The sequence below is a fragment of the Cyrtonyx montezumae genome, unplaced genomic scaffold (genome assembly GCF_038088225.1).
Source record: "Cyrtonyx montezumae isolate F1298 unplaced genomic scaffold, pur_monq_1.0 scaffold_61, whole genome shotgun sequence".
NCBI lineage: Eukaryota > Metazoa > Chordata > Aves > Galliformes > Odontophoridae > Cyrtonyx > Cyrtonyx montezumae.
In genome coordinates this window covers 1-68,102 of record NW_027072069.1, presented here as the reverse complement: position 1 = coordinate 68,102, position 68,102 = coordinate 1, and the positions used below count along the sequence as shown (strand labels likewise).

Below are 68,102 nucleotides of genomic sequence, written 5' to 3'. Positions count from 1 at the left end.
CCAGTGTAAGCTTCCAGGCAGCCCTCCCTCAGCTCATTCAGGTAATCCACCATATCATAGTCCGACTGCAAGGCAGCAGGAGAGCACGCGTCAGCAGAGCCCGCAGCCCCCACTCCTTTGTGACACTAAGGAAGCATGGGGCTGTGTTACCTTGTCAACCTGTGCCTGGGAAGCCTGCTGGAGGGTGTTGAGTACAACATCCAGGTACTTCTTGAACTCTCCTCCGATGGCGAGGGCGATGTCTCCAAACACAGAGAGGATCTGTGGCTTCACAGACCTATGAACGTTTTCATTCTGGAACAGATTTCAGCACCGTTACATTTTGGCTGTGCTTCCCCAGGAGAGGAGGAGCTAATAAACAGCGGCCTTCCCTCGACATGCAAATCCTCACCCTCTACAGAGTTGGATCCCTTTCAAGCACTAAGCAACACAGTTGTCAAACACGAGATCTTCAGAGCACGCCTAGCACTTCTGCTTCTCCCACCTCCCACTTTTTCCTCCGCGTGCAAGCCAACTGTTACTAATGAGAAGGGAAACACTCACCCCCAAGTTCTCCAAGAGCAGCTGCATAACCTCGTCACAGAAAGGCAGGATGTTGGATTGCAGGGCTCTGCATAAGTCACCAACCAGGCCCACTGCAGCCAGACAGACCTGCAAATAGATCAGTCAGACACCCACCTGCTGAGTCAGGCTTCCACTCCCCGTCCTCACGGCGTCAGCTTATTGAATTGAAGCACTAAGTAGCAGTGACACTCTGCTGTCACCAGTAGTAGCAGCCCTCCTAACAGCTGATCAACTTCTTTATTTGATTAACTATTTCCACAGAGCTGTGAGGAGCTGAGCACACATCCCCACAGGGAGGGCAGGAAGCCCCACAGTGGCAGCAATAGGATGCTGGGAGGGCCCAACATCCACCCCCAGAGCAGCTCCTGTGCCACTGCTGTGAAAATCCAGGGGTCAACTCAATGAAGGCTGTCTGCTGAATTAAGAAAGTCTAAGGCTGCGTGTGCAGCCCGTAATTAGAGAGAAACCCACAGGGCTCTGATTCCTACTTCACCATCACAGAAGCTGTGGAGTTTCACAGGTGCCTGCCTGCAGAACTCAGCACCTGAGAGCAAGGGCAGGTTGGAGAACACGAGCACAGCTCTGCCTGCTTCGACCCCTACCTGGTATTCAGCATAGTTCTTCAGTCCAATGCCAAGGAACGGTTTGAAGGCATCCATGTACTTCAGAAACTCTCCACCTAAGACTGTGCACAGAAAATATTCTTGTTAGAGAAAAAACTCCCAACCCACCGTGCATTGCATGGAATTCACCATAGCAGAGACCCACTGTTCTCCACCTAAAAGCAGAGCTGCATTTTGTACACAACAAACCCATGCTGCACTGGACGTGACACAAAAGCTGAGCACTGCAGACACCTGGACTCAAAATCACTCCGAGAACTCCATCCTTTGAGGCTTGTGAAGGTGAAACAACCCCTTCCTCACGCTCAGGAGGATGCTGAGCACTCCCTGCCCAACAGACACTGCGTTGGGAGCTGCACTGCAGAGCTCTGAGCCCTCCTGCACCCCTTCCCTGCAGCTCTAACACCTTTCTTTTGGAGTCAGGAGCTCCACCTCTTCGTTCAGAGCTGCACAGTTCAAGCAGGGCCATCCTTAGGACGTTTCCATTTTGGCAAGACTCAAGAGCTCAAGTGAAACGTTTCCTTTACGCTGCAAAGCCCACTCTCCTCCTCCTCCAATTCCTACCTTCCCCACACCACTTGTGTTACTACCATTACACAGACCTATCTATCCAAAGCAAAAAGCTCTCTGTCTCAAGACAGGTTTCCTTTCTGCACTGCTCCCTCTGAGCCTCCCCAGCAGCAGCTCTGCAGAGGGCTGAGGGCACACAGCAGCTCCTACACAACAAACCAGTGCTGCTGTGCCTGCAGGTTCTCCTGTGTTCCCACTTCAGTGGGCAGTGGCTTTCCCTGGAGAAGCCACGGGCAGTGAGGGTGCACCCAGACCTCCAGCAGCACCTCGCTGTGCCCCCCCCCCGGGCTCCAACTGAACAAGAGCCACAAAACTCACACTGCCAGCTCTGCACGACCCCATTTCATCAGCTCTGACTCACTCAAACACCGACTGCCGCCACTGTGATCTCTTTTAAATAAGAACAATGACTTCAAATTGACCACTGACAAAACAACCCAAAGCAGCAAAGGGGGGGGGGGGGCTCAGGCAGCAGTAAGTGTGAATCACTGATCGTGCCTCACACGAGGCAGCAGGTCCCCACTGTGCTCAGCACCAGGTGCTCACTGTGCTCAGCACCACTCCTTCCTTCCCCTGGCACAGCCCGCACTGTAACCACGTTATTAAGGGAAAACGAGCTATTCATTGAAGAAACACAGCCCAGAATAACCCAGCAGACTCAGAGCTTGGAGTGACAGACAGAAGGAGCTGAGCTGTCAAAACCACGCCTCGAGGAGAAGCAGGAACTAAGCGTGGGGCTCAGCTTTCCACTGAACCACACAGAAAGAGCAGGAAGCACCCTGGCTGCAGCCCAGCCCTGCGCACCGACCTTCCACCAGCGTGCTGACAGCCATCAGGGCATCCTCCTGCACCCCCCCAGAGCCCGCCGTGCTCTGGAACATCCTCAGCAGAGATGCCATCACCACGTCTGAGATCTGCAGGGCATCCTGGTGCTGCACCTTCCGCAGGACGTTCTGCAGAAGGAAAGGGAAGAGAGGGAGAGAGCTTCCAGCTGAACGAGGCCCTCCACCTCTGTGAGTGCTTCCAGAGAGCAAAGCTGCTGTTGGAATTGTGCTGCTGCAGAAATGTGCTTTGTCAGTGCGAGCTCAAAGCTGCGTTGGTTTTAAGCTGCACTCCGTTTCCCAGCTACGCAGCAAGCTGAATGCACTGTTCCTGCTGCATAGGCTGTTCTGCAGGATCCCTTTTGTATGCTGCCATTAAATGTTGGCCAGCCCACATTTGGCCCTGTGGGAAACAAAAAGCCTTCCTCATCCCACAGCAATGCCACAGCCGTGTCCTGCTGCCAGTCACAGGTGGCATGGACACAGATATTGGTGGGTGAGCTGAGATACGTGTGCTTCCTTACAGCCAGCTGCAGCCAAAGCCCTCCAGGACAAGAGGAGAGCAGCTCACATACAAACACTGCACAGCACAAATATTCATCTCAAGACCACAGCAGCACTGTTTGGGAAATTAAAAGGACTGAGTCAGGCTGCTCCAATAACAGGTCTCAGATTCCCTTTTCAGCGTTGCCCGTTTTCTTCCCCTCCCATTGGGTGTTCATAACAATTCCTCTCTTCTGTTGGAAACACCACGGCGTGTTTCACTCCTCTGAACCTCTGCTCAGTGGCATTAAGCGTCTGCTGCAGCCACTGCTGTCAGCACTGAGGGCTCAGGTGCTGTGAGAATGAAGAAAACCCTTTGCAAACTCAAGCTAGCAGCTCAACTCCACACGTGCAACCTCCACAGAAGGGAACAGAGGAGTCCTGAAGGGTATCAGAGCTCACACTGTGCAAAGGGGAACACTCTGTATGCAGAGGGCTCCCACCCCACCCCTCAATCCCAGTGCTTCAGCACGATGGCCTGCTGAAAACCTGGGCAGAGAAGGGGCTGCTTCCAGTGCTCCCTGAATGAACAGGAGAGAAGCTGAAGTGTGCTGGCACCCCGAGCCAAGCAGAGCAATCCTTCACCCCGTGGCCAACAGAAGAACCCATCCTTAGCACCCCAAAACCTCCTCCCCATAACCACGAACTGGAGCTCACCTGGAGAGTGGCACAGAGGAGGGACTGGAGGTCGTTGAACTGGATTCTGTCTGAAGTGCTCTGGATGTGAGACTGAAAAAGAAAACCCAAGAGAACCCCCGCTATTGAACCCCTCCTCCACAGTCCACGCAAGTCGCAGAAAATCCATTTTAAAGCGATTTGTTTCTTCAAATCTCAGGTGAGAGGCACTGCTCTGCGCACCCACCATCGGAAACTGAGATGCTGAGAGACAACACAGCCAGCAGCAACCTCGTGCAACCTTCGACCACCACCCACCTCCATCTGCAGCACTTGCTGGAGCCTCTCCATGATGACCAGGGTTGTCTTCTGCACAGCAGGGTAACAGTCCTTGGCACTGTTCTTCACTATTTCCATCAGAGCTTCGTAGGCAGAGCTCCTCAGGTTATTCTGGTGCCCATCAGGCCTGGAACAGAAGGAGTTATCTGCAGCTCCCAGCACTCAGGAGTGCTTAGGAACACTTTTTTCTTCAGTGGATTGGTAGCAGCTGAAGTCTTTCTCCACCCCGAGATCGGAGAGTAAATGAAATCTGCAAAGCCACTTCTGGCACTTTCGTTAATTGGATATTAATAATGACTTCCATTATCTTCATGCAGCCAGTAAATCCAGGAGCAGCAAAAACACCTCAAACCCACAGTGTGCACACCACAAACCCACGTGCTGCAACCCTGCCTGGGAAGGAACAGCATCAGGAGGCGAGCAGCACCCGTGGGTGCCCCTCAACACCCCCTGAGCCATCAGAGAGGGAGTTCAGCTGCAAATAAAGACAGCTGAGCTCTGCTCTGAGATGTCTGATGGACCTCAGAGCCCCGAGCCACACACCACACTTGGGGTGGGAACCCTTACATGACCCTGAAGGCAGAACGTGACTCCGACCTGAACCTTAATTTTGCATCTGCAGAACTGAGAAAACATTTTGCCTCCTCTATTTATATTCCAGCTTAGTTTGGAAGAGGACAGCATCCAGCCCAGGTGGGCCCTGCTCTCTTCTGGAGGTGTCCGGTGCTGCTGAGGATGGGCATAACACACCAGCAGCACAGCACAGTTCTGTTAAAATGAAGTGCCTGATGCGTGCAGCTTCCTAACCACGTCTCCCTCATCACCCCTTGGCTCCACAGCCAACCTGGAGGAGTGCTATGAACACACACACATCTGCAGCCTCACGTTGTGCTCCAAAACTTCCAAGTCAAACCCAGGTTAACGTTACCTATCTGTGGTCTCCAGAAGTTTCTGGACTATTAGCTCAAACGAAGAGGATAAGCAGTAGGTTGCTGGCTCTTCCTGATCGTCAGCTACATCTGCAGCTTCATAGGCAGCTTCAGCAAGACTAGTGAAGGCCTGAAACAGAAAAACCACCCCTGTTACAAGTGACTTCGCTCCCACAGCTCCAAACACATACCCCATAAAAACAAGGGCAGGGCCAAGAGCTCCCTTACAAGCCTGTAACCATCCAGGGTGGTCTACTCCAGTGCAGGAGGGATTTTGAAGAGGTGAAATATAACATTAAGAGCAAATCGTGCTGCCTGCATGCTGCTGCAGGTCCCAGCAGCCCAACAGAGCCTGGACTGCACAGGATATTGGTGCTGGGCAGACAGATAGGATCTGTTATCATCACAAGTTAAAAATCCCAGCTTAGAAAAGGCTGCAGACTGATTGTAACAGCTCTGAGACAGGTGGATTAAAACAAAGAGCTGAAACATCCCTCACTGTCACTCCCATCTAAAGACACGAGCTAGTCATCATCTGCCAAACAAAAGCCACAGCCACGTGGGCTTAAAAGCAAACTGGGGAGAAGCTCCCATGCTGACCTGAACCCTCAAACCTCTGCAGTGCCCAGAGAACAGACCCTGTCACTTCTAAGGGCTGCTCTGATGTGCGGACACTCATCTCAGAGCTGAATCCCTACTGAGCAGCCCTGTGAGAAGGCAGTGAGGGAGGGACACATCCTCTTTCCAGGAGCAGGACTGTGATGCTTCCTGGTAGCACACACACATCAAGATGATGCAGCTGAAGTCAGCAAGTCAACCCAAGGGACTGCAGCTCTGTCAGGGAAGAAAAGATTCTATGCTCCTCAAATGAGCTCTGAAGCAAGCTTAGGTGGATGGGAAATGAGGCAGCATGTGCTTCCCTAAGGAAGGATGGGCAACCCAGCTGTCCCCAAAGGAAAGCTCAACCCCAGCACGCCTCCTCTAAGCACCCATCCTCACAGACAACTCTCACAGCTCCGTTAAAATCAGCATTTTTCTCCTTCAAACCCATTTCTCCCCTTGTTTTCCCCACATCAGAGCCACGAAACACACCCGAGATAACTCCGAGCCAACAGGAGCTGTGTGTGCTGGGTGTCCGAGTCACGAGCCATCTCTGACAGCCCTGGAAGCGTGCAAGCATCTCTGTGTGTGCACTCACACCAGCACGAGCTGCCTCTCCTCACTTATAGAAGCCTCTCAGCAGCAGAGAGGGCCCTGCCTTACCCAGCACACGTTGGAGGCCACTCGGGGCTCGGCGCTCAGGCCCTCGATCAGACACTGCAGCAGTGGGGCGAGGTAAATGTCATTGATGGCTGCCTCGGGGAGCATCTCACAGATCCTGCCCACGGTCCACGCTGCTGTGTCTCGAACCACAACGCTGGGATCCTTCATCAGCTCTATCAGAGTCGGCATCGCCTGAGAGAGACGGCAGTCAGGATATTCCCACGTGAGTTTGTCACTTTCTATGCTCACGTTGGCTGTGAGGTGGCTGACTGGAGCCTGGGGCAGCAGGGGGGGTCACCCACATCCAGCAAGGCCATCATTCTGATCTCTCGCAGCTATTCCCCAGTGGGTGAGAGCTGAGAACTCAAGCACGAGGAGCTTTTCAAGTCCTGCACATTCCTGCAACCCTGAGCCGTGCAGCCCAACCACCTGCCCCGGTGTTACCCAGGTCTAAACACACTGATGGAGAGCAGGCAGCCCTCAGCACCCTCCCACACTAAAAACAACGCACAAAACACGAGTCCCCCTTCAAACACATCACCTTTTGCTTACAAGCCTCACGTGAATCCTACCTGTATAACTAGTGGTTTGAGCTGGTTAGGCTCTGGGCCTTCCAAAATGCACCCAAAAGCCATCACAGCTGCATCTCTGTATCGCCAGTCTGGATTTTTGATGTGTTCTTTGATGAAGGGCAGCACGTGAGGGACGATGTCGTCTTCGCAGCAGGTCGCCAGGAGCATGAGGCACACCCCTGCTGCTTTACAGGGGTTCCAGTCATCATCGTCATCATTTTCATCCTAGGAAGAGAGCAGCACCCCATCAGCACGGGGGAAAACATCTACTCACAGGCAGCAGCATCTCACTGCAAGTAGCACTGCCTCGTTTCCAGGTGTGATATTCAGGGGTCAATTCAGCTCCAGAAAAGCTGAGTTCCACCTCTGGCAAGAGAGGCAGCCCAAGTTATGTGCATCCCCCACACTCTCCCAGCTCCACAGAAGGCCAACTCCATCCCTCACAGCTTCATTAACAGCTTTATTTGATAATTAGACCTGCTGCAGCAAGTGACTCTGTTCATTTGTATCAGGCTGTGGAACAGAGCACAAGCAAGTCCCCACAAAGTGCTCAGCAGCAACCAACCAACCCGTGACCTCAGGGCTGAGGCTGCAGAGCTCCAACGAGGCAGACAGCAACCTCAGGAGGGACACAGAATGATAAAAGCTCTTCAGGAACCATAAATACAAACACATCCTCGTGGAACTGAGCAGCAAAGCAACGCAGCGTGGCCTCAGCCCTGCAGGACGTGGCACGGTGCGTGTGCCCCCCAAAGCAGGGCTGTGAGGTTGGTCGTGCAGCAGAGTAGCAGTGCTTTTGGTTTATGTTATTCTCTGTTGTTTTCCCCCTTTGGATGCCCAGCAGGGATCCTCTAACTCACCTGCTTCGTTAAGGTCTGCGTGAGAATGGGGACCAAATACTGCAGTGCTCCCTTAGCGTAGAATTTGCTCGTGTGCTCTGGAGGCCTCCCCTGCTCTGCTGCCTGCAAAGGAGCACACAGCACCATCCTCAGCAGCCTCACACGGAACAAACACGAATCTGATCTGTTAGGTATGGTTAACAAGCAACCCCGAGGAGGAAAAGCGAGAGGTCCTCCTGCACACAGGCTGAACCTACGTGCTGACTGTCCTTTTATCCTTGCTATTTTGGGCAGGCAACACAAATATATATTTAGCTGCTTTTAAAGATGGATATGATTCATCCGGAGGCCCTCAAAGTTTAAGCTCTTATTGATCCGTGCAATGTTTATGCTAAGGGCCTCTGCATGGGGAACAAAACCCCAAATCCACCTCCAGATCATCCGCTGTGAAGGGGGAGGATTGCTTTCAGCCCACGATTCTGTGCTTAACTCAGATGTATTGCATAGAATGCCAACAGTCTTTTCCACACTGGAATAGGACGGTGCTGCTGTGCCTCTAACAGACCCTACACACAGGGCCCATAAACACAGAGCCCACCAGGCACAGGCAACTCCAGGAACACAGAATGCTCTGCAGCAGCTCACAATGCCATCTTCAGCTCTGACAAATTCAGGACAAGGAGCGTTTCCTGGCGTTGCAGTGCGCCTTAATGTGCATTTAGGTTAACCTTACAGGAGCTTAACTCCACTCAGGGATGCTGAAGAGGAATCAGGTAGCTGTCATGTACCATCTCCAGGAAAGCAGCACCTCTTTGTCACAGCGCATTCTCAAAGCTGTCAGGAATCCTTTACCTCAAGCTGTTCTGACTCCCAGCCAGGTTGGCACGAAACCCTTTTTGCTTGGTTAAAAAGGCAGCTCCTCCTCACCTGATCTGGGAGGCAGGCCGGGGTGTGTTTGAGCTACACTGAAAGCAACCCACTGTGCTACAAAAGGGGGTTAAGGGCAGTGCCCCCTGTGCAATTTTTAACTCCAAGCTTCGCATTTACCCTGGACAGCAGAATCAATAATCGCAGCTGAGTGCTGGCTAAGTACAGCTGCCAGAACCAAGCAGCAGCTCAAAGCTGCTCAGCACAGAGCCAACCCCAGGTCTCAGCTTCTGTTCCAGTCATGCATCACGGAGCATCAGAGTGGTGCATGATGTCTCATCACAGACCAGGACTGCCCCACGAGGAGCTGGGCTGAGCTCTCATTCCTACAGAGAACAGCAGCACTTCCAGACGTGGTTCAGCCACGGCTGCAGTGCTCCTGAGGACGAGGCCACGTGTTTGCAGGCTCACCTCGGATGCCTCTATAGCCAGGTCCATCTCCTCATCACAGACATTGGACCAGAACTCGATTCCCTGTAGAGCCACCTCATCGATGTCGCTTTTCATCGCTTCAATAGTTATCTTCAGAAACAAAGAGAGGAAGGGGAGAGAAGAATGTTTTTAGAGCATCGTTTCACCTCCAACACGCAGCCCGGCTTCCAGCCGAGCACCCAAGGCTCCAGATCATCTGAAATCGGATGCCACAGCAGTTACTGCTCCTGAACACAACCCCCTCGTGGCCCATCAGCCACCAGCACCCAGTCAGGGCTGCTGAGCAAGCCAACCCTCGGGGTCTCAGCATCGGTTTTAGGGACTCTGCCAGGGGAGAGGCGTTGGCAGCACACACACAGAGCCAAAGAGCACATCAAAGATGTAAGAAAACACTTCCTCGCAGATGAAGACCAAGGAGCACAGGGAGAACTGGGAAACTGTACCCAAGGAGTGCAGGTACTCACAGCAAAAAGTGCAGGACCCATATACGTCTCCATATACTGATAATAAAGGGACATGATCTTCACCAGGTTCTGTAAGGCAGCCACTCGTACCTGGAGGAGCACAGAACAGCCCCAAGGGGCGACCTCTATCACAGCCCTCAGGGAAACAAGGGCAGCTGTGGCTTCCCACAGCCCCTACAAACCCAAACCCCTCCACCAATTCCATTTACTCCATACCCAGCACGGTCTCAGCCACTCAAACCCCCCCCGAGGAGCTCCCCACTCGTAACACGGAGCATGAAACTCGCTGTGTTTGAGAACTTGCACCCCCAGCTGTTATTTCACAGCCCACTGTTCATCTCATGCAGCACTGCTGCTCGTTACGATGCCATGAGCTTCAGTCAACCACCCAAGAACAGAACAGTGCCAAAAATGAGAGCTCTTCTCCTCACCCACTGCTGTATTCTTCAGCCCTCACTCACCCTCGTGTCCGGACACTGCGTTGCTTCACAGACTACTTGCATAATAAAGTGCCTTTCAGACTGGAGGAGAAATAAAAGAATAATTAGATCACAGGAGCTCTGAAAGAATGCATTTCTGAGCCCACACTGCTACGACCCCTCACACAACACTCCTGCAGAGGTGCAGGTCAGTGTTCACTGCAGTGTTTGTGAGTGTCCCTCACTTTCCCATAGTGGGGACCCCCAGTCGCTCTGAGAGGTGCTTAGCTGGCTGCCCAAAAACAGGGAAGCCCAACAGAACTGAACACACCACATATTCCGGGGGGGAGCAACAAGAAGAGCCCATTGGATCCTGAACGGCTGCAGAAAACCCAAAACTCGGCCAGGAGTTCTGGACAGGCAGCAGCTGGGTGCTCCTGCGTGGAGGAGGAAGGCACAGACCTGCACACCCAGGCTGTTCCCAGCCCCGGAGCCCATGAGAAACTCAGCCTGAGGTTGTGCACCTCCTCCTCACATTCTGAGGCCCATCCACTGGACAGAGCCTGGGAAGGGTTTCTGTTAAGAGACCTTTGAAGCTGAGGGCTCAGTATTCATCCCATCTTCCTGTCCTCTCCTTGGAAAGGACCTAAGGGACATCCTTCACCCAAATCAGGGCAAGGAAAAAGCCACCTTGGTGTCCCTGCAGGCCTTCCTCCCCCAGCTGCTCCCAGAGGCATCACACGCTGGGATCACTGCCACACAACGTGAAAGAAAGCGCTGATCCAAGCGGGTACAGCAGCACTACAGAGCACAGCCTGCTCAGGAAGCAGAGCATTCCCCAGGCTGCAGCCTCAGCTCACCTCAAATCCACCCCCAAAACTCAGCAACACCTCTACTTCCACGGGCAGGAACAGCCTGGCTGCGTGGAAGCCAATCCAGGTCTCAGATGCAGTGGGGTTTATGCATCACAGCTCAGCGTGGTGCATGATTTCTCATCACAGACCATGGATTCAGCCCTCATATCTGAGGCCATTTTCCCCTTTACCTCTTTGTCAAAATTTGCTTTGGTGAATTCCAACGAGTTCAGGAGCGCGTTGGTAGCTGCTAGCTTCACATTGTTGCTGGGCTCTTCCTTTCTCATTCCCTGGATGATGGCTGTCAGGATCTCATTGGATTTGTCTTGAAGCTGCTCCGGGTCCTAAAAGCAGCACTGACAGTCACTTTTCAGTTAAACAACCTTCTCCATGTTTCAAAGCATCACCATGAGCAGAAACTGAATGACATTAAGGCCAAGAAGGCCTTTGTTCACTGGGAGCACCAGAACGCAAACATGGGAGACTCCAGTCCTTGCCCACACCCCACTGTGCCTGTTTCCCTCCCTCCACTCTTCCTGCTGCTCCTCACAGAGCAGTCCCCTGCAGCCCAACAAATACACCAAACAGATTTCCTCCTCCTGCCTTCCCCACACTGAAAGTGTTCACAGAAACCGCAGCAGCCAGGTTTATTTTCCAGCACAGAGAGCTTCTGCAGTCTGTGTTTGACAGCTGGGTCCGATAAAACCTGGAGACCTTCTGCAAGCAGTGCCCCAGAGAGCAAGAGATCCCTGTCCACACATCAGAACCTCCTTCCCTGGGGATGCTAAAGAGACCCCTCTGCAAAAGGAAGGAGGTCAGCGAGCTTCTTGGGCACGTGAAGGAACCAAGTGCTCACCACTCACCTGCAGGGCTCTCCAAAGTGGGCTGCAGTTCCCCACCAGCACCCTCCTACCCCACAGCTGCACACCGCCTTCGAAAGGCGACCTGGATTTGTGCTGTAAAAGCAGGTCAGCTCCTTCAGACACTGTTTGTGTGCTTCTGCTGCTAGCACAGAGATCCCCGGGCCAAGAAGGAAGAGAGGTGCCACCAACAGAAGGCGTGAGCAGGGAGAGGACAGCACAGCTCAGCACACTTTGAGGTGTACTCACGATATCCTGGCAGATGTACCCGATGGCCTCCAGCGTGGACTCCTTCATGTGCTCGGTGCTGTGCTGGTTGGTGACGTTGGCCACCAGCTGGGGGATGAGCTCAGGCCACTGGTTCATGGGGATCTCGGCGCAGGCGATGCCGGCCACGCACTGCGAGGCGGAGCTGGGCCGGTACGTCTCCGTGCCCAACGTCTGCAGAACCTGAGAGCAGAGAGCAGCACTCGGTTCTGCCACCTCCCACCCCCCCTCCAGCAGAACCACCTGCTCGTCTCAGTTGTCCCCCCTGTGATGGCTGAGGTGAACCTGAGCACCATTACCCCTTCAGGAAGAGGGCTGCGAGCGTGCACTGCTGCCACAGCCCTCCATCCCAACTCCTCCTCCCACTCCTCTTGGGGAGGAGGAAAGTGAACCACCCCAACACGAGGCTGCTTCTATCGAGGAGAAGAGAAAGAAAACCACTTCACTCCGTTCTGATGATTCGCAGCCCATCAGATCGTGCACTTATGCAACTGCTTCTCTGAACCACAAAGGGAGGAGCACTCGTGTATCCAGGCACGCCCCTCCCTTTCCCAAACACCCACCAGGGATCACTGTCCCTCTGTTACTCAGATTCCCCCCAAACCACCCACAACCCCTCTCCCCATTTCTCCAGGACGGAGGGGTTTGGGGCAGGAAGCAGCAATCAGCCCCACGGGGACCCCACCAACCTCATCAAATCAACCCACATTCAAGGGATGCTCCGTGCAGCCCACTGCTGAAGGGAAGCACCCAAAGATGCAAAGGATCCTGCTCTAGTTTGACACCAAAGCCCCACAGCTGTGAGCTTCACACACAACAGCTCCCACTGCCAACAGGAGCTACGATGCCCATCCTCTCCCATCAATACAATCATCTGTCACCCAACCCCACCCCGTGAGATACAGACTCCAAGCTCTCTCTTAAGAGAGAGCCAACATGGAAAGCATAAAGCCCTCATCAGCCCTACACACCCTTGCTCCCATGGGGTGAAAGGACATCGTGCCACTGCAAGCCCTGGGGATAATCCTAAGCAGCTCAGGGGGCAGAGCCCCACCTGCACAGAGCCAGCAGGACGCTGCCCCCTGTTTGGGATTTGCCTCTTTATGACCAAATCCCACCAGCTCACAGAGTCTGCTGGGCTCTGTGCAGTTGTATGCACTCAAAGGGATTCCCAGAGGACCCAGAGAGAAGCTGAGGAAGCTGCTCTGGTACGGGACAAAGCCAACATTGGTCACTGAGCAGGGAAGCAGTGCACGCTGCTCCAACAGTGCTCCAGGAGCACTTCGAAAGGAGAGATGGAAAAGCAGCAGCTTCACACCTGCCTGGCTCTCACCCCAACAACTCAACACACAGCACCACAGAGAGGGAACAACCAGAAGGCTTTGGCAGAAAGGAGGGAGGACACAGCTCATCCCAAAGCAGCCGAGAAGGGAAAGGAGGCACTCACATAGTTCTTGACCTCCCTGCGGGCGTTGGCGTCGATGGCGAGCCATCGCTGCTGGTACTGCGCCTTGATGTCGGGGTCCTTGGAGGTGAGAGAGTTCTTGATCTGCAGGCCGGCCGCCACCCGTGCCACCTGGCTGTTCCCAGGGTTGGCCAGCACTCTGGACAGTTCCACCAGGAAGGTTGGCTGAGGAGAGAAGGAAGCTGCTGAGAACCCAGCCCGGCCCACCCAGCCCCCCCCCCCCTGCACAAAGGGGCAGCGCTTTGCTTGGCTTCCATCAGCTCGCTCAAGGGACCACCACCTCCCGTGCTCCCATCCACATGGAGCATCCTCTGAACAACACACCTGGGTCCTGCACGGGGATGTGCAGCTCCTGGGGGGGGCCCAGCATGATGGGGAGCACCATTTCTCATTCCCAAAACCCAAACGCCAACCCAGAGCAGGGGTTGGTGGTGCAATGGGGGTGCACGTGTGCAAGGCGAGGGGGCTGCTGCACCCACACCACCTGAGCTCCCTGCAATGGGGCGTGAGGTGCGCACAGAGCGTGGGGTGGGGGGGCAGCAGGAACAGAAGTCAGCTCTGCTTTCAGTGCCCACGTGCACCGCTCTGTGAGGCTCTGCTGAGTACAACGGTGCCTTCAAAAAGGAGAAATTTGGGGAGCTAGAACGTGTGGAGCGCTTCGAGGGGGTGAAAGCGGGGACTGGGATGCTCCGAAGCATCACAGCTCTGAGCGCAGCCCCTACAGAGGGCAACCCACCCACGGGGTGGCCGTGGGGGGGCCCTCATTGCGGAGCGCGGGGCGAGGAACCGTTCACGTGGTGCAATGAAAGCGGCACCGCCGCCTTTAAGGAAAGGCTCTCAAAACCGCACGACCCCGGGAAGGCCGCGGCGTCCCCTCCCCGAGTGAACGCACGGAGCTCTATTGATTATTCCTTCGGGGGGGGGGGGGGAGGGCGAGGCGGGAAATAAGAAGTTCCAGAGCCCTGAGGGCGACCCCAAGCCCACACCATCGCACCCCCCCCCCAAACACAGCGTGGAGGGCCCCGGCGGCATCCGGGCCGCGCCCACCGCTGTACGGCAAAGAACCGGGCGGAGATCGCCGCTCCCCGCCGAGCACCGGGCGTTACGGGGCGGCCCCGCCCGGGAAAGGCCCCGGCGCTGCCATGGCCGCACATGGCCCAGCCGCTCCCCTCCGCCGCGCCCCCATTGGCCGCCGCCGCCGCCGGGAGCGCCGCCATTGGCGCTGCGCGGAGCGGGCGCGGGAGGGACCGAGCCGGGGTGGGGGAGGGGAGGGGAAGGGAGGGGGCCGCGATGGCGGCGGCGCGGCCTGGAGGGCCCGAGCGGAGCGGACTCACCAGGTTCTCAATGGCCGCCTGCTCCAGGAACTTCTGCGCCGCTTCGAGCTCCGAGCGGTCTGCGGGGGGGGAGGGAGGGGGAGAACGGGCGGCGGTCAGCGGCACCGGGAGAGAGGGGGGAGGGGCACCCCGGGGAGCGCAGAACCGCGCCCCCCCCCACCCCCGGTACCGCGCCGCGCGGCCTTACCCGGCGACACCGTCTTCTCCAGGATGGTGATGAGCTCCATGGCGGCGGTTCGGCGGAGGGGAGGGAGGAGGGGAGCGATGGGGTGGGGGGGGGGGCGGCGGCGGCGCTCCGGTTGCTGCGGGCGGCGGCGGCGGCGGCGGAGGGAGAAAAAGGGCCGCGCGGGCGGAGCGGTGCGCGCGCGCACCCCGAGCGGCGGAGGGATACCACGGCCGCGGCCCGCCGCCCCGCGCCGCCGCGCTGATTGGTGGGAACCGGCAGGCGGCTCGCGCTCCGATTGGCCGAGCCGTGCCGGGGGGAGGGCGTTGGCGGGCGGCGGGGAGGAAGAGAGGAGGAGGAGCTTCCGGCGGCGCCGCGCGCTGATTGGGCGGCGTCGCGAAGAGTGCTGAGTGTGGGGGGGGAGGGGGAGGGGGAGGGCGGCCACGTGGGGGGCGGGAATCCGCGCGGCGCCGACCGGAAGTACCGGGATGTACCGGGACGGAGAGCCGGGCCCTGGGGTGCCAAGCACGGGAAGCACCGGCGCTGCCCGGCTGCGCCTCGCGTCCCTCTGTTCGCATCTCCCATTTGCGTGCGCAGTTTTATTCCGAAATCGGAGCGTGAAACGGAGCTGTTCCCACCGAATTCCACACCCGCCCCTCTCCCCGATGCGTTTTGAAGGCCGGGATGTTTTGCAGCACCGCCACCACGAGCGCTCCCCCCACCCGTATCCCAGCGCTCCATTTCCTCCCCCCCGCACGGCTCTGTGGCAGCTTGCAGCCCCCACCCCAGCCCGCTGCACGTCGGGACTCCCCCAGAACTCAACGCCCTAAAGCTGTCAGGAGGGAAAGCTTTCATTCCTTCAGTCTCCTTCCCTCAGTCGGTTGTGTTGTCTGAAGCCAAAACCGAACCATGTGTTGTTCTTGTGCAAGAAGCAGAAGGGAAAGCAGCTTACACCTCCAAACTCACATCAGCTCCGCAGTGCTGACGGGAGGGAACACCGACAGTGAACCCAACGGGGCCCAAAGGGACGTGAAGGGCACTCTGCACCTCTCTGCTCTTTGGGTGTTGGGCCGAGCTCTGCTATTCCCCTTTCCTCTGCCTCCCACGTCCCAGCTGCCCCACAGCTGTGCCCCACTGAGGCAGCTCCAAACGGGGCCCCACAGCCCGGGCAGGAGGCGATGCTTTCAGACAGAACACGGCTCAGGACATGAATTTCACATTGACATTTTTATTAACGCCGACTGTTTTAATTTCCGTTGTGGGGTTGGGTTTTTTGTTGTTGTTTGGTCGGGTTTGGTTTCGTTTTGAACAGCACAGAAACGTTTTGGGGAAGCGGACTGAGAGGCCGATGAGCTTCGGGTGAAGCTGCAGCAGATAGGAATCCCCGTTAGAGGAGGAGGAAAACACACAGGGCAGGGCGCTGGGTTGGGTGAGCAGCCCACCTCTCCTTTAAGGCCTCTGGATCCGATTACCACCGACAGCACAGGAAGGAATGAGGAGCTATTGCTGCTACGGCCACGGGGGAGGTGGGAAAACCAGGTGGGGGGATGGGGAGGGCAGCACACCCCGGCAGCAATGGGGGAAGTGGACACGCGGCGCTCACAGCACAGAGCCAGGAGAAAAGAAAGAGACTGCAGGGATGGTTCTCTCGTTTAATGTGGCTATGAAACGTATCCGTACAATCCCGTCATCTCGAGGAAGGACATCAGCACGTGGGACTGAGAAATGCAGGGTGATTTTCTTCCTGCGGAGAGGTAACACAGAAAGGGGGAACCTCCCATCCGTGGGGCAGGGTGGGGGGGCTGCAGGAGTGTCTCCCCCCCATCTTTGCACTGGGAGTGATGTGGGCTCAGTGCTGTGTGGCTGCTGCCTTCCGAGCACTCACTGCTCCTCCAGCCCCAAAACTGTGCTGTGCTCACAACTGCCACTGTCTTTTTTAGGGGGGGGGGAAAGGGAGGGTGTATAAAACAGAACATGTGTCACCGAGGGTCAGCGGGGGGGGGGGGTTAAGTACTTGAACCACGGACGAGGCTGGAGGAAGTTTCACAGTTTTGTTATGCTCTGTTTTATTTCTATCGTATTTACACATTTTTCTTTTGTTTTTGTTTCTCTTTTTTTTTTCTCTCTCTCTCTCTCCTTTTCTCCTCTTTCCGTTGAATTGCGATTAATTTTTAATAGGATTTTAATTCTGGAGTGTGAGCAGGAACCAGTTAAACTACATTCACAGTCCGATCCCCATCCGCTGGAGATAAAGACTCCCGAATTCTTCTTGGCGTACGTATCCATCAGCTGTGGGGCAGCTCCTCCTTTCCCCTCGTGGAGGCGGTGGGGGCTCCGTGGGTTCACGCCGTGGCCGGGGGGGCCCTGCGCTGCAGGAAGTACTGGTGGATGTCCTCGCTGTCCCTCTTCAGCCAGGCAGCATTGAGCAGGATGTTCTCGCAGCACTGCTGGACGGTGCGCTCCGCGGATGGGGCCGGGTGGCTCTCGAAGAAGGCCTGCACAGAAAGCACAGCGCCGTGCTCGTCAAGGCCCTGAGGCTGTGTTTTTAAGCCCCTCCATCTCCTCTGAGCTTGCATGGAAAGAAAGGAGGTTGCTCTGCTGGCTGCTTCCATCTCTCCGCTCGAGGAACGCCGCAGCGCAGCGCAGGGCTCCATCCTGTCCTCGTAGCCGGGGACGGCCTCAGCCCCTCAGCAGGAGGGCACACACCAGCAGCAAACCCAGCATGGATTTCTGGGCTAAGCAATGCCCACGGCTGTTCTGCAAACACACTGCTCCAGAGCTCGTCCCTGTGCAACGATCTCCGGGCACCGCAGCTCCTGGATGTTCTCACCTTCCTCCCCCTCCAGCACCTACCCACAGCTCCAGCTGAATGCACCACAGTCACTGTGCTGCTGCAGGGAGGGCAGAGCTGCCCTCACCCTCACCCCAGCACGTGGCTGAAGGCACAGGGTGATGCGGGGACACCAAACGTCGCAGCAGAAATGAGGTGTGCCACCTCGAGGGTTCACCCTGGAAATGACTTATGGTTTAGGGGAGGACTGCTCTGCTGAATTCTGCTCTACGGGAACTGCTGAATCACGGCCTGAACCACTGATGGATCACCTGAGGTGAGCACTGTGAAGGCCATGCACCTCTGTGACCCAAAGGGGTGGAGCCCACCTCTCCCAGACCCCATTTAAGGGCTGGCCACCACTGGGGAAGGATCTCTTTCTGGAGATCATTCCTTTGGAGTTTCCTACCACGATCCTAGGATGTGGGTGAGCACTTCCCTTTATTTCAGTTGCCTCTTTCCATCTGTAAAATCTCTCTGCTACAATACTACTTCGCATCATCCATTTCTGTTAAGCATATACCATACAGTTGGGCAAAGCTTTAAGAAAGAAAAGCAATGACAGCACGAGATTTCTCTGCAAAATCACTGATGCTGCTCAACTGCAGGGGAACAGGTTGCTAAATGAGACAGGTAAGTGGCTCAGTGCATCTTCCAAATGAGAATTCCTTTGGAGCATTTTCTTAGTGGGAAAGCAAGAACCGAGGGCTGCAATTTTATGTTTCCTTTGCCAAGGAGGAGCCCCTGAAAAGCTGCAGGCAGGGAGCAAAGGAAGGCTGCACGCATCCCAAGGCTTGTGCTCCCACACCAGGGGGATACCCCGAGTGCCTGAGCCACCAGCTCCCAGCAGAGCTCTGTGCCAAAGCCTTGCTCTCACTGCACAGCTCCAAGCCTGCACCTACAGCATGGAACTGAGCTCACTTCCACCACACGAGTAGGAATAAGCAAAGCTGATGGAATAGGGATCGTTAGAAGCCACGTAACGAATCACTGATTTATGACATCGTGATAGAGCAGCACAACTCGGGGACTACGTAGCAACCCCAGCACTCAGAGACCAAACCCCCAAACTGCATGGGAAGCCGTGGCTGCCCCGTGAGGTGCTCACAGCTCAGGGCAGCCCACGTTTATCACAGATGAAGTTAAAGACCTCCGTCATAAAGAGCGTTTCTTACCTTCACTTCCGCAGCCATTTTATCGTTCGCAAATCCATCCACTGTTAGCTGCAGAAAAAACAAACCCATCAGATGACCAAAGGTGAGCTGTCAGCACCTCAAACGTAACCCAGCCTGCACCCTGCACACCAGCAGAGCTGTTCTCAGAGCTGCACGCACCTTTATTAGTCTGGATATCAAGAATCCACCTTGGTATCGATTGTAAAGCTCCTCCCAGTTGTCCCGTACGAACTTCCAGGCAGCTTTCCTGCCCTGCTTGCTGCCTCCTGCCACTCCTCCGATGACAGACACTGTGTCTTGGGGACGTACCTCTTCCTGCAGATGAACAACAAACACAATCCAAACTGTTCCAACACACACAGCCTCATGCATTGCTAACAGACACCAAGGGCATAAATTAATTCCTTTCTGAAGACATAAATCAGATGGAATTGCTGGAAGTATTCCTAGCACGTTACGGGTGGGTATCACAAAGCAAACACGTTTCTTATGTGTAATGGGACAGCAGCTTTTCCAATCACTTACTGAAAGTGCAAAGGTGAGAACTTTTTGGATCAGTTCTGGCTGGGAGATGGCTCCAAGAACGCGTTCAATTCGGTTCTTCTCCTCCTGCATGTCTGCTTGCTTGTGAAGCTTCAAAGCCAGAGCAAAGAGTATTAGCACAGACATTAAGTGACCTCTCACCCAGCACTGCTGACATTGCTGGGTTCGTCTTTGAGCATCATATATGACAATCTGGACACGTTCATGAATAATCACATGGTTATCTACATTAGGGATCTCATTCCACACGCACAAGCAGGAAGTACCATTAGCAACAAGCTGATCTCCACCACAGTTTATGTAAGGCCATGTAGAACCATGCCTCTGAGCAAGGAAAAGTAACCCTAAAATGAGAGGCAGCAATCCACTAGGTGGCAATTTCACACTGCTCAAGGACCAAAGAACACAATTAAGGCAGAGTGAGCTCATCTGTACATCACAGCCAACTCTGGGCTCGGCTGCAGGGAAACGATGACCCCTCAGGGTGGGACATTCAGCCCTTCACTGCATAAGCTGGTTGTGCTCAGAAAGGAGCATGCCCTCACCTTTAGCATGGTGTCTAGAGTAGTACTGTCTCCATGCTTCAAAATAGTGACATAGACCTAGAAGAGAGCACAAAGACATCCTTCACACAACACACCTGCAGAGCTAACCGTGGGTGAACAACAAGCTGCAAGGTATCCGGGCTACACTTCAGACAGGGGAGCAGAGCTGGAAGATAGCTGCACCAATCCCTTTTGTTTTAGCACTGAATTTTAAGGTGACTTTGCCAACCTCTCTTCCTTAATTTCAACTACAGCAAAGCAGCATGGCATGAAACCTTTGTACCGTGTGATGAGAGCTAGCAAGCACTTCGTATACATTCAATCCACGTCCACCAGCCTCAAAGAACAACACCATCTAGTGACCAGAGCTGCTCCTGTGTCAGTGTACGTGGGAACCAGACCCTGTGATAACCTACAGGACTCCTCAGATCAGCTGAGAGGATGTTTTTGCCTTCCACGTGGTCTTTAAACCGACGTCGGGCTTCTTCCAACGTAGCCTTGTGCCCAGCTTTTCCCAGTTTGCCCAACACCAGACCTCTCAGGAGGGCATCTAGATGACCTGATGAGCAGAAGGAGAAAACAATTATTTGGAGACAGCTATGTTAATGAATGTCACTCTTTAATTCTTCCACCTCCACAGATAAAGTAATCCACGTGAGGGGATATCTGAAGGAATAGGACTTCCCCGCTCTCCTCAGTGCCACTGGGAGAATTATTTTTATTTTTTAAATGCCAAGAGGAGCAGGAGGATAAAATTCTGGACCAAACACGGCACGTTGTGCCTGCAGTCCAAGCTAGGCTGGTAATCACAACCAACCTGCTGGATCTACAGCAGGACAAACCAGGACAAGTGAAGGCGAACACACACGGCTTCCCACCCCAACAGCCTAAGAAGTTTGGTGCCCTCTAAGAGATGCAAAGCTACAGCAGAGAGTTCTTCAATCAACCACTGACTCGGCAGGGCAGAGTTTTACCGCTGTAATGGGCACTTGGGAAAAGAGAGTTGTTTGAAGGCTTTGTGCTTAGCTTTTTAAGCATAAAAATACCCCAAAATGCCTGCTTCAGCCCTTCCTCTTCCTCCCTTCTCTGCCACTCCCAACATTTTGATGGCTTATTTATTTCAAAACCCAACAGTGAGTCCTCCTACCCTCTCCAGGTTTGGGGTCCCATCCCAGTCTCTCCCCTATTGGTGAAAAGACATCTTTCACGAACACTTGGATTTCCTCATAGAAGTCTGTGTGGGATAAGAGAGTTGAGAGAATCTCCAGGTTACAGCTGAGATCGCTCCACACAGTATAATTGGGCTCATTCACAAAAGCTTCCATGACTTTTAGAACCTCTACAGTGCTAATGATTCCAGCTCGGGCCTGGGAGAGGAAAAGACACAGATTAGTTTTACTTCCCAGCAGAATTAAGGTGTTCAATAGCTCCCTGCCTCACTGAACACTGCACAGCCTGCACGAGCTCTGCTGCACTGTGGGGCTGTGCCCTCACAGCTTTCTGTACACAGTAAGAACTTCACCAGGAGCTGGCAATGCAATTCTCAGCACATTTTGCAAACAGGAAACAACAGACAACGAGATTAGGTGACTTCAAATCGGAGCAGAGCTGGCCAGAGATAACAAACCTCTGCAGTATTAAAAGCCAGATACTGCACCCACTGACAGCTCACTTTAACTAAAATCAGAATGACTGCGAGCTTGAGTTTGTGCTCCTCGTTAAGAGTGCGAAGCTGCAGAAGTCATTTTTCACTTCCTGCTTCTCACAGGATCACCAGCAGCACTGCCTTCCTCCCTGTGCCAGGGAAAACCTACACCACCTCCCAGCACTGTGAAGATTATCCCTGTGCTCAGTGCAGGTGGTGAATTCCCAACCAGACTGCTTCACCTGGGAGCAGAGCAGCAACTTATGGTAAAGAAAAGGGGGTGAGAAAGCAACTTCTGCCATTTAAGCTATGCCCACCTGCAATGAAACATTATTTAAATGGAAGCACACACAAAAATAAAGGAGTGCGACCCAGCTCCTGTGTGCATTATTAACTGTCCCACTGGTCCTGCAATAGTTGAGCAGGGACCCAGGCCACACTTTCAAACCCTCCTGACTAAGCCACACGTTGCAAGCTTTGAAGCTAGAGAGATGGGGCATCAAATCCACACTGTTCCAACTTTCCACACTTCTGCCTGCCAAATCTGTACTACAGAGTACAGAGCAATGCACTGCTCAGAGCTAACACTGCCTGCTCCTGGGGCAAGCTTTTGCTTTGGAGCACCAAGAATCCCCAGCAGCCACCTCCTCCAGGGGAGGAAGCCTTTCCAAGCCCTGCAGCACAGAGCTGATGAAACCTTGGATAAATTCTTCAAGGGGATGATTTTAAATCCCTACTCCTACGAATGACAAGGAAGTTCTCAGAACACTTAATTCTGTAAGAGCATCCCTTCAAATAACAGCAAAACTGACTGCTCCCATCGGGTCTGAGCCCTACAAACAAGCCTGGACTTGTTGAGTCAAACCCATGCAGCAATCCTGAGGGCGCTGTGCCTTCAAAAACACACCGACCCTTCAGACACCCATTTCTGTCCCTACCACAGCTCTCCTTACAGGCCAGAACAGCACAGGTTGCTTACCAGAGAGAAGAGGTCGTTCTGCAGGCCAAGCCTGTCCACGGGGGGGAGGGAGAGGTCTTTGATGGCTGGTATTAAGCTCTCCAGCATGTCGGGGCTGTACTGCGTGCGGTAAAAGCCTACTGTTCCAAGGTTCAACTGAAACGCACCGAAGAGGGAGAAATTAAAAGCAAGGAAAAAAAAATATATGGTTTTTTTTTGTATTTGATTTTAAATAAGGAGCACTAAGAGGTGCAGAAGATGAGAGAGCTACAGACATCACTTCTGTACCCCACCCTCAGCTTGCTCAGCATGGCTCTGATACAGAACTGTTTTCTCAAAAGGAGAACAAGTGTCCCTGCCCTGTGTAAGAGCAGACATGCATGGTAAGTAAGCCTGGAGAACTGCGTGCTGCTGCCTGTGAGCTTTTCAGGGCAGGCAGGCAAACATCATCAGCATCTTCACTCCTGTTTGGGCAGAGGGGCTCGGGGTTGTTTGTGATGTGCCCCTCTGTGACCAGGGTGAAGCAGACAGATGTGGGGAGTATTTCAGCCATCAGGCCTGCGTGCTCCCTGGGATCCCATTAGCCAAGCAGAAAGATCTGATTTAAAAATCAGAGAGTAACTCTTACTGCTGCTTCATGGAGTCACCTCTCAGAGTACAGCTCCAGCTCAGAAACCATTATTCTAAACCTCATTAGTCCATGCAGTAATAATCCCAGTCAGTTGGTGCCTTTCTGTTCCCAGGTCCTGTTTCTGACCAGTGCCTGCAGATCACAGCAGTGGCTTTTTCCACTTGCAGATTCCTCTTTGCCTTCTAAAACCCGTCACAAACCCTCACACTAATGAGAAATAAACAGGACTATTTCTGCTCAGGATGGACTTGAACTAAACTGCAGTTGCCACGGGATACTGAAAAAGCCACCGTAGTTAAAATCAAAAGCTGCCTCTGCTTAATGGGACTCTTTTTTCTGGGCTCATGCTCCAAGGAGGTTCCAGTTTACATTGTCTAGACTGCTCTTGGAAACAAAGGTCTGAAGGGAAAGGATCGTGTTAAGCATTAGACAGGAGCCAATATCCAGCAGTAGCACAGAGAGGCCCCTGCATAAGAAATTCAAGATTGCATGGAAGAAGAGAGGGAAGAGGAAACTGAAACGCACGAAAACATTACAGTGACAGCCAAACTTCCCGCTCCCTTCAGGACACTCACCTTCACCCACTGGTCTGGCTTAACATCTTTCAAAACCAAGGTCAGCTCTGGCTTGTCCATCAGCACTTGCATTTTGGCACTGGTGGGGTCGTCGCTTGTACAAATACTTATGGGGACCATCCACATAGGGAAATCCTCCCCTAAAAGAGGAAAGCAAAAAAGAAGGAAGGCCTAAGGACAAAGGGTGTGCCCACACTGAGAAACTTGGCATGAGCTTGCAAGTTTCAGCAGCAGTTGATGTCAGTATGTCTACATTTAAACTGACAAAAACCTGAAGGAAAAGGGCAGTTCCAGAGCCCAACACCAAGGGTCCCTACAGCACCTTCAAAACCCAACAACTTTGACTTCCATAAGCAGAGGAAACAGGCAGAATTTTCACCCTAAAACAGAGCTGACTTCCATACAAGGCATTTTTGTTTATTCACAGCCACAAAACCAGCAGCTTGCAGAGCTCCTCAGGTGGCAGCACTGCCCACAAGCAGATGTCAGAAGAACCTCGGAATGAAAGCTGAACTGAAGACTGAATGCCATTCACCACAGGAGGAGGACGTGGAAAGTGGAGCACTCAGCTTTATATTAATTCTGAAGTCTTAACAAACACCTGAATCCAACCACTGCTCGAAAAGCTCCTGCCCCCAGTGCTCATCTTACCAGCATATGGTCCACTGGCACAGAACTTCTTCTGGACTAACTTCAATACTTTGTCATCTTCTTGCTAAAAAATGAAAACAAAATCCATCAGATTTTTACAAGAGTTGCAATTTCTTTCAGTGCTCACGGAGTTAAAGGAGAAATGAACCACAGATCAGCTCAGCTCCCATACATCACAACTTCTGTGCACTCCTTCAACTTGCAGTAACCTCCCCTCCACAAACAGAAGCTGCCTCAAGGATTCATTGCAGCTTACTCACCACTGCCATCGCTGAGACACACATGCCCTAATTATCCATTGATTTTTGGGGGTCTGATTTCAGCTCCCAGCCACTAATCCCTGCTCAGCCTGTGATGTCACAGAGTCAGCACAATCAGAGCAGAGTGAGAAGCACAGCGTGAGCTGAGGGGACCACAGCACACATCCCACTGCCCCCCCACCCCCAGCTTTTCACACACACAAAGAGAAAATGGGCCACGTCAGCAAACTCTGGGCACATGGCCTACAGTGCCCGTGGATAAACTCCATTTCACTTCCCATTGGGTTCCTCCTCCTCCCCTCGCTGCAGAAACAGATTTGTCACTAACAAAGCAATCCGCTGCACCACACTCTGGTCCAAGAGACATTTTTAAGTTATTGGAAAGGACCAAATTCGATCTTAAACGCAGCTGAAGGGAGAACATTTGATCTGAAGTACTGGAGAAAAAAAAACCAGAAGATCAAATCATTATAAGGGGAACTACTGCACACCTCACCTGCTCAGCTTCCACATAAATGAGCGGAAATCCCATTTGTTTGGTCCACGTATTCATCACAGCAGCAATAGGTTTACCACTAGCTTTTTCCAGGCTTTCCCAGAGGTCCTCTGTAAAAGAAAAGTCTGACTAAGGACTCCCCCAGCCCCACCGTGTCAGACACCATTACACTATGGGGTCCTGGGGGGTGGGAGCTGCAGTACTGCTCCTGTTCACCCGCTGTGATCTCCACTGCCCTTTTGTCAGGTTGCAAAGATGGCAGGCAAGAAAAAGGGAATAGTTTAAGCCACCTGTAGGTGAGGAGAGTGGGGAGAAAGCTTCACGGTATCTAAATGAATGCAATCAGTCCACACTGTGCATGCAAAGCAAGAAAAAGAAGAGTCTTTGCCTGAAGTTCTCATCTATCACACCAAAAGAGCCAACAGAGGCACATGGACTGCTTAAGGCTGAGGGTCCATTTTGGTGTTTACAAGCGATACCCCAAAAAAAGGTCTACGAAAAGAAAGCACTGGGAGATGTTAGAGCAGACTCTGAACTGTTTACTCATCCACGCAATCAATACTGCCAAGTGTGGAGTGCAGCAGGCCAAGCACCGTGCTGCACTGCTGCCGTTACGGGGACGTGCTTATCTCCAACGAGGGCAGGTCCTGCAGGTCACCTCATCCAAGAAACAGAACCCCCAGAGGGTGCAGAACTGTGCAGGGGAACATTGTATGAAGCTGGAAACAAGCCCGTTGCTTCCTGCTTTTTGGTCACTCAGTTGCAACAGCAGCTATGTCAGAAACCACCAAATCAGCTCTAGAAATGGTGTCTCCAGAAATCAGCTTGCTTAATCACGTAAGAATCTCAGTTACCTGTGGCTGCATTCTTCTGCAGGAACTTTGTTAAATACAAATTCATTCCTTTCCGAAAGTCCTGGGAACATACAATGAATTCATGTAATGGCACCACAGCAGAGGTTCCTTCTGCCCCTCCTCCACACTGCATTTAGATCCGAGCATCAACCAAGGACTCCTAGGATCAGCAGGTACCTCCCTTCTAAGCTATGCTCCTAGAAAGAGCACCTTCAACATGCTTTCCCTTAAGCCAGACCTTAGCACTGAAGTGATTTTACTCCTATCCTTTCCCACCACCTCCTTTCTCCTCGCTAAGTTCAAATGCTTTTTACCTCATCTCCGATGTAGTCATGCAGCATTCGGATTACAGATGCTCCTTTGCTGTAAGAAATAGCATCGAATATTTCATCTACTTCAGATGGGTGGCCAACGCTGACCTGTGATGAAGAGGGTAATTAGCAGTGAGTTAACTGCCACAGTGCTCTCATTTTGGTTGTTCTGTTGCTTAAGGGAGTTTTATCTCTGAAGAAAGCACGCGTGTAATACAGGAAAACCCACACAGTGTAAATGCAATTTTAGATTTTCCTTTGTGTTCTGAATGACCGTGCAGTTCCTTCTTAATAGGGAACGAAAAACTCACATCCAGCTGACAAGAAAAGAGGGAGGCAACCAACAGGAAGGACAAAGCTTACTTCAATTGGATGACTGTTGTCTAAGGCATCGAGCTCTTGAGCTCGTGTGTAATCAGCAGAAACAAACTGAGTCCAGATGTCATACTCCGGAAAGCAGTGATCAACACACAGGTACTCAATCCAGGAGGCAAAGCCCTCGTTCAGCCAAAGATGGGTCCACCACTCCTGGAAAGCAAGAAGGTGGAATAAAGAATGAGATCCCAAGGGCTTCACTTTACCAATAAGAAGTCAGCAGCAAAGAGAAACTGTTCGTGTCCTAATTCAGCACAGGACAGAGAAACAGGTAACGCCCAGGAAGAGCCATCAGCATGTTCTGCCTACCCCCACCTGAGACAAGACCTAGAAATACCTTTACAGGATGCACTAGTAAAGGAGAAACTGATTTTTACATACGTTTTGTAAGACAGCATGTCTGTTACCACAATACACTTCATAATAATCACACGAAGCGCGTGTCAGAGAAAACTAGAAGAGTCTGCCACTGTTAGATACCATGGTCACGAGGTTTCCAAACCACTGGTGAGCAAGTTCGTGTCCCACAACCAGAGCAACCCACTGGCGAGATGAAGAACAGGAGTTCTTGGGGTCAATGAGCAATGCAGTCTCCCTGTGTTTAAAAAGAGAAAGGTGACTGAGCAGGGCGAAACAAGCCTAGGTTAAAAAACACAACAGAAGTAGGTTAAATAACCTAAACAAGCTACAGAGTGATCAGTACAACTGAAATAAATAAATAAATAAATAAAGCTATTTCAGTTTAGATGTTGGTTTTGGTGAGTTTCACAGTTACTGGAATGCTTTGGAGCAATAGTTCCTCACGGCATGCAAGAAGTGCAATAACCCAAGCAGGAACAAGAAAGTTTATGCTCTATGCACAAAACAGCTCACCTACGTTATCTAGGAAGGAAGGGGGGACGTGACAAGTCTCACCTTAACTGAAACTCCCTTCGCACTGTGTGGTGTACGCACAGCCAATCTCCTCTGCCTCCCTCATCCCCAAAGGAAGCCCAGCTCTCTCAGCACCCAGCCAGAAGTGTCACACACACACTGCACGTCCTCCACATGCACACGAGTGCCCCCAGCTCAGGCACACGACCTTCCTCTGCACACACCCACTGTGACCAGGACGTGGTGGGGCGACCACAGTGCTCCGAGGGGACAAAGCCTCCAAGCACAGGTGGTGCCCACAGGCTGTGCCAACCTTCTGTCCTCAGGGGGATAGAGCAAGTGTGCCGCATCAAGTGTCAAAGGGGGAAAAATGAAGCAGCAAAAATTGAGAAAGGCTTAAAAAACAAAAAATTCTACTCCTCCAAGTTAAGAAGATGGGTTTTTTTGGGTTTTCTCTTCCCCCCTCCCCCATGGGAAGTAAAAGATGTCCTCAAAATTGTAATAAGATGTGGATTTTACACCTGGACTCAGATATCCATTGCAATTCTTATTTTTAAGGCCAATTTGAAGTTTAGCAGAAGGAATTCCAAGGACTGGAGTCCAAAGCTTATGAGTCCAATGTCCAACATGAAGGAGAAGCAGTCTAACAACACGCACTGATCACGTAAGACTATCAAGCAAAGGTATAAAAGCTTGATCAGATGAACATCAAAAAACTGAAAAGGAAGGCAAGTGAGTATTTCTCATTTACATGATAATCATGCGGTTGCTAAATTTACCAACTTGCCTGCATCATTAAAATAAGAAACCCTTCCAGCTGTGCCAGGAAGCACGTCACTTTGATGGGGAAAAAACAGCCAAGAAAGTTCTCAGGGAGAACAGGCAGTGCTGCCAGGCAGTTAAAAACCCTCACACCCTTGGACAGCGGTTACAGGGCTCATTCCTGCCTTCCTAAGGTTTGTGGAGTAACACACGCTGCTGCAGAAGTCACAGTGACTCAAACCAAAGCAAGAGCTGAAGGTACTGACTTGGTCTTATTTGGGACGACGCCAGCTCCCTAAAACTAATCCAGTTACTTCTAAGAATTAGTGAACAAAGGAGGGGAAAGACAGTATTTTAACAGCATACCTATAAGTAACAAGGCCCCAGTTCTCCATGGCACCTTTATAAAATAAATACAAAGGTTTATTGATATGGATACACACCTCTTCCTAAACGTTTATAATTCAAATAAAGTACAGTTCATCAATAAAGTGAGTTACTTTACCAGCAGCAAAATCTGCAATAGCTATGAGATCAATTTTAGGAAGAGGGTAAGGAACATTGAAGTAGTCCTTATAAAAAGGCAGAGTTTTAGCAGCAACCTGTAAGAGAGAAGAGGAGAAACGTGGTAAATATTTTGCTCGCTTGGAACAACTGGTAAAGCTGAAAGCTTCCTGGTGGCCAAGAGCAGCCCACGAGAGCAGCACGTGCAAGCTTTCCCCCAGAAGCATCATTCCCAGCTCCCAGAGCACAATGCTTTGCAAGCTCCCACCCCCTTCTTTCTCCTGAGTGCATTTACCTCTAATGCAAACTTTCCTTGCTCTGCTTTGCCCACAGGAGTGTAAACACGCACTAAGACTCCATCCAGGGACCTGGTCTCCACGAAGTCATATTCTCCCACCACAAATGCCACCAGATACGTCGACATGATGGGGGTGCGAGCAAACTTCACCTCCACCAGGTTTTCATCATCTGGGTACGGCTTCCGGTCAATGACGTTCTTCAAGGTGAAACAGAAGCAGTGAGCTTTGTGGAAGTGAAAGTGCTCCACAATACTTGGGATTAACTACTGCTTCATTGGGAATCACACAGTTAAGGTGAAGGAAGCTCCCTGATTATATAACACAGATCAGCATTGTTCCCTCCCCCCCCCCGTCACATTCAGAGACGTGCTTGTATGATATACACAATATATTCCATTACTGGAAAGGCAGGTGCACTTTTATACTATATACTCTATATTCTATTACTGGAAAGGCAGCTGAACACGTTAGCTATCAGCTGCTGCCCTCCAAAGAGGATATTATGCAGTTCCCATTAAGGCACGAGGCTTTTACTCAAACACTGAAACAGAAACCGTAACCACGTGGTCAGTGAGCAGAGCCAGACCTTACAGGCAACGAGGAAAGCGAACGTTACTGAGATAAAAACACACAAATAAAACCCATCTTACAACCTCACATGTTCTTCTCCAGATGCACATTCCAGAAATACTTGTACCGTATTTAAAAGAGTAACCTGAAAATGCCCACTTGCATTTGTGACAGAAGTAATTCACTTGCACATCTTACCCTAGCTCTGCTCAGAAATTCTCCAGGGCAAAAAAAAAAACAACCCATGCCTGTTTATCTCAAGTTATAGCAGCTACACAAACATGCAAAGGGATGGTTGTTTTTTTTTCCCCCCCAGTCACTCTTAATCAAGCAGCACGTGGCATGACATATGCTAGACTTTAGTTAAAAAAACAAACACGCACCACTGTGGTTTGTAAGGTCTGTTTAGCTTTTGTGCTAGCATCTGAAATAACAATACTGTCTTTTAAGAGTTGTCTCAATTTAGAGCTGCTTACTCATAGCTCCTAAGACAGACTACATTCCTAAGTCCCCAAACACATTTCACTCTCTATCGGGCAGCTGCCTCTATTACAGTTTTATTCAGAAGACAGTTGGTGCATCAAGAACTTACCATATTTGACAAAGCTACTCTGTCTTTAGGAACCACCAGTGAAATATCAAAAGTTGCCTTAATAGCAGGCTCATCCCAGCAAGGGAAAGCTCTGCGAGCATCAGTAGCCTGAAAGAAGAAAGGATATTACACCAAAGAAATTCCAAAGAACTGCTGCAATGGAAACATGCAAAAAATTGGTATATTTTATGGTCAGGTCGTTGGATGAATGATGGCTAGCAGTGATGGCACTGTGCAGCCTCCTCACTGACACCCCTTGGCCCTACACTAATGCATTTTGCTACTGCTGTGATAGTTTGCTTCCCTCCTCTTTTCTTTTTTCTCTCCGTAACGCAGCTCTGTGCTCCGATGGAATTCCACAGTCTGGGCAGAATTTAGCAGAGTCATGACAGGAGCAAAGCTCAGTCATGTGAAAGCAGGGAGGGCACGCAGGCATTCCCAGACAGCACACACAGGACCTCCCACTCGTACCCTAACACCAGCCTGCACCCAAAGGAAACCCAAAAGCACTCTGTGTTTCTCTGTGCTCAGGCAGACAGCTAGGAATCACAATATGGAATGAAATTCTGTTGTTATGACCAGGGCTTATGTAACACTTGAGCCATTTTCTGGCTCGCATTTTGGATGTCATTAAGATGCTGAGATAAAGGCAGAATGCTCTAATTAAAAATTAATACATTTCACAACGGCGAGTTACACAGATGTGTTTGACCACATCTACATAAATAGATGTTTCTAAACACTGCATCTGTTTTATTTATATACAAACACTTCACACATCAGCACGACTGCTGGCTGGGGAACGTGCCAGATCCGGAATGTGCTGACCTTCAAGACACACCATAAAGGACACTTGCAGCACTGTCCATCCACAAGAAGCAAAAAAAGGAATGCATTTTTGAAGCTAGCACAGAGCTCAAGCCAGGAAACCAGGCCTGCACTGCTCCTGAGAATGACATTCCCTGAAAACAAACACAACCCATACCTCAAACTGAGTGACAGCAGCATAGCGTGTGTCTCCAGTAGGGGTGGTGTATTTACTTCGGTAGAAACCTTTCATTTTGTCGTTCAGCTCCCCTACGAAGTCTATCTTCAGCGTTCCCGTCCCTGAAACAGATTGGAAGTTGTTACCCATACTCCACAGGGCATTTCTTTGGCCTGGGCTTGTCAGCTGGCCAGCTGCCTTCCTGAAGATGGCCCTCCAGTTGGGTCACTTTCCTGCCAGTCTCCCTCAAACCCTTTGCTCTCCTTCTGTACAAGTGAGATCCAGCAGAGCTGCAGGCATAGCACACACCACAGACTGGTAAAAATCCCACAAGATTCCTGCAGCACTCCTTCTCATCCTCCAAAAGCAACACAGGAACCAGGAGAGGTCGACCTTAAGCCATTTCACAAGTCTGACCCCACAACTGTTGTGTCAACTTGCAGAAACATAGGACGTGGCTACTCATCCTTTGAAACCCACAGCAAACGCCCAAGTGGAGCACTGCTTGCTTTCAAGCTTCTAAGTCAATTAGTCTCAGGATTTATTCTGCCCTCCGTGTCTCAGTGTAAAAGGGGAAACCTGATCTTGATCAGAAAGGCAGCGTGCCAATATCCCACAGAATTAAACGCCAGCAGTTTATCACCTGGCAATCTTTTAGTGTTTGAAAAGATGAAGAAGAACAGCTCCATCCAAACCAAGGAGCTAAGTTTCAACCCACAAACCCAGTACAACAAGAAACAATAGGTTCAAAAGATTTCGTGCATTCGAGCTTAGAAGAACACTGCAGCAACTGAGATTAGCTCTCTCAGTAAGAGGAGAACAGATCAACAGTACGTGACAGAAACAACTTGTGAGCCTAAACCCAACAGCAGGTAAATAACAGGAGTCACCTTCGTGTCAGAAGCAACCACACCATTAAGGAAATGATCTTTCCAGTTCCAGGGGCCCACAGTGGAAGTGATTAGCTCAGGTCCCACTCCCTCAGCCTCCAGGGCACACACGGCCACTGCTCCAGCTTTGCTAATGCAAGCACCATAAATGCACAGGGCAAGGCAAGCTCAGAGCACCTGAACAGCTCTTACCTTTCTGCAGGGTACTGGGGAAGGACAGGGTAACCTTCTCATCCTCATTTTGATAGTTGAACCCCGTGGCATGTACCTCTGAAAGACAAACAGATTTTGTTTGAAATACAATCCAGTGATGCTTTTGTAACTCCTGAGCACTTAAGATGAACTAGATCAGCTGAATCCCACAGCAAATCAATGAAGGCTTTGAATAATCACAAGGATTGCTTTGAGCAATCACAGAAACACCAGCCTCTGTCTGGGGTCACCGTACCTTGCTTCACACCTCACTGCAGCACATCCCCTCCAGAGGGTGCAGCCACAGCCCACCAGTAAAGGTGCAGCAACACCAGCAGCCTGAGCAACACTGAGGGTGCTGGTACAACCACTGCAGCTCCTGGAAACCTGGAAAAACTGCACTGTTTTCCCTCAATATTAAATGCTTACATCAGCGCAGCAGGAGTCCTGCTAATTATCCCGAGCAGGATGCTTATGATTTCACTAACAATTTGTGGGCTGGTTTGGAAAGCACACTAATACCCACAGCGAGGTGGCTTCGTTTGTTTTCAACCACGAAGAACAACTCAGTGTTGGTTTTGTTTAAGACTCCTCTTCGGGCTCATGGACCCACCTCGGATATCACGCACCATTCAGCAAGGGCATCCAAAAGCAACTGGAATATTAAGCAGCCCAGCACTCACACAGCACTGGGATCTATTTGTAGATGCAAACATCTGAACTATGAGGGCAAGCAGGAGAGCTGGGGGAGGGAAACAGCAGAGCTGAGCTGCCTGCAGCCCATGGATGGGGAGCCACCACCTCCCAGTGCTCCTTCCCAGCTCCACCAGTGCCACTGGGGCACGTGAAGCGGTGCACGACGACGCTCCTCCAACCACAGACCAAAAATAGCTGCATGGGGCCTCACTGTGCAAGTTCTGCTATCTTTGACACCCTATAATTAACGGCTGCAACAACTAGCTATGTTGTTGGAATGCAAATCTGCACCAGAATGGATGAGCAGAAGGAGCGACCACGCGTCCGTGCCTCGAAGGAAGGAGCTGGGTAACCCTGGGCACAGCAACACGGTGAGGCGTGCACGAATCCTGATGTGTGACTCCAGGTTCCCTAACACAGTGAATATTTGGCAGGTCAGAACAGTTTGTGACGATGCAGGACGTGACCAAACCAGTGTCTGGTGACAGAATTCCCAGTACAAGCTGCCCACCCCATCCACTTACACAGAATACCTCAGGTTGGAAAAGACCTTCAAGATCATCGAGTCCAACCACGACTGAACCATTCTGCCCTCACTCTAACGACCCTCTGCTACGTCACAGCCCTGAGCACCACATCCAAATGGATTTAAACTCACCCAGGGATGGTGACTGCACCACGTCCCTGTGGAGCCCATTCCAGCGCTTAACAACCCTTTCTGTACAGAAGTGTTTCCTGATATCCAACCTAAATTCACCCTGCTGCAACTTGAGGCCATTTCCCCTCATCCTGTCACTGTCACCAATGAGCAGAGCCCAACCCCGCTGTCCCTGTGAGCACCTTTCAGATACTGGAAGAGAGCAATGAGGTCTCCCCTCCCTCAGCCCCCTCTTCCCCAGACCAAGCAGCCCCAGCTCCTTCAGTCCCTCCTCGTGGGGCACACTCTCCAAGCCCTTCACTGCCTTGCTGCCCTTCTTTGGACCTGCTCCAGCATCTCCACGTCCTTTCTGTACTGCGGCGCCCAAACTGAGCGCAGTACACAAAGTGAGGCCTCAGCAGTGCCGAGCACAGGGGCAGCACTTCCCAGCGCTGCTCAGGGAAGGTTCAGCTCACTGCTCCATCAGCCATGCAACCTGGAATGCAAAGCTTGTCTGAAACCATGCTGTGACTTACAGGACTCCCTGCCCTCCCTCTCGAGTGTCACTCCAAGAGCTCAGGTACACAGCTCCGGAGGCAGCCCAAGCATTCCCAAGATGTTCAGATAAGCTGTTCTATAGATAGCAGAAGTAATCAGAGCCGTGTTTTTATTTTGTGTAAAGCTGGAAGTGTTGTTCTGCAATGCCATGCTCTCTGCCTTCAGTCACAGCAGACACCACCCCCTGCTCACAGAGCACACAAACTGCACAAGTGCTGCTTGCACACCGCTGTGCAAACAAAGACCTTCCCAGGCTGGAAAACAACTCCAGACTGCACTGCTCCAAGATTTTAAAGATGAGCTGTAAGCAGGATGGGATGGACCACTCAAACAGACCTGCTTGGGTTTGCCTGTGGGGAGAAGGAAACTGTACTGTCAGCAATGGAAAACTCACTGGTGTGAAGGTGATCTGCTCCACTGCAACTGAACTCACCCAGACAGCAAAGCCATGGCCTCCACTCACTGTCACTGTGCTTCACTTTGGACTTTTTCTGTTCCAAAGTACAGCAGGATTGATATCCCCAGTTTATTCTTCACTGTTATCCAACTGACACAGCTCTCCAAGCAGTTACATATATACACACATCAAAAATATCAGGATAGAAATGGCCGATTCCAAGTGACACTCTCTAAACCAACAACTCAGCACTAATCACTGAACCCACAGCAAAAAGAAGCACGGAAAACCACCAGCCATACCTTCAGCCCTTTAAGAGAACCACTCACAACAGAGATGTAAGAGCAGTAAAGGCTGTCTGAATTCCTAACAGTGCTGAACACAAAAGCTCCCGAGGAGGACAACACGGTTTTGGCAGCCTGCTCACTTTGGAGAGTCTGGCACTGCAAGGTTGCAAGTTAATCACTAGCACATTAGTGCACAGTCTGGACCAAGGAGCATGAGAAAATACAAAGCTGCTAGAGCTCCCTTGGAAAACACGCATCCAAATCAGAGCTAGGGACTCTCCTGGATTCAGAGCACTGCAGATGAGATTTTACAACAGCGTTTTAAATCAGATTACAGTCTTCCTACAAAGCACTTCCTGACATGGCACTGCAACGAGATGGAAACGTCAATTAATGATTCCAATTTCTGCATTACACACTTACAAACGTGGATCGTGGCCAAGGGTTTTAACCGATGTCAGATGTGCATGTATTACACAGCAAAGGCAAAGCCAAGTGGGAATGCTGGAACTGGGGATGCTGGAAATCAAGCTGGCTGCAGAACGCTGCCCTAAGCACGCAGGCTGGTCGTTCAGCATAGCAGAAATGTGTACTTTGACTTGAAAACGTCAGCCACCATCCCTCAGCTTCCAGTCAAATTTGGGGAACTTATCTGATTTCCCTGGAAACGTGCATTAGAATTCCAAAGACCGAACCCCACCCCGAGCTGTCCCCATCTCCTGAAGAACAAACAGGTGGAGAAGGAACGGGGGGAACATTTTTCACCACAGCCTTAGAGGAGAAACCATCGTGCAGTTTCAAGCATTCTCCATAAGGAGGGCTGTAAGGGAAGGGACTAAGCCCTGCTGATCCAGCTCATTTCTGTTGCTTCATTGGACTACGTTTCATACTCGGTTTTCGAGACCAGTTATAAAATTACCATCCAGAAGCTGAGCACAATAGAAGCATTAGTAAGACTGACTTGATCTGCATCAACAGGTGCCAGCAAACAGTCTGCCAATTTCATGCAATTTTACTTCCAAAGCCATTATACTATTTGGCAGTTGACCAACCTGAAAGATACGTTTTAACCCCATGCAGCCAGGCTATAATTACAGAAAACACACCAAACTGAGCCTCAAATATTTATGCTAGGGCAGTTGGAGAGATGAGTGCCTACGGAGCAGCCTGAGGGCTGCACTCAGAGCCCTTGCGTCCTGAGCATCGTGCCCATGCCAAGCTGAAATCAGAACTAAGGAATTAAAGCTCCAGAAATGGACTCCCAGTTTACCTAGTTATAAAGACAAAGGCCTCCGTGAAGGTCTGCTATCAATACTCCAAGGAAAGCAGACCAGTGCTGAGGGATATAAAAGCAGACCCCCTGAAGGACAGCTAAATCACAGAAACGACACACAAACATCCTCTCTATTTTATTAACTTTCCTTGACTTGAGTGGAAAGTGATCGTTCTCAGGCGCCTTTTCCATTTGTTTTCACTTTCTCAACAGCAAAATAAGAAGCCAGTAGGTGGTGTGGGCCCAGGGCACAGTGCTGCCTGGAACGGACCCCATGAGCTCTGCTCCTCCCTGTGTGCTCTGAGCTGCTCCCCTTGTGCACCGGTCAGCCTGCAACCACACCTCTGCTTTCTTTTACACCACGTTAAAAAGCATCAACCCAACTTAAACGCAAAAACTCCCTGCGGATGTTCTGTTTGCCATATCAAACTCTATTAGCCTGAGGACAGTGCTATTTCAGAGACAGCACTGCAAGAAGAACGAAACAGTCCCACTAAGATCAAGCTCAGGAAAGGCAGGCTCCTTGTGCAGGGGTTCAAGCACAGCCCCTCCCTCCAAGCTCCCCCAGCTGCTGGGGAGACATACCTGGGAAGTTTAATCCTCTTTCCATTGCCACAATCATTCCTTTAATTCACACTCGGGTTCTGCTGCAGCTCCTCCTCACGCTCCTCCTCTGACTCTTCCTCCTGCAGTGCCTTCTGTTGTTTGAGTGATATAACCAACAGTTGTATCTCGTGGACCGAAGTACTGTGATGCCTAAGGCAGCAGATGCTCCCCACGACAGCCAGAAACCCTCTGCACGCTCCCAAAGCATCACTCTTAAGCAGCTGATTTCCCACACCTCAAACATTTCATACTTCAATCCCTACAACTCTTCTTAGGGCCGTATACTTGGTGACAACCTCAACTACTGTGATCATGTGTCACCAACAGGGACTACTGCCTTCCCATCTTCCACTAACTCCACTCTCTCCTACACACAATTGCCTTTTTCCACACTGCCGTGCACTAGAAAACTCTGCTCAATGTCAGCTAAGGTTTTTGCACCTTTTCAGATCCTTCAGTGAGCATTTCCCACCGCCAGCCGTGCCTGACCCAGTTCTTAGCTAAGCCCTTGCTTTTGTCAATATTGCCAAGTCCATAGGTACAGACCATGTTCTGTTAAAGCATCTGCTGTACAAACAATGTCACAACAGTCCTCCTTTTGCCTGTGACACACCAACATGAGAGCAGGACGTAGGAAGCGTGAGGTAACACAAATGGGAGGAATGGGAAAAGAAGGAAGGCCGGGGAAGCCACTGCATGCTTGTCAGGTGGGTTAGCTCCTCCTGTGACTGCACCTTTTTTCCACTGAGGCTGTTAACTGTCGGCAGCAGCACTTCACATCAAAAGCGTAACAGAAAAGCAGTCCTACCTTCATCTCCTTCTGGCGCATAGGAAGCTGTAATGATGTCGATGTCAGCGCAGTTCATCACAATCTGGTTGGTGGCATGCTTCACCTGCAAGAGAAATGCCATCAGCATCAGGAATAAGGGAGCACCGAGGGGAGGGCACCCCACTGAGGTAGGCACTCATTTCAACTCCATCACCACGTGCCTGAAAGGAAACACAGTGCTTGTGAGGGGCAAAAAAAGGAAAAGATTTTCCACCGACCGCTCTCGCTCCTTCCAGAACGTGAGCACTTGAACCCCGTTCAAACCCTCTGTCCCTACTTATCAATGGTGTAAATTATTTAAGGGAACGGACTGCCTGTTAAAAACTGGTACGCACAGTTGACAATAGGGCCCTTGTCCATGGCCAGGAATCCAAGACCAATGAAAATAGATAGAGAGCTGTAGGCTTCCTTTCAGCAGCGACCTAGAGGAGACTGCAGAACAAGTGGAATGCTTGTGAACACAAACCCACATCTTTCAGAGGCTGCAAGAAGCACAACCTACAGCACGGCGTCCTACACTGGTGACGCTGGAAGAAGTTCTTAGGTTAAAAACATCTGCCAAGAAATTCCCTTTACATTTTCCTGAAAGCTTTCCTTCTGCCAGCTCTTGGCTTCGCACACTTTGCTTTATTTAACAAGTGGCCAGCTCCCAGCGTAGTAACAAACTGCCTCCCCGTGCCAGCTCCCTATTTGGATGCAAGAGCTTGAATACAGAAGAATTCAAATTAAATATCAATTAATTACTAAGGGGCTAAATATTTGGGAACTAAACTAGGAATTACTCAGAACCTCACGGCTGCAGCCACCCAAAGCAGCACGCTGGATGGAGCTGGTAGGCCTGCAATGCAGGACACCACTTCTGGCAGCAGGCAGTGCCAGCTCTACAGAGGAAAGACCCTCTCCAACAGCCAACTGCATCTTAGCACAGCCACAGCCATCCCCAGCCACCTCGTTCCTTAAAGCACGAGGACTTACAGCCCCTTCTTGAGATTTTCTTTTGCTCCCATCACGTGCCCTGTTAGCCCCTGTGCCTCTGCTACCAGCAGAGCCACATCAACAAGCTGTGAGCGTCAGGGATTCCTCAACAAGGGACATTTGTGAGGTGTGAAGCTAATGGATGGAGCAGCTGGAGGAGCTCGGGCTGGAGCTGACGCTTCCAGTACAGACTTGCAGTCTGAAATCCGTGTTTTCCATTTGGTGTGCGTGAAACCAAAGGATTGCAACACCTCCCAAAAAACAGAGATCCATGCCCGATGATTTTCATCACAGTTCTAAGGTTTGGGGTTTTTCGAGGTCTTCTAAAACACAGAAAAAAAATCAGGATGAGAAAATCTTTTTATAAGAGTACTTGTAAGGACCTTTATTCAATCTACAAATCCAAATCTCACTGGATTAAGAACTCAAGATGCACAAATAGTTGTCCAAATTGCAGACAATACTGGATTTAACAATAGACTTGATCTGTAAAAAATGAACTCTTCTGAGGACAGAGGAATTTCCAGTGCAGCACTGTGCTGCAGAGTAAGAAAGTTTACGTTTAATTGGAGACAAATTCAGAGGCTCCTTAAAAAGGCAGTTAACCATTTTTAGGCTTTCCTCGCCTCCTATAAAGAGTCTTATGGCAGAGTGCAACCTGCTAGAAAGCATCTCAAGGGTCTGAGCAAGCCAGGAGATGGAAAAATGTTCACCTTCCAGCTCTTGAAAGACAAAAGGGTAAAATTCAGCACGCAGATACGGACACGGAGCACGCACTGCACTGCACACTCCTGAGTGAATGGTGAAGTCCCCACGCTGGCACAGAGGCCCTGGCTCAGAGCTGGCTCCCTCTGATCGCTGAGATGATCGTAACAGACACACCTGGAGGAACAGCACCAGCAGGGAACCACAAACCACCCGTGCTTCGCTTCTGATTCATTTATCTCATGAGAACCCAGCGGCACCGCGTGGAGGAGCGCGTCTCGCCACAACCTGAACACCGACTCTGCTCTTACACTCATCACTGTCTGGAGGACAGGTCATGTTCTCACGCAGAGCTTTCCATGGATGCAATCATCACAAAGGCCAAAAGCACCTCGCTGCATGAGGTGCAACCAACGAAGGCCTGCACACACACCGATGGCCGCCCTGCAGCGCGGTAAGTCCACGGCAAGCAGCAGCTCACCAAGGCCACTCAGGGCAAGAGGAGGAAAAGCTCCTGGATAGCAGCCTACCACAATGAAAGCAGCTCTGCCATAAGGCTGACACGCTCCCAAGAAGAAGACGAGCTGAGATCAGTATCTGGAATGAAGCAACAAGTTTCAAAGCTTTAAGCTCACTGCTTCCCACGGAGCTCCAGCAGCACCGGGCAGCGTTCAGAGCCAGCACTGCCCCATAACACACTGCACTCCTTGGGATGCTTTGGTGGTGATGCTTTCCCAGTCTGGCACATCTGTTTCCGCGCTCAGCACTTGCTGCTGGGAAGCCAAGTCTCACCCAATGGGAGATCACAGCTCCCAAAAAGTTTTCCGACGGGATATCGTGCTGAACAGAAGAGCTGAAAAGGCTGATTACTCAACCATTGTGCACGCCACAATGCTCAGTTAGCACAAAAAGATGAAATCACTCTTGCCTTAGCACTGTACAGCTCCTTTCCCTGCTGGTGTTCAAGCCACATTTCCTCCTGTGGGCACACACAGCCCAGGGGCAGGGGATGTGAGCATGGTCGCACCTACACCATTATTCGGAACGTGAGAAACAATGAAGACTTCTGCAGAGCTGTGCCAAACATGACTCAAAGATGCTATGAAGCCATTCATTTTCTCTAGCAGGAAAGGACTTGATGGAAAAACTTTTTTCAGGACGTGAGAAACGAGATTTTGAATGGCTCCAGTGGAATGCCAGCCTACCTGAAACACAGCACTGGGTGCACCAGAAGACACCTCCTGCAGCCAGAACTAATTCTCCAGGGCCCTTTGCAAGCAAGTTTACGTAATTACATCTTGCAACTCTGCTTCAGAATACTTTCCTTAATGCAGCACGCTTTCAGCATTGAGATGTAGCTCTTTAAGAAATCCTGAATGCAGTGAGAAGAGTCAAAAAGGTTTTATCAGTCTGTATCAGAGGAAATCGTGGTAGCTAAGTAGTAAAACTACTGCTAATGAGACGAGTGGGCCCACTTTGTTCCAAGGACCATCCCAACTGCAGCACTCACACACACTTCAGAAGAGCACGATCTGCACAGATACAGAAATCCATTTGTAACCATAATTAATGCAGTCACCTTAGCCCTACGAATTACAGAGCTGTAGGGGAAAGGAGCGAAGACTGCTACTCCTGCACTGGTGCCATGAGGGTACTGACTGAGAAGCAGCAGGCTCCAACACTCAGCTCACCTTAGTCAAATTCAGACCTAATTTAACATGCTGCACGTGCAAACTACAAAGCTGGATTAATACGACCATGTATAACACTCACCAACTTCTGCCCACCTCAAGAGACGCTGAGCACAAATACTGCACCTATCACAGCTTAATTTTTCAAGGTTTACATACTGGAATGTCAATCTTTAACTGGCACACAGCGAGATCGGAAGACTGCATATCTTTAGCTTAGCTCACACTGCCTTATCAGCCTATTATAAGCAACAGATACAGCTTAAACACTGCTAAATATAACAGAACATCCCTAGGACACATTAAAAGGGCTGGGAAATATCTGTGTGTGAGCCATCCACCTTAGGGTGTAAACTCCTCACGGCAGAATACGGGCTGCTTTGCAACCAAGGAACTCCAAAGTGTTTCTTGCTGCAGTTTGTGAGGGCTGAACCAGCTCCACGCTCCCCAAAGAGGGCAGCAGGAAGCAGGAAGGCAGCGCTGCACCTACTGCCCAGGTGAGCTCTCAGAGCTGTGACAGCTTCCTCCTGCAGGCTCACAGAACAGCAGCCACATGTGTTCGTGCTGTTGTTACTCATGCTTTGCCTTTCAGCACGGTGCTGTGTCCTCCCAGCAGCAGAATGGCAAAGCACTGACCCAGGAGCTGAGTAACAGGAGTGCACGGCGCTGATAACTGCACCCTGAGCACCGGGGCTGCAATAAATAAATCCCCAGCTAGCAGATGAATAAAGTAGATTAACTGCTTCCACTCAAAGAAAAGAAAAAACCCCAAACAAATCTTCATTGTGCTCATTCAGGAACATCCACACGCCCAAATTAACGGTTCAGAACTCCAGGAGACGGCACAGGACCATAGCAGGCAGTGCTGCTCCAGCCCTGCTGCAGAGACACAGGCTCTGCTCCTCCCCAGCCATGTCCCATCCCAGCTGTGACCAAAGGGCTACTTCACAGGGAACCTGAGAGGGCTCCTGGGTTTTATAAACCATGCCAATGGAAAACTGTCCGTTTATATAATTGTTACATAATCCCACAGGCTTCCCAAAGATTTCTGTGACCACCACTTACGTGAACTAAAAATCTCAGGTAACCACTCAAAACTTCATTTTTAGGCTGCCACACACTTAGCATGCCCGGATTCAAAAGGCTGAGGTATTAAATGTTATCAAGAGACAGATTAGAGCATTGTTCTTTTATCAAGGAACAACAATTTCCAGACAGAGGGCCATTTCCCTAACTTGAAAGTGCCATAATAATAAACCACAGGCACGTATTCCTTCTTTTTGAGCCCCTGAAACCAGCCTGGTCACTGCTGACACTGAAGCAGCCACCTTATCTGTGCAATCACACAGGGCTGTGCCCTCTGACGTTTATCTGGAGGAGCCACGGAAGAGATGCATCATTTATTACTGGGGCAAAAACGCAAAGTGTTTTAAGACCCTTCCACACGGCCACCTGAGCGCAGTGCCTCGAAGCCAAAGACTGAAGAGGGTCACTACTCATTTCTCAGGGCCTGCTGCTCAAGTTGAAACACTTAACCTCTGCACAGAAGGCAGCTCTGAGTCACAGCAGCACAAACTCACCCATCCAGTGTTTGCTCCCAGTATCCTGACTGAGCCTTTGCTAATTCCAGTTTGCTGCTGGATATGCAAAACAGCAAGCAAACACTTTTTGAAGAGTGTAATGAAGTTCCCTTAATTCTGCAGTTAATCTTGATTGATTTCAGTGCCACAGTTTCAGCACTCACCCTGCAAGCCAGAAAGCGTCGCTCCTGTAAGTATTTAAGGTGGATTAATGCTCTTCCAGCCATACTCACATTGGAATGGGGCAGAGGGGCTAATGTTACAATTTATTAATTATTAAAATGAAACTAACTCGGGACCTTCAGGAAGAGGCAGTGTTTCTAAGGATTATTATCATTCCTTACCCAAAACCTTGAAAATTCAGCTTGCCTTCACGCTAGATCGCTTTTACCTCGATGCCTGCACAAGGCCAAAGCTCCCAGGGATGCTGAAAACAAGAGGAACCCCACTCCCCCTCATCAAAGCTGTTAGTAGAAATGGCCAACGAGGCCCTAATTGAACGGATCAGACCCTAAAGCAGAGCGTTTATTTTCTTTCCAGACTCAATCTCAACTCAGTAACAAATAACTAGCAGACATTTGCACACTCTTGCCAGGTGAGCCATTCCCTTGCAGCAGAAGCACCCTGTCCACCCAGCGTTGTTGGAGAGCCGGTTCTTCCTCTCTCCACGAGGTTGCAGAAGTTACCCTCTCCTTTTCCAGCGCCTTCACCACAGTGGGGACAGCAGCAGAGCAGGCTCCAGATCAGCAGCACTCACCACATGCACCTCCTGCACACGCCTGGGACACAGCCTGGTAATTCTTCAGACTATGGCTGTTTCATTACTTAGAGACTTGAGAATAAAGATGCACCGTATTAGAGACGTTTCCAAACATCCCTTTGCTTTTTCTGTATCTCTCCCCCACGGGAACAACGCGCTCACCACGATGAGAGCTGAATTGGTGACAACCTTGAACCCTCCACACCAGTATTCCTCCTTATGCCCTCAGCTGGTCGGAAAGTCCACAATTCTGCACTGTCAGGTGCTATCCTCTGCTCTAGGATATCACTGAGCAATCCCCTGAACAGCAGCAAAGAGCATTAACACATCCCAGCGGGGCTAACATCCACAAACCCCACACCAAACCCGACAGAAGGCTCCGAACCAACACGATTCCTGGAATTAAACGAAGTTTCCACGGCTGCGGCTCAACACCACTCTCTCCCAGCAGCCAGGCGGGCTTAAAAACCCGCCGCTCCCCTCCCCCCGTGTTATTTTTAACCGGGCCGATTGCGGTGATCCCATTTGCAGCGCAGCCCCACAGCTGTACCGGGGCGCGAAGAGAGGAATCGGTGTTTGGGACCGAGGTGGAAGAGATGGGGAATTAATTTCTCTCCGGCTGCGGGAGGACCGGTGCCGTACCAACCCCGCGCATTTACACCTTTATTATTATTATTTCTTTTCGGCATTTCTTCCACATGACACAAACTTACTCATCCTCCTGCGGGGCTGCGGTCACGAGGGCTCAACGTGCGCTCAGCCCCCCCCTCCCCCCCCCCACCCCCCCGGGGAGGGTCCGCCGCTGCTCCCACCGCCGCTGCCCGTGGGGCTCCCGAGCGGCCCCGAGCCCCACGCGTGGCCCTCATCTCCCCGCGGCCCTCCTCCCCTCCCCCACCCCTCGCCTCCCGCCGCGGCCTACCCCGACCCCCCGCGCCCCGACCAGGCCTCACGGGGCGGGGCCGCTCGCGGGGCCGTCCTGCACCTGCCCGACCCTACGGAGAATGGGGCGGAGGGGGGGCTCACCTGCACGGCGGCCTCCAGCTTGCCCTCGAAGGTGAAGTCGATGAGGTCGGGCTTGAGGCAGAGCCCATAGTTGAGGGGGCTGACGTCGGCGGGGAGCCGCTCGAAGGGCCGCTTGGCCGGCATGGCGCAGAGCGCCCCCCGGCGGCGGGGCGGAGCGGCGGGGGGAGGAGGAGGAGGAGGAAGGGAGGGAGGGAGGAAGGAGGTGGGGGGGCTACGAGCGGCGGCGGCGGCCCCGCACCGACACAGCGAGCGGCGGCAGCGGCGGGAGGGAGGCAGGGAGGGAGGGGCGGGGGCGCGCGCGCGCTCCCGACACGAGGAGGCCGAGAGGGAGGAGGGGGAGGAGGAGGAGGAGGAGGAGGAGGAGGGACAGCGCGTGCGCGCGCCGCGGCGGCCACGCGGCCGCGCACGTAGAGCGGAGAGAGCGCGTTGCGTAAGGGGCGCGCGTTGCTCCGCCCCGCGGGGAGCGACATGGGGCGGCAGCTTTTGGGGTACGGAGGTGGGGGGTCGGTGGAGCGTCGGTGGAGCTTTGGGCAGCTTGGGCCGCTGGCAGGAGGTTGGAACTGGGTGAGCTTGAAGGTCCCTTTCAACCCTGATCGTTCTGATCCATGAGTCTATGAAAGGAGTCAGAAGTGATGGTGAGCAGCGCTGGGAAGTCATCCCGCCCCTGTGCTCCGCACTGCTGAGGCCTCACTTTGTGTACTGTGCTCAGTCCGGCGCACCTCAGTACAGAAGGGACGTGGAGATGCTGCAGCAGGTCCAAAGAAGGGCAGCAAGGCAGTGAAGGGCTCGGAGAGCGTGCCCTACAAGGAGGGACTGAAGGAGCTGGGGCTGCTTGGTCTGGGGAAGAGGGGGCTGAGGGAGGAGAGACCTCATTGCTCTCTTCCAGTATCTGAAAGGTGCTCACAGGGACAGCGGGGTTGGGCTCTGCTCATTGGTGACAGTGACAGGATGAGGGGAAATGGCCTCAAGTTGCAGCAGGGTGAATTTAGGTTGGATATCAGGAAACACTTCTGTACAGAAAGGGTCGTTAAGCGCTGGAATGGGCTCCACAGGGACGTGGTGCAGTCACCATCCCTGGATGAGTTTAAATCCATTTGGATGTGGTGCTCAGGGCTGTGATGTAGCAGAGGGTCATTAGAGTGAGGGCAGAATGGTTCGGTCGTGGTTGGACTCGATGACCTTTGAAGTCTTTTCCAACCTGAGGGATCCTATGATTCTGTAAGGCCCCATGCTGCTCTGTGCCACTGTCACTGCAGCTCAGTGCTCCTCAGCCGCTGTGCTGTGTGGGGCCGAACCCCACAGATGGAAGCACCACATCCCTATGGTGCTGGAGCACCTCCTGGGGCACTGACCCCCCCCTGCACCCATGCCTGACTGCTGTTTGGAAGAGAAACTTCCTAACGCCCAAAGCTGAGCCTCCCTGGTGCAGTGTGAGGCTGTCTTCTGACACCTGGAGCTGAGAGCAACCCGCGTCGCTGCGAGCTGCTATCAGGGCTGGTGGGGTGGGATAAGGCCTCCCCTGCAGCTCCTCCACTCCAGGCTGACCCACCCCAGCTCCTTCAGCCCATCCCCACATTGCTGCAGTGCTCTGGACCCAGTCTCAGCTCCTTTGCCCTTCTGCAAATGCACTCCTCGATGCCTTTCTTATAGCCCAAAACGGAGCACAGCACTCATGGTTCAGCCTCAGCACGGAGAGCAGAGGGACAGTGCCTTCAGCTCTGGTATCTGTGAGCTCAGGGACCCAGATAAAGCAGTGCAACACCGCTCCCACCCATCTCAGCCCCACTGGGACCAGCTGCAAAACACCAAGCCCAGGTCCTCGGGCACGGCCGGGCCTTGTGGAAGACGCTATGCGAAGAATCCGCCTCCAAAAGCTCCATGTGCAATACAGCGCGCGGTATTTACAGCGCAATAAACGTCCCAAGTGGGTGCTGCTGGACGGCCTCTGCTTTCGTGACAAACACCAGCAGGAAGTTTAAAAATCCTTCATAAAGCCTTTATATGGGAAAGAAAAGGGCGAAAAATGGGATTCCAGCAGCCCTGGCCCTGCCCTGCGCTGAGCTGGTTCGGCCCCGGAGCTATTCCATGGGGCCAATAATCGCCTTCTGCCTCTGGAAGCCATGAAAATGCCCCAAAACCCAAAGATTTATTTTTGCTGTGACATCTCTCTGTTTCAAATGTAAGCCAGCTCTAGGCAAAGGGGAAGCAGGGATGAGCTGAGGGCGGGGAGGAGCGTGCAGCACCAACTGGGGCATGGAGAAAGTACAGACGGATCTCAGTGCATCATTATGAGGACTGAGCAGATGATGGGCAGCGGGGGACCATCCAGGGCTCTGCAGAGCTGCACTGTGCTCTGGTGCCCTGAGGAGCAGGAGGAGGACGGCAGGGAGCAGCTCGGGGATATGCTGCGGGCTCCTGGCTCCTCCAGGCCTGCGAGATGTGTGGATGCAGGCTGGAGGGATGGATGTGCTCTTGGTGCCACATCCCTCGGGCACAGCACGGGGGAGAGGGCCAAGCTCTGATTGCCAGCCCAGGCTGCGTGCGGGTGGCTCAGTGCCGTGCTCCCTGCGGCGGCGGCTGGCCCACACCGCTGCATTGTTCTGTGACAGATGCTGCTGTCAGCAAGCAGCACGAGAGAAAGAACGGGGAAAAGGGGGAGAGAAACCTGGCGAAGCCTCTGCTGTGTCCTGAGCAAACTGGGTCCTGTGCTAGCAGCAGCATGGGCAGACAGCCGGGCTCTGTGGTGAGCCCCAGGTCTGCACTGAGTGCTGCCTGCGCATCGTTGTAATTGGGAAAACGAGGGATAAGGGGAAAACCCAACAGAAAGATGCCACAGAGGCTTTTCCTTTCTCCCTTTTTTTGCCTGAGTTTCTGCCATCCCTGCCAAGAGCGGGAGCAGCCGGAGGGCACCGGCTAATCCTGCCTCGCAGGTCCGGCTGTGGCTTAGGGCAGGAATCTGTGGCATTTGGGAGCAGAGGACGGCGGTGGGAGCTGTGGGGCAGCAGGAGCAGGGAGGGCTGGGCGTCCACACCACCGCACTGCACCGTGCCGTGCCGTGCCGTGCCGTGGCAGTGCGTGCCGGGCCGGCCGTTGTCCTCCCGTTGGCCAAGTACCTGGGGCGGGTTGCACAAGCACCTCTGTAATGCAGGGACAGAGCTAAATGCGGCCAAACCCTGCGTGGAAGAGCTGGAAGCAGCACAGCCCTGCGTGCTGAGCGTGCTCTGCTTTTTCCAGCACTCCCATCCCTCCAAACCCTGCGTTGGGGCGGTAAGGAGAAATGGAGCAGAGTTGCAAAGGTGGGGGTCACACGCTGGCTGGGGCCACTGTCAGTTATCATCTCCAGGGGCACCACCAGCATTGCTGGAGCAGAATGCAGCGTGTGCCTGTGCTCTGCTCCCCCCAGCTGCTGCATGAACGGTGTGCGGGGGGGGGGGGGGTGGGGGGGGTTGGCAGGCCCGATAGCAGCATGGGCTGGGATCAACGGTCTCGAGCACAGAAGAGCCGTCACTACACATTAACCAGCTGTCCGATGGAGCAACGCTTCTTCCTGGCCAAGATCAACAGTCCCCGGGAGCACGGCCAGGAGATGGGAGCGAGCTGAGCCGAGCCGAGCCGAGCTGAGCTCAGCTGAACCAAGCTGAGCTGCCGGGGGTCCCCGCAGCTGCAAGAGGGGCACGGAGGGGGGGGTGGGTGGGTTCAGCGTGGGGGGCACAGAGGGCCGTTGCATGGGAGGAGCCCGCACCCTTTCCACGGTGCACGAGGGGCTCCCGCAGAACGCACATGAAAACGGGGCTGGGGGTTGCAGCCCCACCACTGCATCACGCGGTGGGGTCGGGGAAATCCCCCCCGTGCCACGCGGGGCCGTGGGGCGGGGCCTCCCCCCGCGCCCGATGGAATTTTCCACTCTCCGGCGCCGCGCGGGTTCTCGTTGGCCCCGCCCCCTTTCGCGCGCCGCTCCCCTGAAGCCCCGCCCCCTTTCCCGGCGGGCTTTGCGGCGAGAAGATGGCGGCCGCCATGGCGGCGGGGCTGCGCCGGTTGGGCCGCGGGGTGCGCGGGCCGCAAACGAGGCGGGGGGGGAAGGAGTCGTGCAGGGAGCGGTGTGGGGAGCCCCGCGGAGCTGTGGGGCCGAGCGGGCGGAGCGGAGGAGTGGCAGTGTCTGGGGGTTCAGGCATGGACAGGGCGGCTGGGCCTGGTCACCTTCCTTTTCCCCCCTTCCACTGCTCCGCTTTTCCCTCCCCCCCACCCCCCCTTCTCCCTTTCCCCCCCCCCCCCAATTCCCTTGGCTGTGGGTTTTCTCTCCCAGCCCGGTTCTGTGTGAGGTGGTGATGGCGTTTCTGTGCTCCGGAGGTGTGAAGGGGAATCTCTCACAGTGCTGGTGTTGTCTGTTGCCTGTTGGGCTCAGCTCGTAGCTGTGTTGTTTCTCTTCTTTAGGCTGTGGAATCGCTGCTGCGTCCCCCCGGGGCCCTTCCAGCCTGTCTTGTTGTCCCTGTGAGGACGAAGCGGAGACTTTTTGTCCCTGAGTGGGCCCGGGAACTGCCCCCTGAAGAGAAGGAGAAGAGGCTCCAGGCTTTGGGCAGGGTGCTTCCCGAGGATCGCATGGAACGAAGCTTCTACTTGGCCTGCACAGGTGGCACTTCGTTTGGTCTCTTCTAAGGGGCACAACTAAGGTGGAGTGGAAGTACTGTGGCTGCACTGACAGTGTCTGTCTGCAGCAAACTGGATGATTTGATCTGTGCCAGGGCAGTGATTGCAGCTGCTCTGGTGCTCTCAGCCCTTTGCCTCCTGTCGGCCCCTTTGTACTCAGGGAGCAGGAATAACATGGGAGGCTGTGCTCCCTGCTGCTGATTTTCTTATCCTTGTACCTCAGGGCTGCACGGAAGAGGAGCTACGCTGCTACAGGCAGCATAACACAGCTTGTCAGCAGTGAGAGGTGCCCCTGTCATTCCTCCCAGTGCTCTTATTTCATCCTGCAATCCCTTTCAGGGTGGAATCCTGCTTCTCCAGCCCCCAGCAGCTGAGGTGCTGCCTCTCTGTCTCCCTGATTCCCCTCCTGATCTCCCTTCTCTCATGCAGCCAATATTATAGACCCTTATGTCCCTCCTGAGGGTGATGCCCGCTTGACTTCCCTGTCCAAAGAAGGTCTGAAGCAAAGAATGGAGAAGCTGAAGCAGACTGCTGCCTCTCAGCTAGCGTACGTACCTCTTTTTCAGTTAGTCTGCAGTGCTCAGTTTAGCTCTAGAACTGGATAGCACAGCTGTCATCATCCAAATGCGGGGGAGGCATTTTTCATTTGCTCAGAGCTTTTTCTTGTCTTTTCAGTCTGCGGAAGGTGAAGGATCACGATCCAAATTTCAGCACTAAAACTTTCCCAGAGATGGCACAGGAGATATTTATTGAAGCTCACAACAGCCTGACAAAGTAAGACCCGTTCTGACTGTGAGGGTTGCGTAGGGCTTGCTTCTCCTTGCTTACACACTCCAGTTTTCTTGTCTTTCTAATCCTTGTACCTCATCTGCAACAAGCACTTTACCTTTTGCTGCCTTCCTCTCTGTGAAGAGGAGGTAGCATTGGAGGTTTGGGCCACAGGGTTGGTCACGGTTTGGACATGAGATGACACTCCACGGACTTGCTCCACTTTTTAGCAACAGAACATGTTTCAAAACTGTGTTGTTCTTGGTTACAGCTCCAAACATCAGTAAAACCTGTAGAGCAGAGCTGGCTTCCAAGGGTTGTCCTCATGGCTTCCCCTCAAGCCTTTCAACCAGCTTGCATTCTGACTTTGTGCTGAGCTCATAGCTGCAAATCTCCCTTTTTCTGCTTTGCCATCGGGGTTGTGAGTGTTGTGGAGAAGCAGGAATTTGTGAGTAAGCCTCTTCACAATGCGTGTGTTTGAGTAACTGGGTGTGTTTCACTTTGCAGTTTTAACAAGCAGAAACTTCACTCCCTGGTAACAGAGCGCTGCTACCCGGTAAGCTTTTATCTGCATGTTACACTTCCTTGATCAGCTTCAGAGAACTTTAAAGACTGTGGAAGGGGTGAGAAATTATCTCCTTTTCTCACCCAAATGCAGTACAGGCAACGTGGGAAGGCAGAGCTGAAATCTGAGCAGCAGTGTTCATTCAGTACCTGTTTATAGCAGGTTCAGTTCACATCCTCTGGGAGTCGGTGCTGACTTTTGCTCTCTTTGCAGGACATGGTCCGTGGCAACAGATACAAAACCATCCGGTGGAGTTTCGTGGAGTCTCTGGAGCCCCCACGAGTGGTTCACATTCGATGCACCACCATTGTGAACCCAGGCAACCTGTACGGGCAGGTGACGGTGCGGATGCACACCAGGCAGGTACGTCCCCTCGTGTCCCCCACCCACCACACATCTCCCAGCTGACTCCAGCTCAGTGTTTCTGCTTGCTCTGCAGACTCTGGCCATCTACGACCGCTTTGGGCGGCTGATGTACGGTGGGGAGCAGGTGCCCAAGGATGTTCTGGAATACGTTGTGTTCGAGAGGTACTTGGTCAATCCGTACGGAGCCTGGAGGATGCACGGCAAGATCGTCCCCGCGTGGGCTCCACCAAAGGACCCCATTGTTAAGGTAAAGCCACGAGTGGGCTGCTCTGTGTCCCTTTGGCACCAAAACCAGGCTGTGCTCCTGTGCCAGGACCCCCCCCCTGCTCACCCTTCCTCGTGCTTTTGTTCCGTTTGGAGGTGCTGGGTGTCGTGCTGATTTTTACCCTTGCTGTTTCAGACGGTGCTGATTCCTGGCCCAACCTCGGATCCCTCACAGGAGCATGAGGAAATGAAGTAGGGAACTTGGGAGCCTGTACACAGACAGCAGTGCAAACAATCCCAGGGGGGACAAAGCAGGGAATGTCTGTGGAGCAGCAGAGTGGATGAGCTGTGAGCAGACAGCAAACAAAGCAGCTCCAGAAATGGACTCCAGACACTGAGAAATTGGCTCGAAAAAGGAGCAGGAGGGACTTGGGAGGTGATTCATGTGAGCTCTGTGAGCTGTGGGGCTGCTCTCTGTGCTTGCAGGGTGAGAGCTGCTGACAGTGCACATCTGGACAGATGAGGGCTTCATTAAAGTCTTTTCCCATCCCTCCCCCATCTGCATAGATTTCTGGTCTTCAGTTTAAACAGAAGAGCAACGAGCACACTGTGAATCAGTTTCTCCTGAGTGAGCACTGTGGTCGAGGTCCTGCTGGAAGTGTGCTCATTGCTGGCCAAGCTGGAACACGGCTCTGGTGCTTTAATGAAAGCCCTGAGATCAGCACTGTGTCAGGCAGCACTTCTCACAGCTGATGTCTTTCAGACACTGGTGAGTTTAGCAGCGGGTGTTGCTCGTGGGTGGCTGGCACCATCCTGTGGACAGCGGGGCATTGCCACCAGGCTCTCTGGCTTTGCAGGCTGTGCTGCAGCACGCGGCAGTGGGGCTGGGAGCAGGAACAGATCAGTGTGAGCTGCCTGCCTGGTGACCAAAGCACACACACAGATGTGGCTGCTCAGACACCACCACGGGCACGCTTCTGATCATGTTCTCCAGGAGAACAGCATCTCCTCCCAGTCGAGCACTGCCCCTCCCCATCGCCTTTGCTGATATTTGGAGCTCTGTGAGTGAAAAACCCACAGGGAACAGCAGTGCCCTTTCTGCTGCAGCTCTTCCCAAAGCACACCCCAGCAATCAGACACTGCAAGCACTCGGGGTAAACGTTTATTTCCCATCTGTACGCCTCCTTACACGAGTGAGTGCTGGATGTTTGGTGCTGAAGGTCACAGCACGTGTCACAGCAGTGCTCCTCCCGAGGAAGCAAAAAGCACAGGGGGGGTGGGATGAGCCCCACCCCCCGCACTGCTGGGCTCTGGGCACTTTGCTGCACCTTGCTGCCCCTATTTTGCCTTTCCCCCAAACTCGGGGCACAAACCTGCCCCCCCCGGTGCCGTTCAGCTCTGAATCTCTGTGGTACCCGAAGGGCTCAGAGCTCACACCTCCAGACAAAGATCCGGAGCAGCCAGCCTGGCCAGCAATCACTGCAGCTTCACTTGATGCTCCCATCCCCATCCACGCAGTGTGGGCAGCCCCCGGGGTTGGGCTGAGTCTTCTACTCGTACTCCCACGGGCAGACCTCGGCGCTGGACCCCCCCGTGCCCCTCTTTTTCTCCCCAGGGCTGTCCCACGGGCACACTGCAGATGCTCCCTGCGTGGTGCTGCTGGGGGACACCAGCTCCTCCTCCGCGTCCCAGGGACAGACCTCGGCCGTGCTGTGCTGCTGGGCTGCGTGTGCTCGTCCCGGTGCTGCGGGCAGGACGCGGTGCAGTGCCCGGTGCTCCCCCAGCCCTACAGGGGGTGCTCCCCCTGGCTGCGATTTCCCTACAGGGGGTGCTCCCCCTGGCTGCGATTTGGGGCTGCGGCTCTCCAGCCCAGCGCCGGGCTCTGCTGCTTCCCAGGGGCAGATGTCAGCTCTGCTCTCTGTGCTCTCGCGCTTTCTGGATGCTTCCTTCCCCATCGCTGTGCTCAGGGGGGGTTCCTCTGCCCCCCCACTCTCCCAGGGGCACACAGCCCCACGCTCCACCCCTCCCATCCCTGCAGCTCCGGCGGTACCCGAGCTCCTCGCCTTCCCCTCAGCTCCTTCCTCCAGATCTTCCTCCCAGGGGCAGATCTCAGCTTTGTCTCTGGCTCTGGGCCCCCGACCCCCCCGCGGGGAGGAAGCCCCCTCTCCCCTCTCTTTCTGCAGACCCCGATGTGCAGCAGTGCCTTTGCCCCCTCCCGATGTGCCACCCCGGGCCTCTCTCGGCTCCTCTTTACCGGATGGGGGGGCAGCCCCCTCCCAGGGGCAGATTTCCTCCCTCCCCCCGGACCCCCCCAGGCTCTCCCAGGGGCAGATCTCCGCCTTTGAGCTCTCGGTGCTGCGGGACATCCCCGGGCTCTCCACGGACCGCGCGGGGCTGACGAGCGCTGCCTGACGGGTGATGCGCTTCGCAGCCCCCCCAGAGCTCAGCTTCATCCTCGGCTGTTCCACGGGGGGGGCGGCCCCCTCCCAGGGGCAGATCTCTGCTTTTTTCCCCCCTGACCCCCCCTGTTCCTCCCAGGGGCAGATCTCTGCTTTTTTCCCCCCTGACCCCCCCTGTCCTTCCCAGGGGCAGATCTCTGCTTTGCTCCCCCCTGACCCCCCCTGTTCCTCCCAGGGGCAGATCTCTGCTTTTTTCCCCCCTGACCCCCCCTGTCCTTCCCAGGGGCAGATCTCTGCTTTTTTCCCCCCTGACCCCCCCTGTTCTTCCCAGGGGCAGATCTCTGCTTTGCTCCCCCCTGACCCCCCCTGTCCTTCCCAGGGGCAGATCTCTGCTTTTTTCCCCCCTGACCCCCCCTGTTCCTCCCAGGGGCAGATCTCTGCTTTTTTCCCCCCTGACCCCCCCTGTCCTTCCCAGGGGCAGATCTCTGTGCTCTTGGGTTTCCTTGGCTCAGCATTCCCCCTCTCAGGTCTCCCTACAGAGATCTGGGTGTCCCCACCCCCCCCCGGTGCCCCACCCCTCTCTGCCCACTGCACTCCGTGCTCCTCAGTCCCCCTCCATCCAGGTTTGCCCTCCCCTTCAGGAACCCCGCACTCATCCTGCGGTGCTCCTCCCTCCCCCTCGACCCCCTTCTCTGTGTCCCGTGGGCAGACCCCCACCCCGCTGCCCCCCACCCCCGGAACTGCACGGTTGGGGCCATCCTCATCCTCACCCCCACTGCCCTCCCGGGGGCAAATCCCCCTTGAACCCGCAGCCCCCACCCGGCCCCACTCCACGCTCCTACTCCTGGGGGGCATCCCCTCAGTCCCCCCCCCGCGGGCAGCGGGCTGACTGCCGCCCTTCCCCAACACCTTCCTGGGTCCTCCCCCCACCGCTGGGACCCCCCCGCCCCCCTCCCGCTCCGACACAGACCCCACTGGGACACTCTGCACTTCCCACGGACAAACCTCAGCCCTCGGCCCCGTGCCCCCCACGCTCTGTGCCACACACGGGGACCCCGTGCCACAGGGACGCGCGGCCACGGAGGGTGACACCGCTCCCCCCCCCGCAGCACCGTCCCGCTGTCCCTCTGCAATCCCCTCGCTGCCCCCCAGCGCTGAGCTCTGGGGCGCGGAGCTGATGGTGATGCACTGAGTGGGGTCCGCGTCCCCATCCCGCGGGTTGGGGTCCGGGCTGCTCTCCGCTGGGGGGGGCGGGGGGGTCCCCGCCAGGCCGGGCTGCTCCCTCCCGCTTCCCCCCTCCCCCTCGAGGCCCCGTTTCCGAGCGCTGCTCTCTCTGCTCCCTTTCAGGCTGCGTTTCGCTCGGGAGCGGTTGATGGCTCTGATGGCGAGCCCCAAGCTCCTGAAGGCCCTCTGGGGGGGGGGGTTGAGGCACGGGGGGGTCCCCGCGGTGTCCCCATCGGGGGCGGAGGGCGGAGGTTCGCTGCCGTTCCGCTTCTGCCTCAGCACCTCCTCCTGGAGCAGCTCCCAGGGGCACACTTCGGCGGGGGTGGGGGGCACGGAGCGCAGCCCCGACGGGGGGGGACGCGCGTCCCGTCGCCGCCCCCCCGGGCTGCCCCGGCGGCTCCTGCGGTGCGGGAGGCTCTGGTAGCGCACGGGTGGGGGCGGGGGGGTCCTTTTTACCCACCACACGCACCCGCCCCGCGGAGTGGGGGCCGTCCACGCTGACGCTTTTGACGGGTGCGTAAGTGACGCGCTTCGTCCCTTTGCCGTCCGCCGACGGGGACGCGTCACGCGGGGTCCCCCGTCCTGCGGCGGGGGGGGGGCAGCGACCGGGGCCGAAACGGTGCTGCGGGTCCCCCCCCCCCGCTCGGGGGATCCCCAGGTCGGAGCTACCGCTCCCGCACCGGCGCTCAGCGACTTCTGCAGCAGCACCGCGTGGAGCCGGGGGGGCTCCGCGTGGCCCCCCCAGCTGCTGGGCGCTGGCCGACCTGGGCAGCGGCGGAGCGGCACACAGCGATTCGCTGTCGGACGGCTCCGCGCACCCCCCCGCAGCCTCGACGTGTGCGGGACGCTCGGAGCTGCGGGATCGGCGCAGGGCGCTCCGCGGCGCTCACCGCCCCCCTCCCGCGCCCCCCCCACGGTACCGTCGTGCGGTCGTTTGGCCGAAGAGCGGCGGCTGCCGGAGGTGCGGGCCGGGGACGGCGCGGGGAGGTGCGGGTTGCGGGCCGCCATCCGCCGCGTCCGCAGCAGCTCCAGCTGCGCGTACAGCTGCTTCAGCTCCTCCTACGTGAGACGGGAGTGGGGAAAAGGGGAGGGAACAGGGAGAGAGCGCGTCCGACGGGACCGAACCGGGACCCGACGTACCGCCCCGGGGCGCGCCGTCCCCGCGCGGCTGTCCCCGAGGGGGGGACCACCCCCCCCCTCCCCCCCCAACCCCCTCCACCCGCTTTGCATCAGGAGTAAGATCGCAGCAGGCACCTCTTCCGTGCGGGGCGGCACAGCGAGCGTCAAAAGAAGGTCCCGAGCGTGTCACCCACCCGGATGTCATCGGGGTCGACGCTGCGCTCGCTCCACGCGGACGCGATGCTGCTGCTCAGCCCCGAGCGCCGCGCGTCCACCTCATCCTCGTACACCTCCGCCGCGATCTCCTCCCCCAGCGGTGATCCGGAGCGCAGGAACTGCGGCGGGGGCAGCTCGGAGGGGGGCACCAAACGCAGCGGAGCCCACCGCCCCATAGCCACCACCCCATTACCCACGTCCCCATAGCCACCACCCACCGCCCGCCTCCTCATACCCACCACGACCCCATTGGCCACCTCCCCACACCGCCTCCCTGTAGCCCCACCCCCCAGCCCCCAGCCCCGCTGCCTTAGGGCCGTGCATCACCTTCGGGACGAAGAGCAGCCCCAGGGTGACGGTGACGGTGCCGTGGGTGTGGGCGAAGCAGAGCAGCAGCGTCCAGTCGGGGTGCAGCGACGGCACCGCAGCGAACCTGGAAGGGGGGAAATGGGGCAGCGTGGGGTCCCACACGGCTCCAGCCCCACACCCGGAGGGGGAACGCTTTGGGGCCGTACCTGACGGCGTGGAAAGCGGCCGAGAGCAGCAGCTCGTTGTGCAGCGCGATGCCCATATAGCGCGGCTCGTGGAAGGCGGAGGGCACAGCGCGCGCAGCCCAGCACAGCGCGCTGCCCCACAGCAGCAGCAGCAGCTCGGCTGCGGGACACACGCGGCGTGGGCACCTCCACGGGTACACGGAGCAGCGGGGAGGGCCGTGGGGTTTTGGGGGTGGGGGCTCTGCTTTCTCTCACCGACCACCATCATGTAGTCCCAGCGGTCGTGGCTGCAGATGGAGAAGCGCAGCCCGCGGGCGGTGCGCGCCCGGACCACCAGGGGACGTTGCGGTCCACGTTCTCCAGCGTCGCCACGGTCCACGCGGCCACGAACCACAGTGGGGGCAGCAGCAGCAAACCTAGAGCCCGCAGCACGCGCCCACTCGCCGTGTAGGGCACGCGATGTGCCGCGCGGGACAGGAACGCCCTCAGCACCCTATGGGGCGCCGGGGCTGAGCGTGGGGCTGCACCGTGCGTCCCACCCCCACCTCACACCCCACTCCTCCTCCTCGTACCCGTACAGCTTCAGGGTGATGGTGCCGTAGACGATGGCGAAGCCGAGCACGCGCACCCAGCGCAGCGCGATGCAGCGGAAGGTGCTGGTTTGAAGTAGAGGATGAAGACCTGCCGCGGGGACGGGGGGGGGCGGTGTGGGGCTCCGTGTTCCGAGCACGGATCCCGTGGGGTTGGGGGGGAAAAGTGGCAAGCGGGAGTGATGGGGATAGCCCACCCCCCCACACACACAGCCCGCCCACCCTTTGCTCCGTGGCACGGTCCACGCTCACGGGGAGGAGGAAGAAGAGGGTTTGGCGAAGCCGGCGAAGCCCCATAGCTCTGCCCCATGGCGGAGGGGGGCAGAACAGGATCTGTAGGGTAGGAAGCGGGGTTGGGGGGGGGGGTTTGGCCGCTCACTCACGGGGAAGTAGAGCAGCAGCGACCCGAAGAGGATGCTCTCCAGGAGCACAACGCCCGACGCTCGGATCCTCTGCGGGGATAAGGGAGGACGATCAGCGGCAATCGGGGCTTAGAGGGGGGGGGGGGGGGGGGATGTCTCCCCCACACCCACACCCCCGAGTGGGACCGTGGGGATCCCGCGCTGCTCTCGCCTTGCTCCGCCGGCAGTGGTAGGCGAGCAGCATGCAGAGGAACACGGCCAGCATGCAGCACGCCTGGCAGCACAGCACGGCCGCGCGCAGAGCGCGGTCCTCCCGCACCTCGCAGGGCGCATCGTCCCGGCAGTTCGCGCATCCCTCCCGGCACCGGCGGCACGCAAACAGCGCGGCCCCCTCCGCCGCCACTGCGGATGGATCCGTGTCCCAAAGCATCCCCACGCGAGTCGTCGTGCTGGGGGGGAGTGGGGAGGGGACACGCACGCACCTGTGCTGGAGCTGAGCCCGTAGTAGCCAGGCTTGCAGCGACACGCGTACTGACCCAGCACGAAGCCGCGGTTCTGCTGCGGGATGCACTGCGGGGGGGGAGGGGGGGGAGCACGGCTGCACCGCGGGGTCGTCCCGAACTGTCCCCATAACCCCACGGGGCAGCGGGGGCTGCGGAAGCCCGAGGACAGCCCCCCCCCCCTCCCTCGCGGAGCCCGGAACACTGAGGTTAAACATTTGGGAATTAAAAGCCAAAGCCTGGCCCCCAAATCCCCCCCCGTAAAACCTAAATGGACACCTAATGCGGCACGGCGCTAATCCGGGGGGGCAGAACGGGCCCTAATCCCTGAGGGGGGGGGGGGGGGGGACGGGGACGGTGGTCGGGACGGGGCGGTCGCGATGCGGCCCCACCGCTCCGCCCCGTCGAGTTCATCCGAGCCCTCACCTGGGGGTGGGCACAGCCGCGGGGGGGGGGGGGTCAGTGCCACCCCATTCCCCCCGGGGATGCTCCGCCCATCGGCCCCCGCTGTCCCCACGCGAGGAGCGGCCGGGTCACCCCACGGCGCTGCCGCGGGAGGGAGATTTGCACAATAAATCGCAGAGCGCTGCGGGAGCGGCTGAGTGCGGCAGATGGGGGCGGGGGGGGAGGGGGGGGCGGATCAGCCCCGAGGGACGAGCGGAGGGGACGGCAGTGGGGACAGTGAGGGGGGAGGGGGGGACGAAAGCGCGGAGCAGCCCCACTGCGCGAGGGGACGGATCCGACGGCGCTCCGGGAGGTGGGGGTGGGTGCTGGGAGCAGTGGGGTACCTGGGTGCTGTTGAGGTCGCAGCGGTGCGTGCCCGCGAACCAGCCCGTCCCGCTGTCGCATTGGTCGATGCCCACGTCCCGCAGCTCAATGTCCACCCGCACGGCGCCCCTAAACGCAGAGTGTGGGGTCAGCACGTGGGAGTGGGGGGAGGGGCAGTGCCCGGTGCCGGGACACAGAGCCCGGGGAAGGGGGGGGGCGGGGAACCCCTCGGACTGTGCATTCCGCCTCGGGAGGGGCTCACACCCACACGTGTGCACACCACTGCGTACACACTCATGCCGTCGCATGTGCACACGCAAAAACACGCGCGTGCAGAGCGTCCCCCAGCATCCCCACGCGTGTATGGACGAGCACGCAAGTCTCCCAACACGCACACAGCTGCACGTACACGCTTCTTCACGCTCCCGCGCTCACATATCCACGCGTGCACGCAAGCACACCCCTCCGCGTGACCCCCCCCCCCCCCTCCCTCGCCCCTCACTCACTTGAACTCGGGGCTGAGGTCGGGTTTGAGCCCGTAGAAAGCAGCGGACAGCGCGACGGCCCAGACGGGCACGAACTTCCCATCGCGGCACTCGAGGAAGGGCTGAGACCACCGCACGTGGCCCGGCCCCGCCACGTACCCGTCCCCCCTCCTCCACTTGGGGGTCTCCATGGAGCGGAGGTCGTTGCTCAGCACCCGTTTGCGGAGCGGAGGACCGCGCCGTTCCCGCAGCTCCGCCACCCATTCGCCGTCCGTGCTGCGGTTCCCCGGCGCGGACACGTCCCGCAGGTGGATCTCCCCGTCGGAAGCCGTGGCCTGCAGCACCAGGCGGGGGGAGGGGGCCGCCGGGTGGGCGTCCAGGGCCAGCAGGGAGCGGCGAGCCCAGGGGTGCCCCCCCGCCAGGCTGCGAGTCAGAGCCTGGTACCACTCCACGTCCTCGGCCACGCTGGCCTCGCGGAGATCGTTGCCCTGCAGGAGCATGTTGAGGAAGTTGGCAGCCTGGGTCAGAGCTTCGGGGGCGGCCCGCAAGGCGGCTCGCAGCTCCGGGGGGGGGTCGGGCCCCGGGGGTCTCAGCGCGGTGCTGCGGCTGCAGTTGGTGAGGGCCAAAAGCCGCGCGTCGCCCGTCCGCAGGAAGGAAAGAGCCGCGGAGCCCTCCGGGTCCCCCCGTGGGTCCGTCGTGGGGTCGTCGGGGGACGGCGGAGCCCCCGCCCGCGGCAGCAGCGGCAGCAGCAGGAGGACGACGGCGATCTGAGAGCCCCAGAGCGGCCGCCCCCCCGGGGGGGCCATGGTGGCACGGTGCCCGCGAGCCGCGCTCCGACCGCCGCCTGTTTTTCCTCCTTCGCAGACGTCACGGCCCCAACACTGCGCCCGGCGCTGCGCTGACCGCCCCGACACCCCCCCCTCCTACCCCGCCCCCCTCCCGTCCCCCGCCCGGTGCTGCCGTCGGGCTCCGGTTCCGCCGCAGGGAGCGCCCCGACCCCCCCGGGTCGGCCGTGACGGAAGAGGGTCCCGACGGGCCGCCATGGCAACCGACTGCGGCCGCATCCCCGCGGCCCCGCATCCCACTGCCCTGATACCCAGCACCCCGCTGTCCCTCTGTCCCGGTATCCCAGCATCCCCGCATCCCATTAATCCATTATCCCAGCATCTCAGCACCCAGTTATCCCAGCAACCCACGATCCCAACTTCCCAGCATCCCCACGTCCCGTTATCCCAGTTATATAATAGTAATCCCAGCGCCCTGTTATCCCAGTGCCCAGTTTCCCATTATCCCAGCATCCCACGGTCCAAACAGCCCAGCATCCCAACACCCTATTTCCTATTATCCCAGTATCCCATTATCCCCGCATCCCACTGTCTCATCATCCCAAGACACAGCACCCCAGCATCCCCCCTCCCCCGGGAGAAAGACCCCCGGAGCCCCCACTACACGTAGGGATGAAGGGGGGTGGGGGGGGAGGGCGCGCAGCGAGCAGCTCGGGGGCAGGGGGCGTGGCCTGCCGGTGTGGGCGTGGTCAGACAGAGCAAGGGGCGGGGCCTAGCGCTGTGGGCGTGATATCGCGCACTACGGGGGTGGGGCCTGATGAGGGAGGCGGGGTCCCCGCCGGAAGTGGTGGGCGTGGCCTGGCCGCGGAGGAAGGAGCGGCGGAGGCGGCGGGGCCGCTCCGGTCCCGGTGCGCCATGCGGCGGCCGTAGCGATGCAGCGCGCGGAGCTGCGCGACGGGGAGGCGGCGGCCGCGGCCTCGTACCGGGTGCTCAGCCGCCTGCTGGGCTATGGGGCCGGGCAGGAGGCGGCCGCGGCTGTCGGCCCCGGCGCGTCGGCCGCGGGACCGCCGGGCCCGGGCGGAGCGCGGTTGTCGCTCCCCCCTCCCCGCTCCGGGAGGGGCCCCTCGGCCGCCGCCGCAGCTGATGGTGTTCCGCAACGCCGCCGAGGGCCGCCCCGGCGAGGAGGAGGAGGAGGAGGCGGCGGTGGCGGGCGGCGGGGAGGGCCCGGCGGGCGGCCCCGAGCTGCTGTGCCCGCGGCACCGCTGCGCGCTGGAGCCCAAAGCGGCGGTGGGGGGCGGCTGGGGGCCCCCGGGGGGGCTGGAGCTGCAGCTGGCGGCCCTCGGGCTGCGGCCCCCGGCGCTGGGAACCAAGGGCCCCGCCGCTTGCCCGTGCCTCGGGCCGCCCGCCGCCGAGGAGACGAGCGACGCGCTGCTGGTGCTCGAAGCGCTGGAGCCCGACGAGACCGAGAGCTGCTCCGAGGAAGAGCCGGGCAGTCCCGGCCCCGCCGACCCGCACGAGCAGCCCCGCGGAGCCGCCGCCGCGCGGAGAACCGGGACAGCGGGCGGCAGGAAGGGATCGCTGCGGGTCCGCCTCAGCCGCCTCTTCCGCACCAAGAGCTGCAGCGGAGGGTCGGCCCCGGGGGACGGGAGCGGCGGGAGCCGGCGGGGCGCGGAGCTGGCGGCCTCGGCACACAACCTGAGCGACGGCGGAGGGGCCCGGGGCCGCGGGCAGGAGGCGGGCAGGTACGGAGCGGGCGGGGGACGCGGGGTTCGGATGCGGGAGGGATCCCCGCGTGGGGATCGCTGAGCCCGTCGGGGAGAGGCGGGAAGGATGCGTGGCTGCGGGGTGGGTGCGTGGGAATGCTGTCAAGCCCCGGGGCTGTACCCACAGAGCGGCCTTTGGGGTCGTGCAGGGACCCGCGTGCTCCTCCCGCGGTGCAGAGGGGTTTCCTGGGGGATGCTGGAGGAGCTGATCCCGCAGATCACAGAGCTTGGGGTGCTGCTGGATGTGGGTCCTCCTCTTGCTCGGTGGCTTCAGCAAAACGTGGCACCTGTGGGCAGATGGGGCAGCCTGAACCCCTTCGGATTCAGGTTCCGTGCTTCTCCACTCCAGCTTTGCGGCCCCATGGCTGCAGCGTCCCCCCAGCGTGCTGCTGCCAGGCTGTCACGGGGGGGCACAGCCTCCTGCCACCGCCTGGCACTGCTGGCCCTCACTCCTTGCATCGCCGAGGGCACGTGGTGTGGCTCAGCAGCGCGTGGGGACCACACGAGTCCTCCCACGTTGCCCCATCCCGAGCAGCAGCTCATTGGGGTGCCCACGGTGACAACCTGTGCTCTGTGGGATGTCACAGCGCTGAGATCAGGGGGCACAAAAGCTGCAGCTCCATCACAGCTGTGTTTCCTGCCCGCTCAGCACGGTGCTGGCTCCTTGTGCTGCTGCCACACTCATTAGGCAGCATTCTACCAAAGGTTACTTCAAGGTGTCTGATGCAGCAGCTGCTGTGGTTCAGGGCCTCTGCTTCCAGCAGTGTCCTCCTGCCCGACATTGCTGCAACGCTGCTCCTCGTGCTGGGCTCTGGAAGCTGCATCTGTGGGGCTGTGTGTGCTGCAATGTGCAGCTTAGCAGGAGGACGGAGCCCTGCTGAAGCCACAGCTCTGCTCCAGGGCTCAGATCAGCCTGGGTTCATCATAGTGAGAGCTCTCCCAGCCCAAGGAGATCAGGTGCTGTTTGCTTTGGGGGTGCTCTGAGTCTCTCCGTCTCCCTTCACGACTTCTTGTTTATTTCTTATTATTTCCAATAGAAAACACAGACTGACAAGAACTCAAAGTGCCTTTTCCCCGGTTGTTTTCAGCCCCCTCTTCACAGGTAAGGGCTTGAAGCGTCTGTCCTTCCTCCTTCTGTTTCTCCAGGAGGAGTGCAGCGTGTGCTTAGTGCTCCCTGCGAGGTGCAGGTGGATTGCTGGGTGCCACGTGTGTTCGCTGAGCACATCAGGGCTGCTCGGAGCTGCTCCTGCACTGTCAGCTGTCACTGGGGGAAGTTGGGAGCACTGGATCTGTAGTTCCCACGCCTGCTGGCACCTCAGCATCTCCCAGCTTTGTTTGTATGAGGCAATGCAGCTCAGCCTACCTGGCTGCTCTGCTGGCAGGGCATGGAAATGAGAGAGCATCTGTGTGCACCCACAGCCACGAACCCCCAGGGGAAAGTGCTTCAGGGAACGACTGCACCCGGATACCCCTCTAATGATACTGATTAATGGGCAGAGAGCTTTTAGAGGCAGGAGGAAGCTGAGTCAGTGTTATCCTACACGATGTGGCAGGGCAGGTCACAGGAGGTCGAGGAGCTGCTGCTGCCTCTGGAGCACAGCTGGGGGGGTTGAAGTCTGAGGCAGCTGGGATCCTGTGGTCCCCGAGGCTGTGGGTGCTGCTGGTGGGAGGCAGCATGGCTGGGCTGATTTCTGACCCGTGCTGTGTCCGTGTGATGCTGAGGCTTTAAGTGGGGTTTTCTGTGTTTTCCTCCTGTGATTTCAGAGTAACCTCAAGCTTTCCCAGCTTGCCTCGCACATCTTCATATTGCTTTTTCCCCTGGGCACTGCCCTGGGTTCGGAGCCTTTAGGTTTAACCAAGTTCCAGCTGCTTAATGTCAAAGTTTGTCCCTCTCCCTGGTGAATTCTAAGGGTTGGTACCTTCGTGGTCTGTAGAGCAAGAGGTATTTCTGTTAAAGCACCCGAGACATCTGCAGGCAAACCCCAAGCAGAGCTGATGGGAGTTGCTGCCCCTTCCCCTGTCCCCCTCCTCCCCATGCAGAAGGAGCAGCACTCACCATTTGCCTCTGCCTTCCTCCAGGTGAAACCGTGTCACTGGTGGACGTGGACATCTCTCAGCGAGGACTGAGCTCCCCTCACCCTCCGACTCCACCACCACCTCCACGCCGAAGCCTCAGCCTGCTAGGTATGGTTTGTGCCTGGGTGCTGCCCAGGGCTCCCTCCATTGCCCCACGGTGTCTCTCGCTGTCCCTCTGTGGCATCAGCGTTTCCTTTGGGTCCCTGCTGTGCTTCAGGCTTTGGGGGGGATGGTGCCAGGAGCTCATCCTGGCTGCTGAGCATCCTTCTCTCAGGACAGAGCAGCCCCAGTGAGCAGCACTCTGTGCGTGTGTCCCACATCCTTCTGTAAACGCCTGCCTGGTGCTGCAGGCTGCGTGCACGGAGGTGGCCAGGCAGGGGAACCAACCCCTTTGCTCTAGGAGTGTGTGCGTGCGAGCTGCTGGGCTCCCCCCAGAGGCTGCTGGAGCATCACAGGCTCCATCTCCTGCTCCCCCCGCGGTGCTCAGTGCTGGTTTGCTCGTCTGGTGTTGCCAGCAGTGCAGGGCTCGCTTGCTTTCCTGTCTTCTGAATGCCTCTTGCCTCTGTTCTCTCCTAGATGATATCAGTGGGACACTGCCTACGTCTGTCCTAGTGGGCCCGATGGGGTCTTCCCTGCAGTCTTTCCCCCTGCCTCCACCTCCTCCGCCCCACGCCCCAGGTCAGCGCAGCACTCATCCTATGCGCTCCCCCTTCGGTTTCCAGTTTCCTGCCCTGAAGGACCCAAAGAGCTTTAATTGCCCCTTTGTGTTGGGATGGGTTCATTCCTTCCTTTGCTGCTTTTTCCCTCGCTTCCCCTCCAAACCAGCACGACAAATAGCAGCTGGAGGTGCTGAGTCACCTTGCTGACACCTCTGGCCCCGTGCTGTCCTCCTATCCATCAGACCTGCTCCCTCCTCTGCCTGCTGTGCCAGGAGCTGAGCACGCTGGGCCTCAGGCAGCTCAGCACTGACCACAGTGTGCTCTCCTTTCCCCTGCAGATGCCTTCCCCCGGATCGTGCCCCTCCGACCGACAGAGCTGGCTCCCACCCATCCCACCCCACACCTCCAGTGCCCGCTGTACCGCCCGGACTCGAGCAGCTTTGCAGCCAGCTTGAGAGAGCTGGAGAAGGTGATGTCCACATGGGGAGGGGCTCTGTGCTTTGAATCACGTTGTATGAGTGGATAGAATGACTTGGCTTGGAAGGGATACTAAAGGTTGTCTGCTTCCAACCCCTGCTCTGTTCGGGCTGCCCCCACTGGGCTGCTCAGAGCCCTGTCCCATTTGATGTGGGCACCTGCAGTGCTCTGGGCAGCCTGTGCCAGATCCTCACTACCCTTTGAGTATAGGATTTCCAGCTAATGTCTGACCCAATCCCCTCTTTTAGTTTAAAGCCTCATCCTACTGCTGTCAGACTGTGAGAAGTCGCTCTCCCCCCCTGTTCAGAAGCTCTCTATAAGTGCTGGGAGGCTGCAGTGAGGCCACCCCAGAGCTTTCTTTTACCAACAAGCCCAGCTCCCTCAGCTTTTTTCCCAAGGAGAGGTGCTCCAGCCCTCTGGGAGCTGCTTTTGGAGCTGGTTGGGAGCACAGGGTTAAGGCAGGCCCAGAAAACACATCCAGCAGTATCAAGGAATGCACAGTGTGTTGGCAGCGCTGCCGTAGCCTCGTCTATTCCACCACTCCTGGGTTGTGGATGTGCTGGTGCTTCCTTATCCAGGAGCAGTGAGTCCCATCCACCAGGAAATGAAAGTTTGGCATCAGAGTGCACTGATGAGAGCAAACGTGGCCGTGCCTTTAGTCCCCCCCCCACTAGCAGCCTGCTGACACGGCGTGTCTCACTCCTGCAGTGTGGGTGGTACTGGGGGCCGATGAACTGGGAGGATGCAGAGATGAAGCTGAAGGGGAAACCGGATGGATCCTTCCTGGTCCGGGACAGTTCTGACCCCCGTTACATCCTGAGCCTCAGCTTCAGATCGCAGGGCATCACCCACCACACCAGGATGGAGCACTACAGAGGTGAGGGACGCGGGCAGCTCTGGGAGCACTGTGATCTCGGGGACCCAGAGCGGTGCACAGAAGAATGGGGGCAGCAGTTGGGTGCCCTCCCTTTGCAGTGGGTGATGCTGGAGGCATTGGGAGCAGCATTTAAGTGTGCAGTTTGTGGCTCAGGCACAGCTCACCTCGAGATGCTGGGATGTGGGGGGGCTCCCCGTGCTTCTTCTCGGGCTCTGCTTTGGAAAACTGGACTCGGAGGGGGGAAAAATCTTGGATGTGAGTGTTGCTGAGGTGCAACATACAGCAAGAGCTGTCCTCGTAGCTGCCTGGTTCCCAAAACGGAGAGTGTTTCCCTGTGAAAGCAGAGCCATCTCTTGCTGTCACCACCTCGCTGTGCCCTCCCCGTGCCGGAGGGATGCTCAGTGCTGGTGCCAATGGTCCTCAGGGCAGAGCAGAGGTCAGTGGTCGCTCCTGTTCCCACAGGGCTCCATCCGGGGGTCTTTCCCAGTGAAGCAGGAGGAGAAGTGTGTTTGGATGCATGATGGCTCCGTTGAGTGAACTCCACCACGGATTGGCAGCGTCTTCAGAGCTTGGGATGGCACCACAGGCTGAAGGTCCTGCCACAGGACAGAGGGGTTCACGTCACCGAGCGGCGCTGCTGGCTGCAGGAGGCACGGACTCACAGCTCTGCTGCTCCCTGGTGGGAGGGGGTGAGCAGGCCCCAGCAGAGCGTGACTACTGTCTGGGTGAGCCTGTGTTCAGGCTTCACCAGCCCCGTGTCAGCTCTGCTGGGGGCTGTCACCCCTCCCACGGGAGCAGCAGAGCTGTGAGTCCGTGCCTCCTGCAGCCAGCAGCGCCGTGGTGACGTGAAACCCCTCTGTCCTGTTGGCAGGGACCTTCAGCCTGTGGTGCCATCCCAAGTTTGAAGACCGCTGCCAATCCGTGGTGGAGTTCATCAAGAGAGCCATCATGCACTCCAAAAACGGGAAGTTTCTTTACTTCCTCAGGTCCAGGGTTCCAGGTGAGCATCGTGCGGGGTCCGAGGGAGTGCACCAGGAGCACCCCGTGCTCGAGAGACAGAGGAGCAGGGCTTGGAGAGGGGGGGGGGCCCATGGGGTCTGCCCCATGAAACCGGGGCTGTGCTCTGTTGCTGGTGTTGGAGCTGCTCGGTGTTGCCCTCTGCTGCAGGGATCGTCGATAAGTGGCCGTGCTGGCAGGCTGTAGTGACGTGCCCTGCTTCCAAAAGCATTGAGTGGCATAAGAAATAGATAGCTCACTTTGCTCATCTGTCCCCCCCCCCCCCCCGAGAACGGGGCTTTGTGGGCTCCCCGGGGCTCCGGGCACGTCTCTTAGCAGAAAGGATTTGCTCTGGGTGCCCTTCTGAGAGCTGTCCTTGGCTGTAAGGCCCTGTGCTGCTGCTCGGGGTGGGGGTGTTCGTGCTGTGTCCCTGCCCCGCTGGCTGAGCTCCCGGAGGCGGATTCCTTCGCGGTAGGAGAGTCGGAAAAGGGTGGAGGGGTCTGTGTGTGTGTGTGTGGAGGGGGGGGGAATTCAGCCTTCAATGGCTCGCTGTTCTTTGCTTTCTCAAAAGCTGGCTCGCAGCTTCCTGAGCTGCCCGCAGCGCCTCTGAGCCCATCTCGGTGTGAAGAGCTTTCCCTTTCCTCCTTTCACTCCGTTGCCGAGCCAGCAGGAGGGGGCTGGAGCGTAACCGGCTTTGAATCCTTCTGTGCAGACGGGGATAAATCCTTACACAGCGAAATGAGCCCTGCCCCCAGAGATCCCTCCCGGTGCCTCCGCCGACCCCTGGGCTCTGGGGCTCCATTGTTGCCCATAACCCGGGGGTAGGAGGCTGCTCCTGCGTGGGGGGGGGGGGGGGGGGGCTGGCACAACTCTGCCTTTGTGCCCATCCTCGTGACCCCAGGAATGAGCAGCCCTCGTGCTGAGCAACCCCACCCCGGCTTCTTAAGGCCTCCGAGGAGGGGCATTAAGGTCCCCGTCCCCCCCGTCCCCCCCCCCCCCCCCTCGGGGGGCTTTGCTCTGCATCCTTCTGAATCCTGTTGCTTCTCGGTGCCAAGTGATGCCTCGAGGGGGCGGTCCGGAGGTGGAGGTGGCTCGGAGCCCTTTCCCTGCACGGAGCTCTGGTTCTCCTTCACAAAAAAAAAACAAAACCAACCCCACTTAACGCCAACGTTGCTTTTTGTTTTTAACCCCCCCCCTCCCCCTCCCCCAAGGTCTCCCTCCGACGCCCGTCCAGCTCCTGTATCCCGTCTCCAGGTTTAGCAACGTGAAATCTCTGCAGCACCTTTGCCGCTTTCGGATCAGGCAGCTGGTCCGGATCGACCACATCCCCGAGCTGCCTCTGCCCAAGTGAGTCAGCGTGGAGGTGGGG

At 55.8% G+C, this 68,102-nt stretch overlaps 5 protein-coding genes across 6 annotated transcripts in view; 2 read left to right on the top strand and 3 right to left on the bottom strand.

Annotated features, from left to right (window-relative positions):
* KPNB1 (karyopherin subunit beta 1) overlaps positions 1–14,963 on the bottom strand; it is a 16,492-nt gene extending 1,529 nt beyond the window's left edge. For both annotated transcript variants that reach the window (XM_065750015.1, XM_065750013.1), the window contains exons 1-19: positions 14,888–14,963; positions 14,701–14,759; positions 13,349–13,531; positions 11,884–12,084; positions 10,966–11,118; positions 9,963–10,022; positions 9,502–9,591; positions 9,017–9,127; positions 7,700–7,801; positions 6,840–7,064; positions 6,268–6,459; positions 5,004–5,134; positions 4,055–4,202; positions 3,779–3,850; positions 2,566–2,710; positions 1,167–1,249; positions 544–651; positions 151–294; positions 1–65 (exon numbers count right to left, since the gene is read on the bottom strand). The exon at positions 1–65 is cut by the window's left edge and continues 41 nt beyond it. In XM_065750015.1, the coding sequence (XP_065606087.1) occupies positions 1–65; positions 151–294; positions 544–651; positions 1,167–1,249; positions 2,566–2,710; positions 3,779–3,850; positions 4,055–4,202; positions 5,004–5,134; positions 6,268–6,459; positions 6,840–7,064; positions 7,700–7,801; positions 9,017–9,127; positions 9,502–9,591; positions 9,963–10,022; positions 10,966–11,118; positions 11,884–12,084; positions 13,349–13,531; positions 14,701–14,759; positions 14,888–14,927 (2,312 nt within the window). In that variant the 5' untranslated portion in view covers positions 14,928–14,963. The remainder of the gene's footprint in view (positions 66–150; positions 295–543; positions 652–1,166; positions 1,250–2,565; positions 2,711–3,778; positions 3,851–4,054; positions 4,203–5,003; positions 5,135–6,267; positions 6,460–6,839; positions 7,065–7,699; positions 7,802–9,016; positions 9,128–9,501; positions 9,592–9,962; positions 10,023–10,965; positions 11,119–11,883; positions 12,085–13,348; positions 13,532–14,700; positions 14,760–14,887) is intronic.
* Positions 14,964–17,148: 2,185 nt separating this feature from the next.
* Positions 17,149–44,667, bottom strand: NPEPPS (aminopeptidase puromycin sensitive). The gene is made up of 23 exons (XM_065749974.1): positions 44,397–44,667; positions 37,642–37,726; positions 32,380–32,457; positions 31,298–31,419; positions 30,313–30,420; positions 29,147–29,347; positions 28,853–28,949; positions 28,714–28,747; positions 27,193–27,307; positions 26,701–26,865; positions 26,341–26,445; positions 26,027–26,087; positions 25,173–25,282; positions 24,417–24,480; positions 23,766–23,905; positions 22,581–22,715; positions 21,104–21,323; positions 20,373–20,515; positions 19,957–20,013; positions 19,394–19,501; positions 19,028–19,183; positions 18,869–18,916; positions 17,149–17,358 (listed from the first exon to the last, which is right to left on the bottom strand). The coding sequence occupies exons 1-23, from the start codon at positions 44,517–44,519 to the stop codon at positions 17,206–17,208; spliced, it is 2,628 nt and encodes an 875-aa protein (XP_065606046.1). The 5' UTR covers positions 44,520–44,667; the 3' UTR covers positions 17,149–17,205.
* Positions 44,668–48,361: 3,694 nt separating this feature from the next.
* Positions 48,362–51,468, top strand: MRPL45 (mitochondrial ribosomal protein L45). Its single transcript, XM_065749959.1, has 8 exons — positions 48,362–48,443; positions 48,828–49,023; positions 49,470–49,587; positions 49,716–49,814; positions 50,316–50,364; positions 50,587–50,736; positions 50,813–50,986; positions 51,140–51,468. Exons 1-8 carry the CDS (start codon positions 48,399–48,401, stop codon positions 51,197–51,199), a joined length of 891 nt encoding a protein of 296 aa, XP_065606031.1. The 5' UTR covers positions 48,362–48,398; the 3' UTR covers positions 51,200–51,468.
* Positions 51,469–52,378: 910 nt separating this feature from the next.
* On the bottom strand, positions 52,379–59,600 carry GPR179 (G protein-coupled receptor 179). Its single transcript, XM_065749958.1, is given in 17 exon segments — positions 52,379–55,022; positions 55,024–55,139; positions 55,142–55,307; positions 55,309–55,449; positions 55,452–55,625; positions 55,880–56,020; positions 56,229–56,334; positions 56,417–56,555; positions 56,651–56,737; positions 56,740–56,888; positions 56,968–57,052; positions 57,055–57,076; positions 57,369–57,437; positions 57,559–57,749; positions 57,830–57,917; positions 58,636–58,744; positions 59,122–59,600. Coding segments are annotated over 17 exon segments (4,791 nt in total). The 3' UTR covers positions 52,379–52,493.
* Positions 59,601–60,757: 1,157 nt separating this feature from the next.
* On the top strand, positions 60,758–68,084 carry SOCS7 (suppressor of cytokine signaling 7). Its single transcript, XM_065749941.1, is given in 9 exon segments — positions 60,758–61,015; positions 61,017–61,627; positions 62,686–62,750; positions 63,728–63,832; positions 64,301–64,402; positions 64,722–64,852; positions 65,569–65,737; positions 66,609–66,737; positions 67,945–68,084. Coding segments are annotated over 9 exon segments (1,650 nt in total). The 5' UTR covers positions 60,758–60,817.
* The last annotated feature ends 18 nt before the right edge of the window (positions 68,085–68,102 follow it).

Bases quoted from the DNA above. Each gene is read 5' to 3' on its own strand.
- NPEPPS (XM_065749974.1), bottom strand. From the start codon at position 44,519: ATGCCGGCCAAGCGGCCCTTCGAGCGGCTCCCCGCCGACGTCAGCCCC. The intron at 32,458-37,641 runs GTAGGACTGCTT...TTTGTCTTTCAG, and splicing joins TGCGCCAGAAGGAGATGAAG to AGGTACATGCCACGGGGTTC. The intron at 19,184-19,393 runs GTAAGTGATTGG...GTTCATCTGCAG, and splicing joins TTCTCACCTTTGCACTTTCA to GAAGAGGTACGTCCCCAAGA.
- MRPL45 (XM_065749959.1), top strand. From the start codon at position 48,399: ATGGCGGCCGCCATGGCGGCGGGGCTGCGCCGGTTGGGCCGCGGG. The intron at 50,365-50,586 runs GTAAGCTTTTAT...CTCTCTTTGCAG, and splicing joins TAACAGAGCGCTGCTACCCG to GACATGGTCCGTGGCAACAG. The intron at 50,987-51,139 runs GTAAAGCCACGA...TTGCTGTTTCAG, and splicing joins CAAAGGACCCCATTGTTAAG to ACGGTGCTGATTCCTGGCCC.